This window comes from Ylistrum balloti, unplaced genomic scaffold (genome assembly GCF_031769215.1).
Source record: "Ylistrum balloti isolate Yb309-2 unplaced genomic scaffold, AGI_CSIRO_Ybal_v1 Utg369844, whole genome shotgun sequence".
Taxonomy (NCBI): domain Eukaryota; kingdom Metazoa; phylum Mollusca; class Bivalvia; order Pectinida; family Pectinidae; genus Ylistrum; species Ylistrum balloti.
The window spans coordinates 3,543-64,490 of NW_026782000.1; the positions used below are offsets into that span (position 1 = coordinate 3,543).

Consider the following 60,948-nt stretch of genomic DNA (forward strand, 5'->3'; position numbering starts at 1 on the left):
ATTTACTATCTCGGTACATTATTGTCACCTTGGTAACCTATATTGAATAGAAGCTCTTGTATCATATATCATATTTATATAGAAAGTTATTTATGACATGTTGTTGTCTACACTGTCACCTTCATTACACAAATGACTAGTGAGAAAAAAAAATCTGAGGCAAATGGTATGTGAAAAAGGCAATAACTTTACAATACCCTTTGGCGGTAGTAAAAAATCTTACATATACTTAGGAGGAAGGTAGTGACAAGACAACACTATTTCAGAATGGTGAAAACCGGTCAGATAGATTGTCTGTGTACATTTGGTGGATACAATGTAACGGTACAATATATTGGAAGTTGATTTATATACTTTTCTGACTGGTTGTGATTTAAGAACTTCTATTCAATAAAAGTAAATACATTTTGTGAGTTATTTCCAAGGCTTTATCGTGTACAATGTACAATTTTTCAGTCTAGTACCCTTGTTGTGCCTTTTGCTATCGACAAGATTTATTTATTGATATTTTCCTACTTACTATTCAAACAAAAAGTCAGTAAAACAAAATTAGTTGTTAACAAACTTTTCAGGACTGAAGCATAAAAACTACAAAACTATATATCTTTGTGAAAAAAGTAGAAAAATTCTTTTTTTAATGTCTTTATGTTCACACCAACCTCAAACAGCTGAAACTATGTGATAATGTTACACTTTGGAGCTCTTTGTGTGGTTTGTTGTCGCCATCATTGCTGTTGTTACTTTTCTTTATTTCTCAGGATTTGGTCATTTTTCATGGGATATTGATGTTGTAGTATATATTTTATTTCACTCTCATATAGTGTAATGTTTCCTATTGAAGTATGTCAAAGTATTTTATCAAATGTTGTTTTAAATCTGGTTTTATTTTGACAAATTTCATTACTACTTGACCTGTTTTTAAAACTAACATAACATTGGAGAGTATTGTATTTTTAGAAGATCTGTGTCTTATATTTGGTTTGTTCATTGTAATATTTTTTATTATATCTAAAATCTTAACAGCTATGAGTTATCCAATTATAAATGATTGTCTGAAGACACAAACTATTTTACACAATAAATCACTTTGTATTTTCCGTAATCATCACTTCAAAATCAATTACTCGTTAAAAATATTTAAAATAGTCTTATTTAGTTGAAATCAGAGAGAAATGAAAGAGCTTTTAGGCAAATAATTCATTCTCACCCCTAGATATTCCTTTATTACCTACCATTGAATATATTTAAATGTATATATTACAATCCTACAGTCACATATTCACCATTGTCTACCATGGTTAATAAGTTTCATTTGTGTTCAGTTCAACACAAGGTTTCAAGATAACTCTGACTGTCAAGGGAATTACAATCAAGATTTGTTTTGTATACATTTAAAAGATATTAACTTAATCAGATGAGCAAGCTTAAAGAGTGTAACAAAGTATTCTATCCAAGATCAAATTAATTCAGGGTAGTATCAGCTGATATCAATCACATCTTGTATCGATATTCATGTCATTACAATCTACAATGTTGTTATTTACATCTATTATCGGATCAATAATTAAATATATATTTTAATGGCAGTATCTGTGTTTGTTTTTTTGGTGTATACATGTGCCTTTCACAAAATTTCCTCGTTTTCTGGATTGCTGATATGGAGACAAACTTACACTAAAGAGACGACTTATATTTCAATTTGATAGTGTTATAATAGTACATAATTAAGCAGTAACACTATTTTAACACCTCTAGCATTGAACCAATTTCCCTAAATGCAGTTTCTGTATACGTTTCCCAAAGCAATTACTGCAGGTTACTATATGTTCATATGACATGTTTATCTGTTCAGATTCTTTAATGCACTAAAGTGTGAGTGTGTCAAAAGATGTTTACATTGGCTTCACTTTGACTTAATTCTGGTGACTACGGAATACCTATGATTTAATATTGGTAAATACAGAGCAACTAATACTAAATACAGGTTACTGTGACAAAATATCACTATGACTTTGTATTGGTAATTGTGACAGAACAACTATGACTCATAAGTGATTCGAAGGTCCTAAATTTTAAAGGCGACTGAGGAAAAACAAAGGTAAAAGAATAGAATTAATCTAGATGGGTAGATGCACTAGCCCCAAAGTCAATACGTTACCTTATTTTCATATATCGGATGTGTATATTCTGAACCGTGTCGCTATCCAAGCGAATTAAAAACGTGGCATACAGGTTATGGAAAGCCTCTGGGACTTAAAGTCCACCAGCAGTGTCTACCACCTGCAATCTCGAAACTTGTACAAAAGACACACAAGTTAATGGAATCTTGTATTACAGCTTAAGAATTAGATATAGTAGAGAAAGACAATGGCAGAAAAATGCGTCATATAGGTGTTTTGTGCCTCTAGGACTCCTTAGTGATGTTTGGAGCCTAAACTTTCAATGTATTCCGTATAATATATATAGAATTGATTATAAAGCCAAGAAACATGAATGATTTAACGAAACAGGTGAGAAGAGTAGGTGAGCGTAGTTGGTCAAAAGCTTATCAGTTATTCTTATTGCTCATTAACAAATAAATAGTTTACGCTACATGGTCTGATTGGATCTGAAGCCTTTGTTTACATTATTCATTATGTACTTGCCATACTTGAGTGATATACAACAATACATTTATCGAGTGCATTTCGGCGCATAGATGTCTAGAACACCAACACGAAAAATTTAAATGAATTAGTAGCACGGTATCTTCAACAATTTCCTCAAATACAAACGGTTTAAATGACCCCATTGCGAATATATCTTTGTCGCCATGAATATCCTGAAAATATTTCTACATACATAACGTCAGCTTCCACTGATGATACCCGTATGACTGACACTGGCATTACTTCAGTATATCTGTTTTAATCCAATCGAGCAAATGCTTCGATAGTTTTTATCTTTTAAATTTTAGAGACTGTTTAGCAATAAAGTTGTATGTACATTGCGAAATCACATGTCTTCGTGAGGCCCAATGATTGTGATTTTTCTAAAATATACAACAGAATTTCGTGAAAACTTCATCATTTTGTTGATAGATGAACCAAATAATAGGTTTATACTTATTTCAGAAGTTGTTAGAATATGAATTACTTGACTAAGAGGACACACGATGTCAACGAAAAATGAACCTCTCACGAAAATTCTGACTGTTGCAGTATAATGGATTTTTTAAAATCTATATCTTGTCCCATGCATCCACCAATCAAATTTCAGTTGATATTTTGCGATTGCAATAAACGTGAATTCTGCATTTCTAGAGGAAAAACTTCTATTGTACTCAATAATTGTATCATAGTTATTAGCACGTCTACCTCCCAAAACAATGCTGTTTGCATTTCATATGCGATGGTTCAATATCTAATCAGCTGTTGTCAATGTCACGTTGTCAACTCACATCAATGTGTTTTGAGATATATAGACTGATAATAATTACTTTTTGGATATAGAGTTTTACATAGCCATTTCGTTATGTATATTGGTTCCATTTTTGTTAGTCTTGTTCTACTCTGGGAACGTGACAATGACTGAGATACAATGTGGGTGTCGTCAATAAATCAGACATTTCCCCGCTTTATATCAATTCATACATTCTTTTATTTCCCTGCTTTATATCAGTTTTTACCTTTATTCACTTTCCCGCTTTATATCAATAAATATCATCACCTACTTGCCCGCTTCATATCAAATCATACCTTCACTCGTAAGTATATTATTTGAAACTAATTGCTAACATATTTGGATATTTGGTTAGTGTCTATCCCTTCTGAATAACCTACGATCAATTTATAGCTAAAGTGAAGACACGATCGTAGAAAAGAAACGCAAACAAAGTGTCTTGTACAATTTGTTATTAGTATCGGAACATAGAAATTTCGGAAAGTTACTATTGTACGTATAGGTACACACCTAACACAGTTGTATCAATATGGAAGGCTATTTAATCCATTTCCGGTGCTTTAGAAACGTTTCAAAATGCAGCTATGTTTGCGGAAAGTACGCAAAAATGAATAATGCCAACAACAAGCCAAGTGCCTAGTAGGTATAAAGTTTTTTTGGCATGACGGTTGTCTTGGCGCAAATCCAATTTGATATTCACCTTCTGTATGATTATACAAAAAACACAATGCCCATGAGATACATTAATTAGACTATGAAAAACATTAAAAGAATTATTCATTAAGGGATTCTAGTTGAAAGGTAAATAGAAGCATTGACAATTTCATATGACCAACAAGCAAAGGAGAGAATGGATCTGTTTAACATGATGGCAGTGACTTTAATTGTACCGGTACTCACAAATGTGGATGCCACTGTTTTAGTGTCGTTATTCACAAGATCAGCAGAAGATTTGCAGTGTACTTTACCTTTTCTACAACTGTACACTATCGGATATATACGTTGTCAAAAGGAATGCATCCGCTATTCTATATGTGATGTGTTAGAATACAACAAAGATTTGCTTGAATGTTATCTGTATATGAACACTACATGTGTTACCACGTTGCAGTCACCAGCTGATAATATATTTATGAGGAGAACTGATATCAAAGAGGTAAGCATATATTGAATGATTTCTATCCTATTCTTAATGAACGTATCAAAGGATGTATGTTACCTTTGGCAATTAAATTTACCACATAATAAAGCATAATTTTTATTTTAATTGCATGTTCGTATGATTTATATTTGTTTTAACAAGCTCTTATTATTATTTATCCACTAAAGATTTCAATTTGCTATAAATAATAACCATCTTTAATATCGAGAATATTTAAACAACAAATAAAAGTGCTGAGGACACAAATGAGAGCACGGGCATTAGTTGTGCTAGATGTGATGCTGGTTATGCTGTAATGTTTTACAATATCAAGAGTTCAAACATCAATTAAAACAGAAACAAACATAAGAGTTATAAGGATAAAAATGCATTAATGACTTATTAAGCTTATGTTCCTATGTATTTGAAGTATGCATCAAATCGGATGGTTTTGCGCATATACTATAGATTAGATCATGAATTCCGTTTTGATCTCGAGACAACATTCGAGCCTTAAAACGACAAAATTCATTATCTAATTTTCCTTTCATGCATATTCAACAATTGATGACATAGAAGCTTCGCTCACTTTCCAGTGCAGTTAAAGTAAGGCCAGGATGTAGGTCGCGGCATAGGAAAAGTCTTTACATGTTCCTCTGATTATTTGTCTAATTTAGTGCAAACATAGATTCCTTATTTACAGACTAGAAATGCGTCATGTCCATCTCTAAAAGGCAAAGGTATCTGTTCACCAGTGTAGATCGAGAAAACAACGGAGAACGCTTTGATAGGTGACAGAAGACTAATCTTAGGTTGTCAGTATGTTTCTTTCAAATGGAGATTGGGCTTTGCTTATCGTTGTGTAGAGCATTATCCAGTAAATGTAGGAGAAAATATCACGTGACATGTGATTTTATTTAGTTGTTGTGATTTAGCAATTGAAGTTGACTAATGGACTGTGGATATCACCTTCTGTAACGGAATATTGTCTTTATATTTATTCTGTCGTTATCAACAAATTCACGGAGAAATATGAATCTGAATAGGTGAAAAATGATTATCGTCATCCTACTGTCCACAATGACACGCTTGAGCGTGTCGTTTGATAAATTTCTAATGTCGATAATGATAATCTGTCTTAACATGAAAGATGGACGACGTCTTTGAGCTAGCGTCAAAGTATACTCGGCGTCAATGAAAACGCAACTCCTTTAAATTACTGTCAAAATTTACCAGTTATAGTTTTGAATACAATATTTAATAAAATACCTAAAAGTTGATTATGTCCATAACAAAATTCACTCAATGCAATCAGCACTACATCATGGGAATACTTTGATTTCCGGTGACTAATGTCCATACCCCCAAAATCAAAATTACTACGTTCAATATCTAATGTGGCCACCATTTGCAGCGACACAAGCGCGGCATTGACCGAATAAGGCGTTGAATTTTGATTTGAGGAATGTTCCTCTACTCTTCCTGAAGAGCGATTTCAAGCTGCCGACGCGTCTGGGGCTGTTGTGGTCGCTCTCTCACAGCCCTACCCAATTGGTCCCAAAGATGCTCGATCGGACTAAGATCCGGGGAAAACGCGGGCCACGGAAGGGTTGCGATGTTCTGATGTTGAAGGTAGTCTGTAGTGATACGAGCGGTATGTGGTCGTGCATTGTCCTGCTGTAATAACGCTACGTTTGGGTGTCCAGCAAAGAATGGAACAACAGCAGGAGTTAAGACCTCGTTGATGTAGCGCTGTGCTGTTAGATTGCCGTCAATAATTACTAGAGGGGTACGGTATGCAAAAGAGATACCTCCCCACACCATCACACTGCCCCCGCCCCACCTATCCGTTTCCGTTACACAGCAGTCCAAAAACCTTTCACCTCGACGTCGCCACACTCGAATTCTACCGTCATTTCCTCTGAGGCGGAATCTCGATTCGTCGGTGAACAGGACGCCAGCCCACCGACGTTGGGTCCATCCTCGGCGCTGTCTTGTCCAATTTAGACGATTCTGACGGCGAATTTGAGTCAATTCGTTTCCTCTAAATGGACGGCGCGACGCCAATCCGGCTGTGCGAAGGCGACGGCGCACAGTACTAGCTGACAAACGTCTGCCATGACTTCCTATCGTCTGTCTTGTCGCGGTTTGAAAACGATCTCGCAGGTGACTTAGTCGAATGTAACGGTCCTGGTTTGGCGTCGTCACTCTCTGTCGCCCCGGACGAGGTCGATCTCTCACGGATCCGGTTTGTCGCACTCGTTCTGCCAGTCGATTGATTGTGGAAGCAGAACAACCCATTCTCCTGGCAACTTCCCTCTGAGAAAGCCCTCCTGCCAGCATACCCCGAGCTTCGTGTCTTTCATTGTCTGTCAGTCGAGGCATTTGTAGCAAATAATGATGATAATTTAAAAAATTGATGACGGAAAAATGTCTGCCTGTAACTACAGTGTTCACTAGTAGTGACTGAGCAAGGATATAACGCACTTTAGAGCGCCGACGTGCAAACTCATGCTTTTACGACAATGCCCTGTGGTACGACAAGGAGTTGATATTACTCGACCATTATTTCGTTAGTTTTGTAGTGCATTGTGTTGTGGCTAAATACAGCAGAATAAGAATCTAATCCTTGTTGTGAAGAATATATTATGTCCAAAATTTTAGTGTTGCGTTTTCATTGGCGCCGAGTATATATCAGAATATATAGGTCATGAAAATCATTCAATTAAAACATGTAACCATTATTAAGGATTCATAGCATTGCAAAGAATTAAAATTGATTCCTATTAACTAAATGGAGCTTTAATGAAATGTGTTGTCCAAAGTCTAAAAATAACTCTGTAAAACCATGTTCCTGTTTCACATTTTGCTATGACAGGTAGATAATGTAACGCGTCTATTTTGGAAGGGACATTACTTGATCATAGTGAGGCTACAACACCAGTATGACATAATTAATTTTAAGCTTAATAAGCTGTCATCAGTCGCTGTGTAAATCTGTCTTTTCTTCATATCTTGCCCCAGTTTTTTTTAATTTGAGTTTGAATTATGATTATGACGCCATGCTAGTATTTCTCAATTTTTTATGCCCGTCATATGTTGTCCGTTTACTTTTCATATTTTTAGTTGCTTCTCGAGCAAGCCCCTAAGCCAATTCAAATCCAATCAGGTCACTGGCATTAATATCTGATGGAGCATAATTTGTGTTCGTGATCCTCTGGAGATCACGGGGTGGAGCAAAAACCCAGCATGTACATTTACATTTATTGTTCAGTCGAACCCACTGAATTTGAACTCGGTTATATTGAAAACCCGATTTATTCAAATAAGAAAAAAATATCCCCGTCAAAATGTCCTCTCTGTCTTAGTAGTTTCACTTCATTAAATGACATCGGTTAATTTGAAATCCCGCATTATGTGAAAGGTAAATACTGGCCCTTGACAGTACTAATGAACTGTCCCCGTGAGTATTGTCGTCACGCTTTAATGCGTCTGTTTCTCTAGTACAATGTCCTCGTAAAAATATGACACAAAATAAATAAATTATGAGCATCAATCAATAAACTAAGGCCGTTAGGCATGATCTGTTCGCTTTTCTATAGTTTGCTATTAAAAGATAACGACAATCACACGTATCAAATGTTTTCACTCGATCACTCCTCGAAAACCAAGAGCATTGCTATAGAATAGTATTGCTGTCAATCACAATTATTCCATCATATGCGTTGAAATCTATGTCTCAGTATGGAGTTGGAAACTGTCTGAATCAATACCTATGTTTTTAATGGTGTTTTCATCTAATCCTGTCGTTTTAATGGTATCATTTTTCAAAGATTTTTACCGATTCGATTTTAAATAAAGTTAAAGGAATGTAATATAATGCTAAAATAAGTAATGAAAAATGCTTTACTTGATAAAAATAAACCACAAATACAATCTACAGAGAAGACGTTGCACAAGGCCTTTTAGGAGTAACATTTGTAGAAGATTGACGGTAAATATCATGTTTTATTGGTATTATTTTGTTACTTTTTATGAATACATATATATATATTTATTGCATTTGCTAGTCAGTATGTGATAAAAGAAACTTTTGTCAAAAGGACAATTTTATTTTCGGTTATATTGATGATATAATGGATAACAAGATATATTATCAATTACGTCATTTAACCACACAATTACTAGTATCTGGAAACAAACACAAAACAGACTCTTTCACACAATCATTTAATCTACATATTTTCCAGAACGACAGACATAGGAACATTTCTTTAATATAGCAGTGATTGATTCTATTTCTTTATTGTGAATTTTCCATTTCTGGATAGCAGTATCCTACTTTTCCTAACTAATATCGTAGTTTATTCGATATCAAACTTTGTGTTCCTTATAACATGTTTTATGAAAACAATGGTGGCAGCTGGTTGGTCAGTTAACAAACACAAAATCGAATGATGTGGGTTGATGAGAATTATAAGCGATCTTGAAAAAAGCAAATTCATTCGATCATTTTAGCGTCTACATTTCTTTTGTGACGTCTTTCTTTGACGTTGTGCGTTATTTTTAAAAAATCCCATAGTTTAATGTAAAGTGCAGACAAAACGTGTGAACTAAAATTAATCCAGGATCCTACGATGAAACTTTGTTTAATTATTATGGAATGGGTTTGGTAAAGTGCTCTCTAAATTCTGACGTGATTTTCAGCTTTATCGAAAAACAAAATGGCCGCCATGACGCCATATTTTGATTTGTCCCCTAACGTCAATTTCTCTATAATGACGTGACATTTTGAAATTATCTTTGGATACGTTATGTAGATTGAAAATAAATGGCACCTCTTATGGGAATTTTTTTGTGTAAAACGTCAACGTCCGGTGTTCGTTAGTGGTCAAAGTTCAAAAGTACCAAACTACAAGAAAATTTTTCTAAAGTATGGAAAGGTCTAGACGTTCGACATTCACACATATAATGATAAGGTAATGGCATATTAAGTTTGTTAATATGAATGACCTGGACCTACTTTCAAGGTCACAAGGGTCAATTATATTAATATCATTAAATGACGTTTTCTTACATTTTAAGAGGAAAACAGTTACGTGATTTGATTAAGAACCTTCCACGGAAACTTGCTTTTGATTGGTCAAATAACAATGTAGGGTACTAACGTATACGAAACTTCTCAAGTTTGGACAGACCTAGAAACTTGATATTGAGGACATATAAAGTTAATATAATTGTCTATAGCTGTTGTTAATATGGATGACCTTGACTCACTTTCAAGGTCACGGAGGTCAATTGTATCAGTAGCGTTAAATGACATTTTTGCCAGCAATGACAAAATTTGGTAATTTTCCTTCTATTGACACTTAAAATCGTCTGTTATTATCAGAACATTTTGGAGGAATTAAACTTGTCCGGTAGGTGTCAAAGTTTTCATTAAGTGATATTTGGACAACCAAACGTTTAGAATCTTCTTGAGTTCTGTGAAGCCAGAAGACCTGATATTTCACATTTATAGCATGTTAACATAACGGTGAATCGAGTTTGATAATATAAATTACCTTTACCCACTTTCTAGATCACAGGTTTCAATTATGTAAAACATTCCTAAGAATTCAATTGATAACAATAATTCATACTTTCCAAAAATTCAACTTCAGGGTTTTTTTTGTTGCATTTCAAAATTAGCGTTTTACATAATTATTTTGGAAAACAGTACATTCAGTGCTTTGATCTCTTACTATTGATGATTCCTTTTGTACTTTGATTTCATACAGAATGCCAATGTATTGCAGGCATTGACTTTAATTACTGTCCCGTTATATATATCTATTTGTTCATGCTATGTGCACGACGTGTGTTTAAGTGTAATTATCAATATGTCTATATTAGTATTACATAGAGTATTCAATTTAAACATATATCAGCATTACCGTTATCCTTTGCAGACACTTATTGGAGCATGTCAGCTGAACGGTTGTCCGGAATCCGCCTGTGTTAGCTTGAGGGAAGGAGGGCACAAATGTGTCATCGACAGAGGTAACACATTTCATATAACATAAGAAGGGTTAAATTTGTTTACAAGAACCAGGTAAACATATTAAGAACATAAAATTGATAAATTTATATAAATCTAATTAGCACTCACTTCGCATTAAAAAAAAGTATTTAATTTCGTTATTCCCTCGTTTCATACCGACGTAAAATAGTTTATAGAATGTCAGTCCACTTCGGATTATGTTTTTCATTCTTGTGATCCATTGATATATGACTTAAAAATCTCCTTCTTTCATCGTGACTCTGCTGATATTCTTCAGTTGTATCTCACAGCCAACAATCTAGTGTGACCTTTGTTGACATTGAGGGATTGAGTTTTGGACTGTTTCGAGCTACCGAAAAGGAATTCAGAGCAAAACAGACATGTGAGCTGTATAATGGACGACTGGCCGTTTTGAACACGCCAAGGAAATTCGCAATTCTGGCTGCGTCCCTACTGCAAGTCGATGGTAAAGGGCAAACATTACATTTTTTTTCTTATCTTAAGCACGTGTCTAAAACAACACGGGGTTTGTTTGTCCAGTACATCTTGTTCCTCCCCCACCCCTTCTCCCCGGAAAAACAAATCTTACAAAAATAATCAATTATTGAAAATTGAATTTTTTCATGTCGTTTTCGATTTCATTTTGTATGAAGGCTATTGCTACATTAGCATGGTGTGGCAGTGTCACTTATCTTGTAAATTGCAGTCAGTACTTTCGAAATATCATCCCTTAACATGCCATTGATGTTTGTCAAATGTTTCAATGATTGAATCATTACAATTGAATATGATAATGTTTACGATTTCTTACACTCTGTGTTCTGTTGTTGTCATGTTTTAGTTTCAAAGTTTCTAATACACTACTCATTTATCATTATAACATTAATTCTTGTAGATCAAAAAGTGAAATGGTGGGTTGGAGCATACAGAAATGCTTCGGGGGATGTGAGGTGGACAACTGGTGAACTCGTGCCACCTATAAACATACATGAAAGTAACGAATATTGCTACACAGTCTTTGGAGGGGACAAACTTGATGACAGTAAATGCGGCATATCGAGGCCGTATGTATGTGAAATATAGCTTTACGAACGAACATTACGAGGGAACATTGGTGAGAATATATATATATATATAATATCTTTGAGAGAGACGTCAAAGGAAGAGAGAAACATCTTGTTTTATTAGTTCGGAAATGTTTATGTTTTCAAGTTTCTTTTTGTAATTTCAGTTTAGATTCCTAAAGACACTGCAGTGCTTATTGTTTTCCTCTGAAGACTTATGACTTCAACTCCAATATGGAATAATTCATTTTGATGACAAGAAATGTTTTTGTCAGCACTGAAAGGATGTGGGCATCATCTTACACTCCCGTGCATAAATGAATGATTCCTTATGGACCCTCATCATCTCTCGCAAATATTAATTGTATACAACGACAAAACATAGCTTTCACACAAACACTTAAACCTATATATTCCATATATGCTTTAATGCCAAGCGACATAAAATCAAACAACATACATACACAACACTTGTATACATTTTACCTACGTTCACGTCCTCACCCATTCCCATCAAATATGCACTATATATATTCTGTCCTACAATCTTAACCGTCAAAATATCCACACAAATCTCCTCCATACCAATGCTCTGGCTACTAATTTACGTGTAGCTTCATAAGTGTTTATCACCTTACTTCAAAGCATTTTATTTATTCCCTCAAAAAACTCACGCTCATTTACCATTTATTTATTTTTATTATTTATTTATTTATATTTTTTTTCTTAATTTTTTTCCCGTCGATACCGAAGGTTGCGCTATGGTCTTTGAAGAAGCATGTCATAGAGATTTAACAGTTCAGTAGTTACAAGAACGGTTTAATGTGTTATGTTTTTTCTATCTCTGTCTATAGCGCTGCTCTGATTACTTGTACAACAATTTACTAAGTATATAAACTATTAATTTGATCAAACTAAAATGACGTTTTCGTTCTTTGCAATGTAAGGATCTGCACATTAAAACGAAAGGAAAAATATTTTGTTTACACATAATCGTTGGAAGTGACAGGAAATGCCCTAACAATAGTATAGATTAATTAATGTATTATTTTTTCGGTTTAGAAATATTTCAAAATGCTGTAGTCTGTGTATTAGAAACAACCAGCAACTTAAATTACAGTATTCTCTTACTTCATTCAATTTAAAATATGATAAGTATACTAGAATTCAACTCATTTATGGAATGTACACGAAAACAAAACAAATAGAAATGGCAAAGGGTCTCGTAGCTCTCTCGTCCCAGTTGCTCAAGAGTTAACATGTGGTTCGTGAACACTTCAAATTGTAACCACTGAACTAACAATCAACTTTCGTAAATGTTCCTGAATCTCAGAAAGACAGAAATGCAAGTACGGTATAGCATGCAAGTCATACAAAAATGCATATTGCTAATATGATTGAAATTAGGAAATCTTAATCTTACCGATTCCCGGTAGCTCAAAGGTTAGTAAGAGTTGACCAGTGGATAGTGAAAAATTCCAATTGTTGTGGCGCCAATGGAAATTAATACTCAACGCCAGTAATGGATGGTATATTCCGGATGGCGGTCCGAATCCATTTCTTTGTTTGGTAACTGGTTACTGTTTCCTCCATTAAAATGTTGTTACGCTACTACGAAATGTTTTGTTGTGATTTATGTCTTCCTAATAGTGGCGCAAAATATATCAATCAGGCCTTTGTGAACAAATCTTAAGCAGTGAAGAAATGATCATATTTGCTTTCAGTTTTGTTGATATCATATTTGAACATTTTCATTAATATCCACTTATTATCTCTAGCCAGCTTTTGAACAACTAGGCCAGGTATGCTTTGAATGCAATAACTTTATTCACGTCCTTTTCCAAAATATGCTTTTAGCGTCAATAACATTTTTGAATGGAGTGAATTGTATATGAGAACTTAAAAAAATCCTTTTTTTTAACTCTAGGTTTAAAGGGGTGATGTCAGACAAGGGTTAACCTACGGACAACATAGTCCCATTTTCCATTTAACTTTACCGTGATCATAATATACATCATATCCGAGAAAGCTTATCTCTAAAATCAGTAATATGAGTATTCGTTTCTATTTCCTATATAATTCTATATTTACCAATAAGGTATTTTTTACCCTGGCTTTCTTTTAGAAAACATGACATTTTGTTCAATTGACATGTATCTATATTCCATCTGTCGTCAAGAAACCAATGAAACTATACAATAGTATCACGCTGTAACGATGTTTTAAAATAAGATTATCATCTCTATCTTTCTCGGTCCACAATTAGAGCATCTGAAAAATGATGGGCAAAATAGTACATTTTGTATGTGAATCTACCTATAATAACTGCGTATGTTTGCTTCTATGGACTAAAAGATTAAATTTTGTTAATTATTGTATAACACATAGATAGTCTATGACTCTGCAAAACCTGAATCTCCGTTAAGTATAAATCAATTTATTATAGTGTCACATGTGAGGAAAAATATATTACAAAGTATGTCAGCTCACCTATTCTGACATACAGTCCATTATGATACTTACAAGGCATCCTCTTTATTCCCCTATTACTCTCTATTGTCAATAAAAAGTACAAATGTACATCAGTTATCAAAAGTAGTCTGTACCGCAAAACACTATTTTGACATAAATAAATCACAATATTAGCAGATACATGCAAGATTTGGATGTAGAATTCGAAATGAGTGAAAAAGGTTGGGTCAATCTTAACCGAGAAGTCACTAATCCCAGGACGCCCGTCCAGGTAAAAGTATTCCCTCAGATGTACAAAGTTGAAAGGTGAGGGATATATTAAGTCTGTGCATAAACAGGACATTTATGATTTCCTACATTCAACATATAATTACTACACATTATGTCGTGGCTACATATCCTAAATATACACATGTTTTACTTTAAAAGATATGTAATAGCTATATCATAAAATAAGACTCGGCGCCGATTTTATATCAACATCTTATTATGTACTGTATAAATTTGATTTATACTTTACGGAGGATAAAACTCAGCGGACGATTTTCTAGTTTTATAACAGTTCCGAAGATCTAGCGTTAATGCTAATGGGGAGCATTTATACCTTATCACTTTCACAGTTATGGCATTTACATTGGTACAAATTCATTATTATGTTATCAATTTGTATATTTACAATATCAGTAGGTACATTAATCTAGCCGTAAAGGAAATTTACAGAACGCTAGTATTCAATTAAATTTGGACTCATGTTGAAAAGGTAAACTTGTAAGTGTTACTAATTGAGAACAAGTTCACATGATTAACAAGTAAACATTAACAAGAGAATGGATCTGTTTGATATGATGACAGAGCATGTTATGATTCAGCTTTGGCTCGTTGTCCACAATAACAATAATACCAGGTATTCAAGAAGGGTAAGCGTCTTCTGATTCATTGACGATATCTGCTATTGCAAATATTGGTCAATCCATGTAGGTAACGCCTCGTTCTCAAACGAGAACCATAACAACAAAACCACCAAGTCTGATAATGACATCGAACAAGAAAATATTATATTTTTATTTCTATGAAACTAATATGGCGACAGCAAAATATCCATAGTCCCCACCATCACGTTAGAGTACGAAAATAACAAATATGGGCGACAAAAATACTACTTGTTCATATATACGATCGACATTCCATAGGGAAATAAAACAGTTTTTTTGCTCTGCCGATTGAACTATCGCGGGCCCCGGGACAGAAGTAGTCTTTTCTGTGATATATCAATGTATGCGGACATGAATATATAATGGGTATGTTAACTTTATTGCTATTTATATATATCCAATGACACCAAACCATAATCTTTCAATAAATATTTCTTTTTCATTATCTGTCTGATTAAGTTTAATTCCATTGAGGATGTACACTACTCGTTTCCATGCCAACAAACTAATGTGGTATGAAGTAAACATATTTTGATGTTCGAGAAAAAATAAGATGTCCGTGACAGCTCCATTCCTGTGCCAAAATTACAAAAAAACCACCTTCAGGGAAATTGATTCTTTCAAATATTGTCGCTATTTTATGCCACATGCATTTTGCATATTCTGAATCTAATTGCATACATACATATTAAAATCCATTATGATATGAGTGCAATAACTATTACAACTATTGGTCTCATCAGAAATAGAAAGATTGTACAAAATATACATAAGTGACCGGCATCTTTAATACAAATTTAGTTACAGTAATGCTGAGATACATTTAGAGTGTTAGATAACATAATCAAGTTACATTGAGAAGTACATATACTCAATGATGGAGTTAGAGTGTAATAACTATGAAAAGCCATATACCCATCAGTGTATTTCATAAATTAGAATAATTCTGTTACTTACAAAAACATGTATGAGGATTTTAAAGAAATGTCGTGTTTATCACGAGCTGTTCAACATCAATCATTCTTTTCGTTTTATTTCAATTACATTTAAGAATTTGTCATCATTGATATATAACCAGGAATGAACATCGCATGACAAATGAACATAGTATGACATGAAGATTTTGACTAACATAATATTTTTCAAATAAGAACTTAATACGTATTTATTTTATCTCCGATAAATTGCTTAAATGCACAAAAAAGTCCCAACGAGTTAGAGAAGGGTAAAAGGTGAAAAATCATGTCCAAAGATGACACCGTCCGCTGAGCAATACAGATTTTCGGGAAAAATAGCAAAATAGATGATTTAAGATTAACATGTTCTCTCTTTTCATGATTAAAACATGTTTATTTTCTGTTTACAATTCATAGATATTTGTTAATATTTTATCTATTTTAACTAAAAATACCAACATCCATTTTATGAGTCTAAGCATGTATTTATCTCCCATTTGTAGAATATCATAAATCACATAGAACCCTTTTTGAAAACCGAAATCACACGTTTTTAGAAAACTGTGATAGTATTCGAAAAAAACCCACATACTAGCATGTCTAGCTGTTACTTAAACTATTTTGAATGATCAAAGCTATTTATTTGATGGACAAAGACTTTCATCATAAAACAATCAATGCAATCTGCGCAAGTCAACAGTTATAGTGCAATGTTAAATTGCCTGATAATACATTTAATGACAGGATCATTACCATTATCATATAATCTTACCATTATCATACACCCTCATTGATGACAATTCCAACTGTTTTGATTTATATTTTGATTGTGGTTAGAACAACAGCACATAAACAAAAGAACTGTCTTGAAACCTCACACATAGACCTCTGCATACATCTTAATAACTCGCTGGCCTGCACGAACTACTGGTAAGTTCACCTGTTGATGACATACTGTAAGTGTAATTTAGTCTGATAATGAATCGTTATGAAAGTCGTCACGAATCAAACAACTTCAAATAACCTGTTTTGAAAATATCAACCGATATATTGTTCATACTCCTTGTCAGTACTCCAACCTCATAATACTTAAACGGCGCTTGCTCTTCCATATCTGTGCAGATGATATAACAATTGTTAGACAGCTGCACAACGTTTTATTTCCATTTAGGCCTCCATCACAAATAATGTGGTCCATTATAAAAATTTAACAGCAATGGACTGCTGTGATCAAGTAAATTATGAGTAAAAATTGCTAAGAAGTATACAAAGTCCATTTTACCTCTTTCGTACTCCACAGAAATGAATGCACTGTGTTTTTTTGCAGTAAACAGACAATGTTTGATCTAGCACTGCAATTGTTTACTCACAAACTTTGACATAAAGTTGAACTTTGCAAGTATTTATCGTACCCCAGTACTTGTTCTAATCTATTTAATGTAGATATAGCATTGTCTGTGAAGCATCTGTATCCGTTCCATTTTCATCCAGTAAAACTGAATTGGAACAACTAACTCATCAGCATTATGTACAGCTGACGGAACAATCAAAGCCGTGTTTACGGCGTTTTACTTCTTGTTATGATACACATAATCCCAAGGCATACGGCATACAGGGTGTTAACCAGCAATCGTAATCCAAACTAGTGATGTACTTGAAGTCCAAGTCCAGGTTGCAGCGGGGACAGCAATTACCTAGGTTTTGTACTTTGTGTAATTGCGTGTCCAATGGCCGATACTTTTAGTTGATCTTTTACCTGGATAGTTTTCTTCTAGATGTACCGTGTGGTCTCGGGGACCGATGTCTTCTGAAGATGAATCGACGTCAGTTTTGACACTCATCCCATGATATCATGTCTGATGATCTTCGCAGCAGCTTCTATAATGTTCCTCTTCTCTGCTTCTTCATCAAAGTTCGTGGACTTTTGTTGAAATTGTTTGAGAATTGTTGACATAGCCTCCTATATGGTTATAATATCAGACTTTCTGAATTGCTTGTGAATAGTATTCCACCTCCATAGTGTTCTTGTAATTTTCTCTTCTCTTTTCTCTGTCTATCGGAAAATCCCTCTCCTTCACTGCTCAGTTCCTTCATTTTTTTCTACGAGCTCCAGCAAAGTAACCTGTTGGTCTGCTCTTTCTTCCAAATAATCAATTATTTTCTGGAAGTTTTCTATCTGCGAACTATGCCCTCCTAACTTTGGAGTCCCACTTGTGGAAAATGAAAACGCCTTGGGGACATTTCTGTTTGTTCTAAAAAATTACATTACAGGTTTGATGGTAAAGAGCGTCTGTTGCGTGCAAATCATTCACCGCCTGTATACGTCCTTTAATCTGCATAGCCCAGTCATCATTCCTTCTTTCGCAAATACTTGGGATCTGGTCTTGGAAGTCAGTTGTTCGGACAGGGAAAACATCTACTCCTCTCTTTCTTCCCAATAATGTTGCAGGCTGGGCACAGAGCATACAGTGGCCCCGGAAGTCTAAAACTTCATTGGAACGGAGTTTTGGTGTATTTGTGTGAATGGAGGAGTCATCAGTGTTACCAAACAAGCATTTCCTAAGTTGGGATGGGTGTGTATACTTTTTCCTGCAGATTTTGTGTACCCTAGATCCGGGATGTACAAAAACATTGACCAGTCATCGTCCAGAAATGGTTTTTGGCAGATTGGACATCACATGTTGATGCATTAATATTCATTAGAACAACGACTTAACGTATTGTTGGTGGTATTTTGTTTTTACATAGTGCTCAGATAAGAAAGGTTAATCTGACCAATATGTTGTGTACCAGTGGGTGTCACATAAGACAGGTTAATCTGACCAATATGTTGTGTCCCACTGGGTGTCACATAAGACAGGTTAATCTGACAATATGTTGTGTCCCACTGGGTGTCACATAAGACCGGTTAATCGGACCAATGTGTTGTGTCCCACTGGGTGTCACATAAGACAGGTTAATCTGACCAATATGTTCTGTCTCACTGGGTGTCACATAAGACAGGTTAATCTGACAATATGTTGTGTCGGACCAATGTGTTGTGTCCCACTGGGTGTCACATAAGACAGGTTAATCTGACCAATATGTTCTGTCTCACTGGGTGTCACATAAGACAGGTTAATCTGACAATATGTTGTGTCCCACTGGGTGTCACATAAGACCGGTTAATCGGACCAATGTGTTGTGTCCCACTGGGTGTCACATAAGACAGGTTAATCTGACAATATGTTCTGTCCCACTGGGTGTCACATAAGACCAGTTAATCGGACCAATGTGTTGTGTCCCACTGGATGTCACATAAGACAGGTTAATCTGACAATATGTTGTGTCCCACTGGGTGTCACATAAGACAGGTTAATCTGACAATATGTTGTGTCCCACAGGGTGTCAGATAAGACAGGTTAATCTGACAATATGTTGTGTCCCACTGGGTGTCACATAAGACAGGTTAATCTGACAATATGTTGTGTCCCACTGAGTGTCACATAAGACAGGTTAATCTGACAATATGTTGTGTCCCACAGGGTGTCACATAAGACAGGTTAATCTGACAATATGTTCTGTCCCACTGGGTGTCACATAAGACCAGTTAATCGGACCAATGTGTTGTGTCTCACTGGATGTCACATAAGACAGGTTAATCTGACAATATGTTCTGTCCCACTGGATGTCACATAAGACAGGTTAATCTGACCAATATATTGTGTCCCACAGGGTGTCAGATTAGACAGGTGTTTGTTATATATACCTTGAATAGTCATCAATAATAATTGGCAATGTTTGACAATAAATCAAACAACTGTTCCACATTTCGATTCTTTGTGACTTTTGGCATATAATTGATAAAAATTAAATCTTTGAATTACAACCGGAATTATTTCTTTTGCAAATTTGCCTTATTAAAACATGTATAACTGGAATAACCTATATCTGATTAAAATGTGTTGTCATTATCTGTTCCATTTTGTTTACTAAAAAAGAGTAGTGAATGTTATTCCCTTCTGTCTCATGACTGTATGTTCTACCCTGGATGATAAAACACGCTCTTTATCATTATATAGTGTCGTGACAAATGGAATTTCTCAGATTTATAAAATCACAAATAATCACCATGTATACAAAGAATGCACTTTTGCAGGGATTATCCAAGACTTTCCTATAATGTTACGAGTAGTATCTAGATCCCATTGTTGTTTTGATTTATTAATAGATAACTGAGACGTATTATGCAAGAAAATCGATAATCAAAGCTACCTAATAATACATGCATACAACAATGTGAAGCGCAACAAAATAACTGGAAAACCACCACGGGTATAATCTTTTCCAGTGTTTCTATTTCTTATCAAATAGTATTATTAGCAATAACAGTAAAACAGTATGAAAATCTTCTTGACCTTTGAACTTTGATTTTGAATTTCATTCATGTTCCCGCCATTAGGAACACGTGTGACCTTTCTCTGTGGTATGGGACAATCATGTTGATAAGTTAGTAATATTAATGTGTCGTTATTTGATTCACAATTAACTTAACTTTGATCCTGATTCAGAATAGCAATAGAGGTCATCGTCTCAAGTTTATCATATAATCAATATCATGATCGTTTTGACCCTAACTAACTGATAACTGTGTCGCCGTCAGTTTAGAATTTCTTAATTGATTACAGAATTTTGTTAACAATTGTCTCATGGCGTATTACATGGTGATAGTTATTAAGAAACGAAAATAACGTCATATATACAACATCATGTGCAATAGTTTCATCTTAAATCAAGTGAGATACCAGTCAGAGTTCGAAATCAAGGGCACGACATACTATCTCGTCTTAAACGCTTACCACTTACCTGAAAAAGGAACGAACAGCGATAGCGATTTTAATTTCAGTGTTGTGAAAATTCCATTTCTGACCGGTAGCCTCCCTGTTTTAAAACAAATCACGGTGTTCCAACATTCAAGTTTATCTTAACTGGAAACAATACACTCTATGATTATTCACAACTATCGATCTATTCTCTGCTTACAATATTAAACATTAATTAAATTTGTTATCCTGTCATCATCTCTATATTACCAATATATATATGTATGTATCTCTTTAATACGATTAGAAGAGATGAAAGCGTTTATGTTTTACATCATGTGCTTTCCAGTGTTTTTTTTTTTTTTTTTTTTTCTATGATTACTGGGCACGGAGAATTAACCACATTTCCAATATATATATATATATATATGAAGATGGCCACAAGGCCGGAAAACGTTAGCGATTTTATTTGCCATGTTAATGTTTTGATTTTATATATGTATATATATATTAATTGCTTGGCATCAAGAGATAAACACATCTCTTAACCCGATAACCATATAAACTCTTACTAGGAAACAAATGAGAAAGACAGTGATGATATAAGAATTTACCTTTTGGTCTTGACTGTGACTGAGATTTAATTTGGAAATATTTGAAACAGCAAGCCTGCAGGCATATACATCATTGCTGGGCCTTAAGATCCAGGTGAGTGATACAGGCCCGATGGGCCTCTTGCTCCAGATGAGCATACCTGTCCTATGGACACCTTGTTCAATGAAAAGGAAAGGATGAATAAGAGAAAATTTAATCTTTCGTATTGATGTACATAGCTTACTGAAAGTGTGTTTGAAATTAAAGTAAGATCGGAAATAAACTTTAGAAATGGGAGTAAACAGAGAATTCTCCATACATGTTAATGGGTTTTTTTCAATAAAATACAATATATGTATCCATCGACTTCCGTTATTGACGTAATTTTCTGACACAAGTAGCTATGCTAAATGAACATTTTCTTTACGGACAAGAGTTCTATAACGTAAAATCCCTTCAATCAAATTTCATACGTTATTTGAAATGTTTAGTGTAGACGAGTATAGATTTTCAAATAAAATTGATTAAATCTTTTTCCAAGAGCCACCTCATTTTTCATTTTATTTTTTGTTTGTTTTGTTTTTGTTTTTTTGTTTTTTGTTTTTGTTTTGTTTTTAGATTAACGTGGAGAACAGAATTAAGACATGGCAGAGGGAATCGAAGAAACACAATATAAGGTACCCTGCATGGCTCCCCTTCACAATGACATATGTACATCTATTTCCCTCCTAAAACGCCACAGAAGACAATGAAGTTTGTTAAGATGTCGGGAACATGTGTGTGTGCTACTAATGAACTTACAACAGTGTCTTTCGTAGTTTCAGCTCAGCACTAACTTAATTGCTTCAATAGACAATACAACTATAGGTCAGAGACATAAAATTTCGAAATTATCTGGAAACATGCACTGATAATATTTATGGCTCTAGTAACCCTGATTCCTCAACAGCCCATTTCATCAGCTAGAAACTTGGTAAATGAAATAAATGATGAAAGGGCTCAGTTATGTTCATCATATAGCAATAGGCCTCATTGAGAACAAAGTGCTAAACCTAGACAAGAAAGACCGAAAGGGTGTTTTTACATCAAAATAAAATTCCAAGTGAAAAATAGGTCCAAACTAATGCTTGATAAAGAGAATCTTTAAATCGGACATGCCAAATGAAGTCACAGAGAGATATAGGAGCATTGCTGGTTTCCCAAAATTGTAGCATGCAGTTGGATTCAAATTTTCAAGAGCAACACAAGTGTGCAGAAATTTGGAACGCATTTGCTTTTGGTTTCGGGATTAGATGAAAAGTCACACCAACCGACAATCTACAATGTACACCAGATCCATTCAATGTAATGTAATTCGAGCAACATAACTGCATGAATTAAACGTGACTAGTCCCGAGTCAGATGGATACACCAACCAGAGCAATCTTCAAGATGCATCATCTTTTTTTGTATTACATCATGATCAGTTGCAACCAGATGAACCCATGTCGGTGCCAAATCATCTCCGTTATCATTTGTGCCAAGTCTTTCTCAGTGGCAAATCCTCTTGACCAGTCGTCAACATTTACATCACTTCATCCTGATGAGAGTATCTCAGTGCAAAATCCTCCTGGTGATTCGTCGTCTTTGATGCCACAAGTGGTCAGCGATATAATAAACAGTATTTCAGAATTCTGCAAGAATGAAACCTTTTTGAACCTAGTAATATAAAACATTGCACTTAAGAAAACCATGTAGCTGGTACAGTTGCCTTCAACCTTCAGTCTTGCTTTTATGGCTACAACCAAGGTCAATGTCACTGTTGCCATTTATGGAATTTTGCTTTTTTTAAGTCTTGTCATCACTCTCTAAATTTCTATAAGGATTTTATATCATCAAGGGTCATTGTCGAAAATGAATTGAACCCATCATTGTATATCAACTTTCAACATTTTCGACCGACTTAGAAAAGGCCGATTCTAATTAAGCTTAGCAGCAATGATCCCTACAAGGCAGGGATCAGATTTATACCCCAATAAGTAATTCACTCCTCTGAGTCCTTCAGGACGCCACCGAAAGGGTTGCAAAATTACATTTCCAGATCCTACGAAGAAAGATTTGTCTGGATATAGGACAAATATTGAAACATAATTTCTAACTGTTAGGATCAGCAATTCATTTCCATTGGCCTTTAATGGTCAAATGTCCCTTAGGTTCCGTGGCTTTTGTAAGTATGATTTCAACTTTCAAAACAAATGAAATTTCTTAATAACCATTTAATGTAAGGGTAAAGACAAAAGTCCAGCACGTTTGGTCAGTGAAATTTAATAACATACAAGCAACGTATTCACTTCCAGGCCATTTTAGTGATTAACTTATTATGCACAATCTCTGAATGCCCTTGATTTTGGTGGGCTACAGAAATGCTTTTTCAGATTGTATTGAGAAAAATGAAAAAAATACTTTGATAAAGTCTTTGCCATTTTCAGTGGGAAGAGATTTAGGAAGTTCTTTTGAATATATAGACACAACATGTTTTCCCTTCATCAACTACATTAGCCATAATTTTACATGTGAACATAATACCTACACTCCAATCTAATAAAACTGATGCAAATTATTACCAAAAGAAATATTAATACGGACGTGCCTGATAAAATGTACAAGGAGAATGAGATCAGTTGTTCCGAAAGCGTAAGCATCTTCTGCTTCATCGACGACGTCCGCCATGTAAATCTTGGTCAATTCAAGTGAGTAATTTCATGTTCTTAAAATGAGAACATGACAAAAAAACTGAACAAACAGGCTATAAGATATCAGAATGCGATGATAAACTAACACCAAGTGAGGAATATATAAATTGCCTAGCGACACGTTGTGTTCCACTTCACACATATAGCTTACAATATTGATGCTTGTAAAAAAGCTTGAGAAATTATAGAATAAATGATAAGTGTACACTGGCGACGAGGAAGTACCTGTCAGCAAAAATAACTTGCGTACTATTTAAACATGACAATTCTCAAAAAAAAAACTTCCGCGCGGAAGAAATTACGAGTTCTCATTAATGTATCGTGCGTTTGTTTAACAGGGAAGAAAACTTGAAAGCTATTAAATGAATTGCTTATCTTAACTCTACATCGCAAGGACTAAATATATTATAAAATCTCTACAGGATAGCATACACTGAATGCTTTATGCTTTATGCTAAATGACAATTAGTATGGAATCTTTGTCAACTGATAAGTATCGTACACATTTCATCTAGTTTTATCACTTTAACGATTTTAGTTAGATTGAGGAATGTGGTTTATTTAAGCAGGAACTATTTGTTGCTTTGTTGGTTTCACATACTTGACAATGATTGTGCAAGGTAACTTTGCTCTAAAAAGAAGACGAAATAAAAGCGAATATAGTCCATGAGGAAAATATTATTTCCTTTTCCACATTCATGTAACATTTTAGCCCACACCTACAGGTTGGATTATCATTCCAGGGGCTAAATCCTTCGGTAAATATTGCAGCAAACTACTGGTAAGATGTTTTCATGTTCTCTTGTCTGAATCAAAATACATTTTCACATTTTATAAACAATTTTTTTTAAATATTTGATTTTTATTCCAACTGCATGAATTCTTTAACAGTTATATACTCAGGAATGGCATATTTTATATAAACACTGAATCATTTCACAACTATCTAAAAAAAGGTGTACAACATATGTGGTTTTATGATTAAACTGGTTTGTAAATCATAACAATTATGCCTGAATACCACCACATTTCGCAAGAGAATTGAGGAAAACATATTCCGATTTATCATTGTAGCTGATATGGAAACGCTGAACATAAAAATAGTGACATAAGGAATTCTCTCTAATCCAATATAAGATTCATCAATTATGATTTGAAAATAAATTCAACCTTGATCTTTTATTAAAATTATTGTTTTAAAATCGTGTTACCGTCATTGTTTTACTGGAACATACAATTGTCTATCTGTTTGTGAATCTTGGTAGATAACATAAAAAGCACATGCATCACCTTGATAACTGATGAAAATTGTTGTGACAATTACGAGGTTTTATTACGTATGCAGTTTAAATTAATGTTGATATATCTGTCTTTGTAGATATTTGATGACAGAGAAACACTTCACGATGAAGAGAGCAATCTTGGTGCTTTTTCGAGCTTTTTTCGTAATACCGTTTACAGCCGGAACCAGACGAAGAAGTTCCGGTTCATTCCGGCTCTATGATTGCAGTACGTCATCAACAGTCATGTTTCTTTTACTTCTTGCGTCTATAATCGTCTTCACCGGAAGTCTTTCAATCGCAAATGGAGCCGTGCAACGTATACTTGTGATTAAAGTTATTCTTACTTTCCTTGACGTGGCTGGTATAATAACTTGTACATTGACTGGCTGTCTCATTTACAAACATGGCGTACCATACACTGACTTGTCGATATCGAACGGAAGTAGAAAATCAAAGTATCTACAACTAGGATTCCTGTGGTTGTTTGCGGTATTGTCAGTTGTACTTTTTAGCTTTAAAACCGCTGTTGAGATAGATTGCTGGAATTCGTTTTCATGGATACAAACAATCGATTCAAGCTTCCGCATTATGATAATACTTTGTTATACTACAATATTACATTACATGTCAAGACACAGATTTAAAAAGGTACCATTATTGAACTATGCTGTACGAGTTCTGATATGTATTTACATTTGTTTTTGGATTAACTCATTTATCCGGAGCAAAACATTTATAAACCCAAATAGTCTGGTGACACACAATCATACCATTTCCGACTGGCTACAATGTGCTTTGAATTCGACATCCGGATTAATTTATTACAATTCTAAGAAGTATGTATTTCCCGCGTATGCAGAGTTTCTAATATTAAGTGTTACCCTACTGAATGAGTTCAGTTCTATGATTTCTTCAAATGTTGAAAAAGACAAAGAAAATGGTGAGAACAATGACAACAACGACAGCACTGAGAATAACGGCATTGAAGAGAGGAAACCCTTATTATCTGTATCATATCAGATCGATGGCCATAGTGTGTCGTCATCAACACAATACAGTATAACTATGATTGTCGCTTTGGCGCTCGCATTACTCAACCTGGTCTTCCATATTCTGCACGCATTGTATCCAATAGACACCATGGCTATACCTATGGTATTGTGTACTTGTGCTGTCAAATCGATCATGGTTTTTGCGACGATTTTTGCCTTTTACAGTACAGAAACCATTATGAAGTTTCCAACTGCAAGTGCTTTGACCTATAGTACTAGGGAAAAGATATTCCTTGCATCAGTACTGGCTATCTACAGTAAGTATTGTTTTGCAGTGATGGCAGGTTGTCTATCTTATGACGAAACATGGAAGTCAGTCGTTGCCAAAAATTGCATCAATCTCATTCAAACATACTATCAAAGTGTATTTCTCCTTCATGTTCCAAGATGTGTTCAGAATGCAAACTATAACAAATGTGTTGGTTTTGTTTGTATATGTGTGTTTCTTGGTATTACAAACTTCAGCTATTGGGTAATAGATAGCTTTATCATAGATCAAGCATTCTCAACATTTCAAAATATACATTTCAATGTCCTAAAAACAACTGTATGGCATCTTCTGCACGACATATTTGGACCATTGACATTATATTACAACTTTTCATCAGCTTTTGCTTTCCATTCACTTTACATGCGATTTAGTCCAAAGTAACCTCGACACCACCCTAAATGGTGTGTGTATGTATATGGGGTTGCTTCCTTGACTACTCAAGCTGACATGAACATAGTAAGTGAATAACTACCTGTATAATGTAGCATGCAATGTCATTTCAATAAATAATTTCATTCAGTTTTTATATTTATTTGGGATTATGATTTCAAATTACGTGCATATTCCCTCTGAACATTTTCAGGAGTCTCCGTGTAAATACTTTGTCCTCGTTTTATTGAAGAACAGACTGGATTATCGATTTTGTTGACATACTGGTGTTTTCTTTTTCTATTTTAACAACATTGCATACATAATAATGTATCATAGAAGTTGGTACACTGCTGTGTGCTATATAGCTTATAGAGGGAAACAAGTGAACACATTTCACATGAAGTAAATATATCTGCAGGTTTCAGAGTTTCCCTATTTTTCATTTGATTCTAAAACTCTTATTGAAATGTGATAGCGGAATATGATATTAAGTAATCTCATTCACATTCAAATTATATCAATTGAAGTTTAAAATAATCAGAAAGATTTCGGGTAATGTAAGTGTCATTTTTGTTGTTTAACGAAATTCCATACCTACTTATTGGCTCTCAGGCAACATAGTATATCTTAATATTGTAAACTTTCTGCTTGTTAATACGACAATGATATCGTATAAATAAAATCTTAAAGAGCGTCAACATGTAATACCTAAAACAGTTTAACGAAAATCAGTGATTATTATAAAATGTCGATCCTGTACCTTTTAAATCAAACGATATTATTGAATATATTTGCTGTATTACTCTTATGTTTATAGCCTTTTATTTTCTATTTCTGAATCATATCGAGTACACAATGATATGAATATGATAATATATTTATATCAAAAGAAGGGAAATCCATAGCATTGAATATCATCTTAATTACAAATGACATTGAAAGCATCATATGTGTTGCATAATTCTCTGTGGATATACTAGGTTGGTACAAAAATATTAGGATGAATTTATTCAAAATCAAATGTTACTGAAATACGTATGTTGAATGTGATTCGAGCTCATTTGTTAATAACAAATATTCACTTTTGGAAGAAATGTTACCCCAGATTTACCCCCAATGAAAACGATCCAAGTTGCTATGACAAAAACTGAGAAAATTCAGACATTCACATGTTTATATTTCTTTTATTAATTTTAGCAAAATATCACAGGAAGTAGAATATCACAGACGTGTGTATTTTTATTCATACACGAAAACTGCGTTTTAACAGGCGAGGAAAAAAAGCAACTTGAATATTCAATTCATAGTGATATGCATAATTTTTGTTCAATCACATTAAACAGCTTGTAAAGCATGACTTGTAAAAACACTTTATAAGCAATGCAGCTCATATAAAACATCGGTTACTGATGCAGATGCAAAGAATGAATTCTCTCTCTCTCTCTCTCTCTCTCTCTCTCTCTCGCTCTCTCTCTCTCTCTCTCTCTCTCTCTCTCTCTCTCTCTCTCTCTCTCTCTCTCTCTCTCTCTCTCTCTCTCTCTCTCTCTCTCTCTCTCTCTCTCTCTCTCTCTCTCTCTCTCTCTCTCTCTCTCTCTCTCTGTCTCTGTCTCTGTCTCTCTCTCGCTCTCTGTGTTATTTTATAGTGGTATGAATTTGTTAAAAAAATATTACCCACAAATGAAAAGTCAAATATAATCATAATCCTTCATTGCTTTCTAAATTTGCTCTTCATATCGTTCGTAAATTAATCATGCAAGACATTATTTGGTTCTTTTGTGTGATTTAAGAAAAACTGTCATGATAGATAATGACGAAATCATTGTGTACAAAATTCTCTATTAAAACACATCTTGATGTAGGCAACACCTCAATGGAAATCATTTCAAATCATTTACAATGTCAATCAATATTAATCCAACGACATTTGTCAAGTTATTTCGTATATAAAATAATCAGAGGGTGCAAAACGATCCTTCGTTAAAAATCATATCTATTTGATCATTCGGTGCAGGAATTCTTTTCAGCCTTTAATAAATAAAAATTAGTTATTTTCCTTCTGTTTGCAAATTTAATTGATATAATATATTTAAAACTTTTTTTAATGTAAATTGCTTCTTTTTAACATTTTATTCTAGCGAGGCGCCTTTGGTGGTTATAAGCTAGATCTTGGCGTGGAAAATCAGTAAACAACGTAGTTTAAGAAGGTAACAGAACCTTGAAGTAAATCATCTACTGTCCTCCGAAAGAAAAATATTGTTCTGTGAGTTTGATTATGTAACAAAACTTCATATGTTTTCATATGCTGCACAAGTCTATAAGCCTCCTCCTGATATATTTCAATCTTCAGAATGACGCCCGGAGATTTTTGGCAATGCTTTTAAGACACTGATATTGTTCTGTGCCATTCATGTCTCGAGAAGATGCTGTTTTCCATACTGCTACATGTAGAGAATTATCCTCCTTCAACAACAGAAAACATAACGGTTACCATTAGTAACACACGTCACAAAACCGCAGTGATATCTACATGCATCATAATTTACAAAGTCACAACTATATTTTAAATACAAATACATGATACAAATCAAGACAATCATCACAATTTGGTTATTCTGAATAATAACAAAATAACAAAAAATATTTTCAGCACATTATAATTTTGATATTAATATTACAAAACCTGTATTGTATTGAAAAATGTATAACTTTCGTCCAAAAATTTAACTGAGGAGTTTACGATATCAATACAGAAAGTTGTGAGATTAATCAGCCATCAGAAATGCTTCTTGTACATCTATAATAGAATATACACAATGGATATATAATTAGTAAAGCAACATTTAGCATGAATAGTCGCTCAACACAGTTCAAGCTCTGGATCTTCATTGACTTTGTAAGTACACAGTGGTGGTGAAATGGGCTTTCAAGTGATGCTAGGTTATGATCTGGAGTGGCAGTGGTGATAAGTGGTTAATTGGTCAATAATACTATTCAACTCATACTGATGATACGTTCATTAAACGTCAACTATGTTTCATTAAACAGATTCAATCCAATTCTCACCCTGAAGATGAAGTTGTTGAGGTAGGAATACTGTTGTAAGCTTTGGTTTTCATCCATGTACGTTTTAATTGTCACTTCAACCCAGGCATTGTCAGTGTTCAGTGGGCTGTCTACATACCCTAGGTACACCTTTAACAGAGAATAAAATAGATACATAAACCATGTTTAGTTATATAGTTATATACTGTCTGATATGCTATTTCCTTGGTTTATCTTCATTTTTTTATTTAATAGATAATGTCTGTTGATTGATTAAATACTAATTGGTTGTAAACTTTTCATTCTGTTATAATTTTCAAATATTTTGTTATTTTATATTCTTTAAGAAATTTGCTTCGAAGCGATTCAATTGCAAACGATAATACTTTCAGTGCAAATTGTCATTTAGAAATATTTACGAATTTAATAATCCGGTTAGGAATATAATTCTTCTAGACTGGAAGTACAATTTCAATTACAACTAGTTCTATCGACAAAAAAATGTCAATTTGGATTGGACGTAAGGCATTGTCTTTCTTGATTCTCTCCTTTTAGTGCAAACAGGTGGCGCAATAAAAGGAAAGTAAGAAAGGGACATATAACATATATACATAAGTGTGCTCTAGTTAACGGGAAGTAACTTCTTGGTGTTTATAGATTACGTCAATTACATCAAATTAAATATTATCCCTTTTACTAGGGATATTTATTTTCATCAATTTGTTAAGACCATTACATGATTCATGTTAGATATACAATTAAACACGAATAAGTCGAAGTCGACAGGACCAAATGAACTCTTCGACTTATCCGGTGGTTCGACCTTGCCATGTTCTGTGAACGGAGACATCATGCAATGAAGATTGACCCAATTTCCATAGGTTGTTTACTGGAAACCTGACTCATAACATGGCATGACAGAAATAAATAATTAAAAACATAAATAAAAATATTATATATTAACGACATATTTTATTAAATAATCACTTAAATGTACGAATATAGAACACAAAATGTACGAAAGTCTGATATCTTGGATTGTTGTCTCACAAGTTCCTTTAATAGGTTGGTTGATATCTTGCTGAAGATATAGGTCATCATAGTCAACAATTCACCAGATTTCTCGGAGTTCACCAAACGTCATAACGGACGGCAGTAGATGATGTGTTAGGTTTCGGTGGTGGGGCGGGCTCGTCGTGATCATCACTGTCGATGGGCTGTATCTTTGCAAATAATTTCGTCGTCAGTGATTGGTTCACTGGTTGGTGCGACGGCGTCAACGGAAACAAGTCAACCGAGGGCAATGCCATCTCCATCATCTTCGTTGTCATCCTCTGTTTTTGGTAATGGTGATGGTGTTGGTAGTGGTGGTGGTAGTGAAACCTTCGTGGCGAAAACAGTTCTAAATGTTCTTTTCTGCGACCTGTCTTCTGCATAAGTCGAGGGCGCCGAGAACATTGATCTCTGGTGTTGTATTCTCGATGTACTTGCCAAGGATTCGCTCTCTGTAATGTACCTTGAGGTTCTGAATTATCCCCTGACCCATCGGCCGGTTATTGCCGGTCGTATTGGTGGAAGGGAGGAAGGAAAATGAACTGTAGAGCTGCCAAGGAGGTAATCAAGGTGGGCAGGGCAATTGTCGATGATCATTGCGATCTTCCGGTGCTGTCGGTAGAATTCCCGGTCCAAGTCAGATAGCCAATTCTTAAATATAATCAACAAAAGAAAGAAGCGCACAAAGTTTCCATTGCTGTACACCTTAGCTGTAAGGAAATAATGGAATATTTGGTCAGGTATTACATAAAGAATGCTCTCCCTTCTCGACAATCTACCTTAAAATCAGCCAAGCATAACGATGTCATTGTCTGACTCATTTTGTTTTTCGCGTGTATCCCATTTTGAGTAACTACTGATGACACGAGTGATGTCACACAGACTTTTCTCGTACAGTATTGTAAAGAGAAGACCGGTCCCTTCACATTGATACAAAATTTTGTACAAATTTCCCAAAATATTATAGGCTATAGATTGCTTTTAAACTGTGCGTTTCTTTTGTGTTGAGTAAAGTTTTGCAGTCATCCAAGCCTTCTTGAGAGCTGCCGAGTCTTGACGTTCTTGAAGCATTCTGAAAACGATCAAAGGTAATCTATACGTTCCGTCCATGTTGGCGCGCGCTTAAACTGTTAGGTAGTCTTTCCTCTTCTTCCCACCTTTGCAGTCTGAGCCTTTGAAATGTAACGCCTTATTCGGTTACATCTTGAATAAGATTGCGGTCTTGTCTGCGTTGAAGATGTCGGCAGGTTCATATTTGTTGAGAACGCTGAATAGTTTCGGCACAATCAGTGTCAGCTAAGTTAGCTTCGCCACATATCGTCCGGAAAAGATATTTGGTGTCTAGATGTGAATCGGTCTAATTGAGTTTGCCTTGAAGCTGGTTTTGATCTTCTCAGCATTTCTTAGCCAAGCCAACAGCGTATTTGGTGGAATTTTAAACTGTCTGGCTGTGTCGGTTTTATGTCAGCCTCCTCTCTCAACGGCGAATATTGCGTCGTATTTTGCCTACATGTCTTTAACATCGGGCTTCATCTTCTGTCCTATTCTTTCTTCTATATTCCTATGAAATGCTCCAGTTATCAGCCAGGTGACCCGAATCCTTCATCAGATTGTTCATTTAACTCATTAGTGTGAGTTAGAAATCAAAGACAAATCCAAATTTAGCATCTTAATTTATAGCACCCGTTGGACAAGTTCACTCTAATTTGGACAATTTTACTTAAGTAAAACAATGCCTCACCTGAAGGATTTCTCAATTTATTTATGTGAACAGCGATTCACTTTAATTAACAAACGTGTCTCTCCTTCAACGTCATATCTAATAAGTCAAGAGTCTAATTATCTCATTACCAAGGTGAAGTCGTTTTAATTTTTAAATTCCAGATCGACAATAATATCGCTCCAGCAAAGGGATACTTTAAGTCAATAGTCCTGATATGTGGCAAGAAAAGTGTTACAAAGTCTCGCTAGTGTCGGCGATAACTCGCTACTGACATGAGGTTTAGCAAAGAAAAAACAAAAATACAGTTTGTATATGTACATATATATCCAGTAAATGTATCTGATCATAAATGAATGTCTCAATGATGAACTAGTATTGGTATCTTTCTGCATCGGCGCGATATTGCTTATCATTTCCCTCTGGTTTACGGTAGTGTATTTTAAGTTTGGTTGCCTAAAGAGAAGAGAAAAAAATCAGGACCGAACAAACCTCATCCGATGTATTCGGTTTAAGCGTGTTCGACACAAATGAGTTTTGATGTAGTACAACGTACATATTTTAAATCTGATATAAATACTTCGTTATGTCGAATTATTCCCCCAGTAAATACAGGCCATAGCGTCCATACACATTACAGCAACATGAATGAAAAATCAAAATAAAAAATAGAAATAAGTACCTTAAGCATTTATCCTTTTAAACACGAACGTTCTTGTTATCAGTATGACACTTACCTCCTGACTTTTCTGAAATATTGAATCTAAAATATCCGTTGGCTTCACTGACACGTTCGGAATGAACTCTTTTACTGCCGAAGAGTCTATTGTTTCAGTGGTATGCTCCTGTGTAAAACATTATTGAAAAACATTTGAATTATGATATGTTCTTTGCAGGAAATCTGTATGGCATGTCTTCGTAAAGGTTCAATTCGTCAACTGAATATCTTACACCTTTCTTTTGGCAAATTCTAACTCTTTAACTTTGAAATTCCTTACGAGAAGCTATGGTAAAATATATTTGAAAGACTGAACGTGTTTTAAGTCTGATCGCTGGAATATTTCTTTTCAGATAGAACTTGATTATGACAATTAAAATATATGGATATAAAAACAGTTCCAAGTCATTAATTATGTCAAATACACAATTTAAACGTCGTTTACTGAAATGAAAAATTTGAAATATGCACCAAATTTGGGTTGAATGCATATTGTAACTCAAACTAAATTATGCATTCAACCCAAGCTAGTAGATAATGATACATTTCAACACAGTGATAATTCCTACCTTCACTGGCGACAAATATATATAATTCCATACATAATCGAAAAATATATTCTGATCCATGTTACCTAGTTGACGTTAAAACCATACAGGAACATACAGTTAGTAAGACAGATGTATTCAAACTTTACACTAAACTTTCATCCGTTTATCAAAAACTTTGGGCTAACATTTTAAAAGATACTTACCGGGTAAATAGTCCAATGACCGTCTAATGCTCGTTTCCAGGAAAGAAACTGAAAAAGACGTTTTCCTTTTCGTAGCATTTGTTTCCCAGCCGCGTCGGCTGCCCACCTATAAGGAAGGGATTATTTTTATTCATTGATAAGAAACCTTGATATACATTCCAAATCATTTTTATATTTCAAATAAAGTATAAGATAAAGCAATAACTTTGCACATCACCTCTGAACTCTCATCCTCGATACTCCAGGGGTTGTGATCGCTTTTGCTCCGTGCACCCTAGAGCATTTTGATACAAAGTTGACGGTTCCATGTACGAAACCTTGTTGATAAGACAAGAAGAACAGTTTGATATTTTGATGTACATTTAACGAATCTTCTCGAGGTCGCATAACGATATGTTATGCTGATTTGAAGTTGGGTGTCGCTCCATTATAATCATCAATGCAGCGTATCAGCCATTGATCAATTTGTTTTCTCCTGCAACTTAGCATCGTTTCTGACCAATAGAAAATAAGGTAACTGCAACTGCAAGACATATCAATATCAACATACCTTGTAATTATTAATCTTTTCTCGTGGTTTGGTCCCCAAACAGCAAGACAACCACGCCCTATTACTCCAGTCCTTCCGATGGGATTTCGTGGAATACGGCCAACAACTTTATATTTCCCAAGAACACTCCGCCTGTCCACGGTGTATTCCTGGTCGTATTCGTTAAATGATAATGATTTACTCGATTGTAGAAGCATCGACCTGATCAAAATATTGAAAAATAAGCCTATATCAACGAAACATTGCGAAGTGTTTATTCAAATCAAAACAAAGAATGAGTTTTAAAAGGCAAAACAATTTTGTACAATGTACATGTACCTATTTCTAGCGTAAAATCCCACTACTGCATCCAATTGCAACGTAGAATCCCAACGCTGCAACTAGTTCTTATTATGAAAAGAATACCAGAACAGCGTGGCAAGTGGCCCATTTTCACGTCCGTGTCATTAGTATCATTATTCCATATTCAAACAGAAAGTTTAATCCTGATTACCAGGGGGAAAATAAATGCTTACCACCTCAGCAATCAACCGCCCATGTCTTATTTTATATACAATTGTAGCGATAATGTATTTCATTAGATCAAAGCTATTGTCATTGCAGCGTATGTTGACAATAACAGGTCTACTAGAAGTTATATTCATCAATGTTACCTGCTAGGTTCTGCTTTCTTCATGTCTGTCTCAGCGACAGACGTTTCTGGGTTATTCTTATCGATAACTTTCGGATTGTAATCCTGGTATTTTGTCTGAAACATGACCAGACGAATACGTAAAACCATTGCTAAGTGAAACACTTACATATTGTTAATAAACGAATGATATGAAGTATGCCACTGAAAAAAAAATTATTTTGATCATAAACATACAATATTTAATCAGATCTCGCCATCAACCATGTAATCGGTTTTTGATGATATGCTCGTACAAAATGCAGTAGAGCATCATTATCACTATGAGGAAAGTAATGCCATTCTATATGTTGTACTAACTGCATTACAATTCACAACACGAATCAATTATGTGATCATACCTTCCATGATACGAGATTATCGGGTACTGGGAAACGGGCAACGGCAGTTGAAGGATACACACAAACACGTGATAGGAAATGTAGCTTGGATTTTTTCACTTTTATAAAATCTTCTGTCTTTGTTTCTGTAAGAAAAACATTTTCTGTTTGTATGATTCCAGACAATAAAATGTTATATTATAATCACATAAGACATTATTGTCACCAATTTTACAAACCCTTTATTAGGTCAGAACAAAGCAAAGTACTGTAATGTGTCAAAACTGAACTTGATCACTGTTGATCTCTGAAGTGAATCATATGTTCACGCAACAAATCTAATTTGATTTTAAAATTTCCTACATAGCTGTTTTGTTGATTTCAACTGGAAGGACATATAAATATAAGTAATTTCATTATGTTCTGTATGCTTGGACTGGTCGTTGATGCCTAAATTGTGAAGTATAGGAGGCGACCGCAGTACACACAAAGTAATACAAAAAATGTCGATATGTTGATGGAGAGGTGCACTGGCTCCTTAATTCGATTAATTTAGTAAATTTCATATATCTGCTAATTCTATTACAATTTTAAGTAAATAACATTTTTTGTATTGCACTCATAACACTATAACTGCAGTCATGGATTATTTGTATTTGTGCACGAAACAATTTCAGGGGGACACAAGTTCAGCTCGACGTACTGGTCATAGCTTACATTAAAACAGATCCATTTCAATCAATGATACTCACCAAAATTACCTTTAGTAGCTATAGACTTTATTTAGTTTCTTTTTCAAGCCGTTCAGATTACTCTAAATGGAATAGTTTTTTCAACAAATTCGGAGATCTCGAATTGATGTTACCTTCATTCGTAGTTTTCGTCATCTGGTTTGTACACATTTCCTCTTGTTTGGCAAGTAATGCATCTAACCTGAATAAAAGAAAATGCTGAAATTAATACAAACAGATTGCATATAGATTTTCCGGTAAAACTGTGTTGGAGAATGAGGTATCATTGATTTCAGATACTTGATATCTTTATGATTTTGAAGTATGTATCATAGTTAGTATCAATATACTTATTCATACTTGATATCTATTTTAGTGTCATGGTTTGACGTATTTTCTTCAGCAGCAGTTTTCTTCCTAGTCTTATCACTTCCGGTGTCTGTCGTAGTGTGTGAGACTCGATAGAGATACTCATCGGCTACTATCTTCTCCCACTGTGTCAATGACGCCTCCTTATCACAGACGTCACCTGTTGCCCAGAGAGAGTCTTACAAACATTTAATACGATCACGTGTCTTGGGAAGAATGATGTAATGTTATTGAAACTATGCTTCATTGCAAACCATTGATGCATTTAGATAGTTCAATTTGAAAGTAATGTCAGGTGCTTCGCGTCAAACATATATTCTAGGAGAAAAAACATTATCAAGTAAAACATTTACATTTGGGAAACAATTAAATTAGCATTCATCATAGAAGTAAACCAAACGACGCCGTTAATAGATTGACGTTATGCAAATGTCACGATGTCTGAAACACTTTGAAATCCAACACGAATTAATCATCCTTGTTGTGAAATGAGTTACAATTTATACTTTGTCAATGATAAATTACAGATTGATTGACAAGCTGTCGATATATATATATTTCTGATAAGGTAAATATCACGTCGATATATATACTCAAGCGATGAAAAAACGCAGAGAGCAACATTATTTGCAATATCTTGCGGATGCGTTGTTCAAAAACATTGAAAATCTGTTGCATTATTGCATTGCGTGACGATGTCTTCCAGGAAAGCACGAGACGGGAAAATCTCGTACACAGCAGTGTTGTGCCATTGAGTTACACTGCTCGTCATACCATAAGGTAGTCTTCATAGAGACACATCATTTTCGGATATTTTGATTTATTTCTGATAGCATTAAACTATGGCACTGCTGACGGAAGTTCAGAGGGGTCAGGCCATTGAGATGATTATGTTAGGTTAAAGGGAAATACAGGTTGCCAGACATTTCGGTGTCCATATATGCACTACAGAACATCTTATTAGATGTCTAAGGGAAACTTGGCGGGTTGCTGACAGACCAAGGACTGGGCGACCGTGTTTGACGTCACAACGTCATGACAGGTTTATTCGTCTCGCGCATTTGCGTAATCGGCACCTTTCTGCCACTGATTCGATTGAAGAAACTATTGCGAGAAGTTGTCTGTGGGTGCGTCACCTGTTTGTAGGTCTGTCCCTTACCGCTGCTTGTCGTCAGCGTCGTATGGCTTAGGTGGCAGCACATGCCCCCAGAATATTCCAATAGATGCAAAGGAAGAGGGTCTTGTTTACAGGTGAGACCAGGTTATCCTCTTTATTAAATCTCCACTGGTTGTTGTAGCGTTAAAATTAACTGCCGCTAGGTATAGAGGTGAGATCTTCCGACCCCATGTTATCCCATTATTGCAGCAAAATAACCTCACGTTCCAGCAAGAACGTGCTCGGCCCCATGTAGCGAGGATCTGTCGCGACTTTCTAACTAACCGCCATACAGCCCCGACTTTTCCTCTATTGAGCAATTGTGGGACCAGCCTCCCCCTGTAACTCTGGCCAAAAACAAAGATGCCCTCTTGGAAGAATGGGCCATCATCCTACTGAGGATGATTAACTCACTCATGAACTCCATGCCAAGGAGAATCAGGGAGCGAATGGAGGACATACCCTGTATTGACTAGCCAGCTCCAACAATCAGTCAATTTCGATTTCAGATTACAGAGTTCTCTTTCAATTCTCTCCAATCACTCCTAAATCACTTACCACATACAAATCGTTGTTTTTTACAGTTTATTGTTTATGGATTACTCTTCATTCTTAATATTGAACATTATTCTCGACGTCTTTGCTAGAATCATCTTCAAATGTTATCCTGCGTTTCTTTATCCCTTGAGTATAGTTCTGACTATATTAAATCAAGACACTGATAAAGGTTGCCTTCATGTTTTGATATGTACTGTATGTATATAAAACGTTACAAAATGTCGCCATGGAAACTTTTAGCTCATAGGTTCTGACAATTTCCAAAGCCTTACTGAACATGATTGCTGAACAAAACTTGTCAGAACATAATAAGTTTGGTAGTTTCTGACAAGTTTCCGACACTCCCAAATAAAATCTCATATCTTATACGAAAAAATGTATACAACATGTATATCACATTGCTCTTATATGCACAATAGGAACATTGTCGAACTAGGCTTTGTTTTACAAACATAAAAATTCTTACCAAATATAGTGGTGTCTTTATAACTACAATCTCTACAGCAGGTTCTGGCACATTTGCAGACCTGTCTGTATTTCCAGTAACACCAATTAAGTAACTTCCAAGTATGACAGACAAGGATCAGGGGAGGGGGTAGAACCGGGCGACACGAGTAGTCGTAAATCAGAGTAAATCTTTGGAAGCACCAATACAAGTCCGAGTTTTCCTGGACTTTCTGAAATGTGTTGCTTTAATGGAAGAGAAAACATCAGGTAAGACAAGCAGAAATAATGACTGATGACGTAGATTTACAGACGGCAGCATTAAATTCAATTTAAATGATAGACATTATATTAGTGCCGGTTTCCTCTTATAATTATTTTGAGTAAGCTTTATGTCATTTATACTGTATCTAAAATTCGAAGAAATATGAAATAACGTCAATGAATTGACTTTAAACACCGAACGATTAGAGATTAAACAAAATGCCAAAACGAACAAAGCTGGGACTTTCACACTCAGGCATTAGCTTACCTGAACATTGCGATGAGAAGGTTAAGGAGTAAAATATTGGCAATCATCATATAAAAGCCCATCAATATCGGTACAACATATCCGCCGATCTGGGTTGGACAGCGGGGAAGGGTGTCGTTTTCGTACAACAAAGGGTCAAAACTGCACTCCGGCTCTTTAACTGAATTAAATAGGTTTGTAACATCTTTATTTTTTGTAAAAGATTCTGCTGTTGTAATATATTCCGTTCCTTTTCTAGTGCAATCAATCTTTCATCTATCAATAGAACTTTTTTTCAGAAATTTTAAGCAAGCTACTTACATTTAATAGAAAAAATACATAATACTGATTAGAAATTTAAGTCAATGTTTAACCGACGACATATTTATCATAATCAAATCAGATATATATTAAAATTGTAAAAATGGCAAATGGAACCTATTGATGATGACAGCGTGTAACTGAATTCCCTATGTCGGATGCATATTTCGAAAATCCGCAATTATAAACCTTCTTCAAAATCGTGAAAATTTTTTCGTCTATAGATATGTTTCAGAGTGGAATGATACGAATCAGTGATCGAAGATCAAATGATACCTACTTCACAAGTACTGATTAAATACCTTTGATGTGTGTTGCTGTTGCTCCAATTATTACATAGACATACACAAGATAAAAAATAATTTCAACAATCTTATTACAAAAGACACACAAGTAAATAGTGCCTTTTTATATGAATTTAGATTAGAGTTCAGTAGAGCTAATTAAGAGCCTAGACCTTTAAACCGAGGAGGCAACCGAGGAAATTTCAAAGTGAGCGGAAAACGTGTCAAATACTAGATCAGGTCCCATATTTGAGTGGATTTCGTAAATTTCATTTATATGATGATTTTAAGAGAATGAATGTGTGCAGAGTCTGGTGAAGCTGTAATAAAGTACTTTGTGTGTTTGCCTTACTTTCCATCTCGTCAAGAATGAGTTCCCCATAAAGGTTCCAGTAGGGGATACGGAGAAGGTTAAAGAGCAGATCGCCGTCAAACCTGGAGACTGGATACAGGATTGAATGGGCAGCAATTGAATACGACACTACAAACACCATGAGGATAGCCAGAAAATAGATCAGGTCCACAAACTGCAAATATAAAATAGCGACGCAATTTCAAAATCCTTACGTGTAATTGTCGAGTTGTGCAGTGTTAACACACTTATTTTCAGCTAAACAACATGGATTCGATATACCAATCAGACTTTGAAAAGTATTGTGTCATCTGTCCGATAGTTTGGGTTTTCTCAAGGGTAGTCCAGCTTCTGCCCATACAAATGCACCTACGCAATAGTAAAATATATAGAGTATATGCATTTAGGTATCTTGATTTCCATTTCATTTTACTATAATGATATAACGGACACAGCCGCTGAAACTAGCTGCAGCAGATGAAAAATTGTGATGAAAATAATGTTACTTTTTAAGAAGATTATGGTTTCTTTCACTTATGTTCGAGTCAATCATCTCATCATTTCAGACAGATATTATTTATAAGTTAATGTCGTAAATAACTTCAAATTACCATTTTTGTTATCATGACAAGTTTAGGACCGAGATCTTTGTGCACGGAGAACAACCCAAGCAGTCGAAGGAAGAACCCGATGAAGGAGAATGAGAAGAAGATCCGCCCGACTTCCAACGGCACACTTCCAGACCCTACCAGGCAAATGGCTCCAACGAGGAACAGCACAATCGGCAACAGGTCAAGAACATTCAATTTGTTGAGGAAGTAATTGCCTTTTGATGAGAAAAACTACAACGAGACGAATATGCACATGTAGAAATTATAATGTATACCGGCTCTTGTAAATGTACCTTGTGTACGGATGATTAATTATATTTGTTGTGTTTCATTCGGAATCAATATTTCAAGTTATTTAAATGGTTCCAGGAGAAAAAACTGACCAATTCAAGATTACAAAGGAGCGACACCCAACTTCAAAACCATTAAAATATAGTGTTATGCGACCTCGCGATTCGTTTGACGTACGTTCTGATGTACGGTGCAGAGACCGAAAGTGATAGTAATCCCTGCAATATCGAGGATGCATTTGTCGTTACTGTATTTAAACCTGCTACGTAAATATATTGCTAGTATGAAAGAAACGAATTTATTTTAATTATTTTGATAAACATTCATGTGATATACCAGAACACATTATTGATATAAAGTGATCAGTATATATTTATTTGTGATGACTAATGTCTGATTATATAAGTGATTATAACATACCAGCGCTTTTAGGCTGTACTTGATGTCTAATTAAATTCTTTGTTTTCTTAATTCAGTCTTAATTCAAACGCGGACATAACAAGAAAAAAGAAAGAGTTACTCTGCGAGATACACAGTGAAAAAGACCTTGTGTTCCTGATGGGTGAGCGTCTTCTACTTCATCTACTAGTTGTAATAACATCTGTTGAAATGAAATTGTTTGGTACCTGATTAGCTTCCTCGGCCAGCAGGCTAAACACCCAGACAAATAGTGTCATCTCCACTCCTGTCAAAGTATTGTCAAATTTTGACAGAAGCGCATAGCTGAACAACATCAAGAAGAACACATATGACACCTAAATGAAAATGAAAAGTAAAGATGGCTCATAAACAAAATAATGATGTTGCGCACATGTTTCTTTCTGTTGAAATATTTGGAGTAATTGAAAATGACCTATTTTACTCTTCTTCTGTTTTAGGGAATATTACCTCTATATCTCTATTACAGATTTATCGTGTAGCTGGTTATTTTCGAGGGTATAATATTTTCATTATCCCGGGGTGCACAAGCGTGATCGCGAAATTTTAATTAATGAAATAATGAGACAAGTGTGCGTCAGATGGCATTTTACAATCAGATCGCAAAAGTTAAATTCGTTCACGTGTAATCAATCGTTTTAAAAAAATCGCAAAAATTGATAAAAAAATACCAGCTATGCGATGACCTCTTAATATCTGTAGCGGTGTACCCATCAAAAACAGCGTATATGTATAGGCTTCAACGGAAAAAGATGTCAACAACGATACATTTCATTTGAAAACACTAATGAATATATATCTGATCAGGAAATACCATTGTATTTCTTATGTTTCGATATCAAAAACATAGAATATAAATATCTTATTTCTCTCGATAATATCAAAATGATAGAAGTTGTATCCCATGTTAATTATGTTAGTTTTAACTGAATTTTGTTCAAGTACAAGGCTTTAGAAATAGACGGCATTTTGATACTCACAAAATTTTGGACAAATTTCACAACTGGCGCTTGATAGAAATGCTGTATCTTCTTTAACTTTGAAACTTTCGGTAGCTCCTCTGTCAAGTCATTTGTTAGCTCCCTGAACAGGCACAATAGATCGTTACTAAAATTTAAGCTTGCCTGGTCAAAGCTCGATTATCATAACGGTAACTTAAACGAAATTTCAATCTGCCGATCAAATACCAAGTTCATATGTTTAACAATGTGCATCGAAAAACATTTCAGTTTGTAAAAGTTGCCGATTTATCAAATCGCAATTGACAGTTACCCTGCTTAACTGAATGGTCAAAGTCTTTTTCATGTACATATCTAATAGTTGTTCTCAACAAAGACATTTCCTTATCAACATACATAAATTTAATCTCTTATAAAAGCATATTTATGCCGCCCTTTGATGCAGCATAATTCATTGTATGCCTCTGTCGTAACTAACTCTTTATGTGTTTTAAAGGCTATTCATTTGTGCATCTTCCGTAAAGAAAAAAAATAAAACATCCATTTTAACCAACAGTTTATATACCAAAATACTGTAAATGAAATAGGTACATTACAATGAAATGAAACGATACAAAGTCCTTATTTCTCTTAATAGGTTACTATGGCGACTGGATTAACAAATTTGTCAATATATATCATACTCCTTTATTACGCTTATTAATACCATTTTAAGATATCTTTAAGTTATACGGCATTCCAACTGATCCTGTTCAAATACACAGGCAGTTCGCGAAATCGGAGGAATGAAAAGACGTCAGTTTTATTACTTACTTGACGGAGTTATCTCCTATCGCTGCGTTTTCACATTTAATTTGTTTTGACTGAAATAAGAGATGAACGTAACAAAATCAAACAAAACGAAATGGAGAAAGAATGAATGAATCAAGGGGATATCGCAGATAGATGTTGTAAATGAAAGATTTCACACGACAGGTTGCAATTTTAAAACGCAATGTTTGCTTTTTGTTGAAATCGGGAAAATAAAAAGTCAAAGACGCATATCTGGATTCTTATACTCTGAAGTTAAGTCAGGCGTGAAAATGTACGTTCATGCCATGAAAACTGCATCGCTTAAAGACAATAACGATGAGGTTCCCCATTGTAAACTCCCGAGAAGGTTTTAGCAAAGGTTCTTTTTAAAAATCTACACAAATAAGAGAGAGAGATTTCCCCTCAAACGACAACAGCTTCTCGTCGAAATAAGAAGATATTTTATAATGTCGTAACTTTCTTTTGGACATTGGCATTTTGTTTTCTTGTCTAATTATATTCATATCATATTCATGCAAGTTTAAGCTTCAATATTTCAATTCAAGCAACGTAAGATACAGGTAACAATAGCTTAAATACTTACCTGGATTTGTTCCCTTTGATCATCCACTTTAAATCTGATTTTTCGCCAAATGAGAGGTTGGAGAAGAGGAACGATGCACACCAAGGTCTGAAGAGTAAGCAATAATATATGCATAGTCAATAAATCAACATTTGGTTTCACATCATTAATTCCTGGTCATGGCGTGTTTATGGGAGCATTCCGAAAACTAAATGACTCAAAGCTAAATGTCTGAGTCATATCAAGACATAAGAGACAAACACTAGACTCCAGTCGTCTAAATCTGTGATATGGTAACACTTGTATTGATTAAAAGCGTATGGATGAAACAGGACGTAGCTGACATCCTACAGACAGAGAAAGTGAAATACCTACTGACGGAGTTAGCCAGGTGATATTCGCTGTTCAGAATAAGTAAGATACACAAAGACACAAACATACCACTAAAAGATGTACATTTACATTAATTTAACCACGGAATTACAATTTCATTAGTTCACTATTTAGAAGTTAGTGAATCTCTGCAGCTAAAATGTTCGATGATCGGCAGGCGCATCGAACCCTGGCTCGGGGTTCAGTTTTATTATATCAGAATATTCCGCTGGTTAATCATAACTCTACTGTATGATTCAGACTAAGAGCAAACTTCACGGATACTGTATTTAAACTCTTTCATTTAAAATGGTTTATCAAAAGTGTTGCCTTGACACACTATTCAAACAACGTTTTTTTTTTTTTTTTTTAAATTTAGGTGAATTACAAAATATTACCATTTGTTGTTAGTCACATTGCTTGTAAATTATCTATACTTTTTTGTAGATTTTAACGTAAAGGACAATGTGTTTGTACTTAGTTAATTAACTTAGTGTTTCGAATTCAAAAATGATTAGAAATTTTCGAACAGAAATGTTATTTATATTTGAATTATCAAAAGTTGCGTAAGAAACATGTACAGGTCATCAAAATATCAGACAATTTGAAATATCGTTTATCGATTATTTATAGATTTGAATTATAACAAATTAATCTAAACCATAAACCGCTCCAACACAATTTTGTGGAAGAAATCTCACTTGATCTAGAGATAGTAATCGTTTAAATGTGAAAGAAAACATCTGTTTCGTAGATAGAATCTGAACACACACTTCTACACGTTATCAGCTTTGTAAACTTCAATATATTAATCCAAAAGAAAATAAGGCCATATTTTTTATTCAAAATGATATCATAAAACGTTCAATAGAATCATTTCTTGTCTTTTGTCGCCATTTTGATACAAGTTGATTTTGAAATGTTTTTGAAAGTATTAAAAAGAAAATCACCAATCGGAAAGTTGAGATTAAGCTGATCAGAGTTTAAGGTAAGCTGTTCTAATTCCCACACTCACACTCGCCAGTATTACTGTAACCAATTTATCTACTCCGCGATTTCCAAAATGACTTGTCTTCTTTGTTTCCATTGATGCTAACTCTGACACTAAACGGATTTTACTATCCGACTCGCAGTCATTCCAACAAGAACTAACACGGATCCAATCCGAGCTACAGGCGCAACAGCGGAAAACGGACACATTAGAAACAGAGTTGCAGACCCTGAAGGATGAAAACACTAAACTTAAAAACAACATATATCTTTACGGAGACGGTAACTTTATATAACATTGTCTTTGAATATTTGTTTAATATTTTCATAACTTTGCAATCTTAACTTCAAGCCTTACTGAAACGACTTCATTTTTTAAAACCTGTAAGATAACTTGTGATTTTCTGTTTTATCATCGGGTGTTATGTTTGCAACAGTTTAATACGACTAGAAATTAGAATTGTGATTCTGTTTGTGAGTTTACTTGTTTTGTAAGTATCACTTTTGATCTTCTGTTAACGTTGCTCAGTCAAGACAAGAAAATAATGCGTAATGTTATTTCTCGTTACGATTTATCTTGTATACTTTCAGGTAATGGCGGAGCTGTCTTTACGCGCTGGGGACGAAGTGACTGTCCTGAAAATGTTACTCAATTAGTATATACAGGTGAGTAGTGACTAACATTGATTGATCTTATTGAATACAACCATGAAATTGCAATCCTAGATCCCTGACTTGTAACAAGGTAGGAAACATTTTGTCAGTTGAAGCTACAGGTCAACATTTCATTTTTTTAAATAAAGAATATTTCCAATTCTATAGATATGGAACTGTTTATGTATACATCTTGGCACTGAAGTCAAGAAACTAGCGATAAGATACAATACTAAAATATCTCAAAATGGAGTGATTAGACACTCAGACAAGTTACACAGCTATTTACTCAGACACTTTACACAGCTATTTACTCAGACAAGTTACACAGCTATTTACTCAGACACGTTACACAGCTATTTACTCAGACACGTTACACAGCTATTTACTCAGACACGTCACACAGCTATTTACTCAGTTACTCAGACAAATTACACAGCTATTTACTCCTACACATTACACAGCTATTTACTCAGACAAGTTACACAACTATTTACTCAGACAAGTTACACAGCTATTTACTCAGACACGTCACACAGCTATTTACTCAGTTACTCAGACACGTTACACTGCTATTTACTCAGACACGTTACACAGCTATTTACTCAGACACGTGACACAGCTATTTACTCAGACACATGACACAGCTATTTACTCAGACACGTTACACAGCTATTTACTCAGACACGTTACACAGCTATTTACTCAGACACGTGACACAGCTATTTACTCAGACACGTGACACAGCTATTTACTCAGACACATGACACAGCTATTTACTCAGACACGTTACACTGCTATTTACTCAGACACGTTACACAGTTAATTACTCAGACACGTGACACAGCTATTTACTCAGACACGTTACACAGCTTTTTACACGTTACACAGCTTTTTACTCAGACACGTTACACAGTTATTTACTCAGACACGTTACACAACTATATGTTCCCATGAACTTTAGATACTCCAGATGTCGCTATTCCTAAGACGTTTATTTTTCTTCATCTTCACACAAAAGTAAAAAAGATCGAAATTGATAGTCCATACAATACTTTCCTTCCAAAATGCAAACTCTATACATTAATTAAGTTTGAATCGTTAGGGTAAAAATACTTTTTACTACGTAAAAGACAAAATTTTCGTTATTACTGGTTTTCAATATTAAAAAAAACTTATTTACTAAATTACAAACTCTTGTACAGGATTTGCCGGTGGATCCAACTATCAACACCCTGGTGGGGCGGCGGAGTATGTGTGTATGCCAGATGACCCTATCTGGGGTCCAAACAAGAATTTAGCGAATCCTTCTGGTCACGTGGGCTACATGTACGGAGCAGAGTACGAGGAACCGATGGCTTTGTTCGGAGTGAAAAATACTGCACAAGATGTTCCTTGTGCTGTTTGCAGGACAAATCAACACACCACGACGCTCATGATTCCGGGTCGCAGTGAATGCTACAACGGTTGGACGGAAGCTTATAATGGAAACTTAGCTTCCGGTTATTTTGGACATGTCGCATCCTCCCAATTTGTGTGTGTCGATGGACAATCGCAGGTTTTAGAAGGCGAAACCAACCTGAACCAAAACGGGAAACTCTTCTACGGCGTGAAATCGGTGTGTGGCTCTCTTCATTGTCCACCATACGAGAACCTGAAGTTTTATCTTGTGTAGTTTGCCTTATGTAAATAATCTTATGTCGAAAATTACTTTTTTTTCTGAATGCTTACAAATTTCCGGAATCAAAAACTTCTAATGGTAAATATTATTAATATTAAAAATTGATCTCAGAATTTCGAATTCACGTCTTCACTATTAACAATAACACAAAATATTGTGTCGCTCGCATAAATAAATTTTCAAATTGCAAATTTTTGTGTCTTTTTTTTTCCTCCGCTCTAATCTTCGTAACATAATTTAGTAATATCTATTTTTTCCATCTGTACATCGATTCAAGTTTTCTCGAATATGTAAACAACAAATATTCTGCCATTTCATTAACTTGGTATATGCATCAAAAGATATTTTACTACAACATGTCTCTCCTAGATAATACAAAACGTACCTCGCTAAAAGGAACATCACAGTAAAATATTAATTCTGTTGTTGATTGTGTTTTGTTATTGATTGTGTGGGTTGATACACTTCAGTAACATTTCTCCAGCTAGACCACTTCATTGGATCGGAAAACCCCTCTCAAATTTAGCACTGATAATGTCACGCGACGGTTTTGAAAACGAGGCAGTCATTTTGTAAACAAGAACACATGATGGCGGGCAGAGATTAAAGTGAAAATAGTGACGCAGTCTGTAAAATCCCAGTTTTCCGTACTTGATCTTGATGTGGGTGTTGCAAATATCATTTGACAACCCTTAGTCAATTCAGAATTACGAAATGCAAAATGCAAGTAACTATTATTGTCATTTTTGTTTACAGGCGACGGTGTTTTATGCGCATGCGTTACCATATATAACGCAAAATTTTACATATCCAGATTGTTGATCAACATATAAAGATTTCTTTTCTATGATTATTAATTACCGTCATTTTGTGCACATTTAAGCGAAAACCAGCTGCCATTGTACATAACTGGATACACTTGACAAATATATAATCCAAAATGAAGCCAGTAAGAAAAAAAAATGTGAAAATGTTAAAAGCCTTACCCATGTTAATCCATTCAGGGGAGATAATTCACCCTTCCACATTGAGCTCAGAAGGGACTGGAATGTAGCATGGGCAACGAAGTGTTTATTATCTGTCTTCATGGCGATTTGCTCACACGTTGTGTGTCCCCATTCCTCCATTCGTTGTGTCAATAAATCTGTAGCTTTCTTTTCGTCCTTTTCTTGACATTCGTTTAAAATGTTCACAGCAAGTTGACAAAACTCACTGGAAAATTAATAGGAAATTGAAATTAAATTAAATTAATGTCTATAATAAACAATAAAATTTGTTACGAATTTTTCGAGATCAAACTCGTGACTGATTTGAACTTGATTTCAATTTTATCTTAATTATACTGGTCCTTTAAATTTTGCTCGAACCTCCTGGGAGCCAAAATAAGAATTAGCTTTATTTCTCGGGAGAAGATCACCGCACTGTTATTTCCCAAAAATAAGAGTCGGCCTCTACCGAAGCTGAATACATCACACTTAAAAGCTTTCTGTAATTAATTCCATTATGAATAGTAAAACGCAAGTTTGTCTTATTTGGTTTTACAGAGAAACAAATGTATAAAGGTTTGTTTGGTCTTATTTCTCTTTTATTTCTTCACTCACTCTGAGTTCTGTCTCAGTATCTTTTCGGACTCCTTGTCGCCGATGAGTGAAGACATTTGTTTTAACAGGCCGTGTGCAACCAACGCAGCGGCGATGTGGTCCTAATGTGTATATCAGAATAGATTTAAAATTTCAATGTCGAAGAGATAAAAATGAAAAATTGTAGTTCAAAGGGAAAGAAAAGCTACGAAAATTACCAAAATACATTTCAAAAGACGAAATACATGAAGTAAAGGGGTCAATTTGCTGCTTTGATCCACGTTCAGTAATGAAGATTATAACATTTTTTTCATTCTATTTTAAAATATCTGAAAACGACAAAAATAAATTTGAAAAAAGTTTATGAACTTTACGATTACAGTAACCTCCAGTAGCACTTAGTTAAAATATACAAACTATTGTTCAAGAATTGATAATATGTTGTGTTATTTGTTAGATAAATATAAGGATAATTTGGCAATCTTTGATCTCTGTTCTTCAATCAAACTTTTCCTGGATATTTCACATAACGAGCAAAATCAACAAACGAGATTAAATACCAAATCGACATATTATTTGGAAAACATATTTTTTCAGATAAAATGTATTACTGTGTCGAAATTCTCGTATCGCGGTAAACAGGTTAATAACTTTCTTAAGAATAATCTTATTAAGATGTCATAATCGGCTCGCGCCTTGTCAAATTTTGAAATGGAAGATATTTCCTTCGGCCAAAAGGAAATCTAAGAACGAAAAATTATCTACCGATAGTACGGCCACCAACCAAGTACATGAATGACGAGTAAGAAAGAAATAATTCAGGTAATCAATTCTATCAGCAACCAATATACTATTACGTAAACAAATAAACATTTTCATCGCAGGATTTTATTTTATTGAAATTTTCTATATTTTTCTTTCTTTCTTTTTTTCTTTCTTTTATTAATTTACTTTAAAAATGAACAATCTTTCGATTAATTCACTATTTTTGTTGTTGTTATCATCAAAGATTACCCTTTAGGAAACTTTCAGGTAATTATGTTAGTGTCATGGACTATGATACACAATGCTGAAAAACCTCTCAGACAGGTAAGGATAACTTTTTCATACCTTCTTCACTCCAATCACTATGTAAAATTAGGAATCGGTTAGCTTGTGGAGAAAAAATACTTCTCATGCAATCAAACACATACCTTCCCGTATTTCCAAAATAGTTTCGCCATTTCCTGTCTATTCGTCAGAACACACCACAGAAACAGATGGAGATTCGGATTTTCAAATTTGTGAATTTCCTCTAATGTTCCTTTCACCGAAACTAAATTTCGAACGGCAGATTTCATTGAGAGCAAACGCGGAGACGGTTTTTTTGTCGAAGAAACAACTTTAGTGTCTACTTCTATTTTGTTCTGGAAGAAATGACTTGGAGACACTGCCTTCTTGTCTAAACCGTTGCCATCCATAATTGTTTTTGATGCAAAATCATTTTCATTTTGCGAAACTTGGTTTTGAGATTTTCCCCATGCTTTGTGTTCGACGCCATTGCTACTTTCTTGTCTGGGAAACGTTGCGTCACTCTGCTGATTCAACGACTGTGAACTCCTTCTCTCTTCCGGTTTCTGATACACCGCGAGAACCTCGTAAAACTCTCCTAGCAGTATGTTTATCAGTTCTCCCACCTTCACCAAACAATCCTGTGTAAGCCAGTATAATAAACACGAAATGAATAAAATTCCAATGACTGGAAATCGGCAAAACTGACATGCGATCTTCGAATAAAATTCGTAACAGAAAACTTTGATTTGAATAATACATATAGTACATCACATATAGAGTAAGATTATTTTTGAAATTAACGAGAGATCGATTCATGTCGTGTGTCGCATTCTACAGTACAGTACCCTGCTTCCAATAAATATATTTTAAAATAAAGAAAGAAAGAATGAAAGACAGAAAGAGAGAGAAAGAAAGAAAGAAAGAGAAGTGAAGAAAGAAAAAAAGAAACAGAGAGTGAAAGAATTATGGACGAAATCATACGTAGGATTTAATCCTACTACAGTGTGACTTACATCCGCATTGATATCAAAGTTTTTCTGCGATTTTCTCAGAATTGTCCTCAGGATACTGTTGGCGGAAACCTGTTAAGGGAAAATGGTACATACAGTTCGGTAAGTTAACATCGCTTCTAATAACTGTTGGCATCTTATTTATAACATGATTAAAAGTATTCATGTAAAACAAAAACAATAAATATCTACCTAAGAACGTCATATTTTGAGTGATATTATCTCCTAGTTCTAAGAAGACGTTGTCTTAATTGTGTTTAAGTTTAAACATGTATAGCCAAAACAGGCTTCAATGATTTTACTCATAATGAAACCTTTACAGTGCCAATTTCCTTCTCCATTTGTAGGAAATCAAAATATATCCACTTCATTATTCTTTCAATAGTTAATTGATCTAGACAACCCCGAATTTTTCACTCGTTTTTTACCTGATCTAACAAATAATCAATAATATTCAATATTAAGTGTTAAGGAGGTCCATCTAATGTATTTATTTAATGTTTTCACATATCTTCTATTCCGGTAGAAGTCGGTAGATGTTTTTGTTTATACCTGATGATAAAGTTGCTTCAGACGTCTGGCGGTCAAGAATGCGTTGATGTCCACCCCGTTGTCCAGGAAGAGGTCCATGAAGTCCACTCTATCGAGTCCGAGAGCGGACATTATCATGTCATTGTCCGCGAGGGCTGTCTCCAGACTCTGTCGCTATTGAAGTAAACACAAAACATTTTTAAAATGAACTTGATAACGTGAAGCAAATTCAAACACTTAAAGCAAGAATGTCAAATAACGGAACGATGAACACAGACGAGGAGGTCAATCTTCTGTTTCTTTTAAGGTCAAATTTGAATATTCCACTTATTCTCACTAAGAAAACTAGAGCCAGCGCAAATTATATCTAAGGGATAACGTACGCTCATGTCGCGCATAATCTCACTATTGGCGATGTCGATTCTGTTCCAACACAGTGCAAGCTTCAGCTGACTCAGCGAGTTGTCTCTTTTGACTGAAACACATCCATAAAATGCAAATTACCTCCCTTATAACAATATTTTTACTAGCTCATCAAGTTTTGCTATATCGAGGTTTCCTCTTTCGTGAGAGCCTTACAAATGACGTTATCTCTGAGATAATAAAATGATCGGTGAACGACAGCTTGAACATTTCACCTTATATATGTCGATGTCTTACCTTTCATGAGAGCCTTAAGTATGGCTATGTCGATGTTGTCTTACCTTTCACGAGAGCCTTAAGTATGGCTATGTCGATGTTGTCTTACCTTTCACGAGAGCCTTTAGTATGACTATGTTGATGTTGCCTTAATTTTCACGAGAGCCTTTAGTATGGCTATGTCGATGTTGTCTTTCCTTTCATGAGGGCACTTAGTATGGCTATGTCGATGTTGTCTTTCCTTTCATGAGAGCACTTAGTATGGCTGTGTCGATGTTGTCTTACCTTTCATGAGAGCCTTTAGTATGGCTATGTCGATGTTGCCTTAATTTTCAAGATAGCATTTAGTATGGCTATGTCGATGTCTTACCTTTGATGAGAGCCTTCAATATTGCTATATCGATGTCTTACCTTTCATGAGAGCCTTCAGTATTGCTATGTCGATGCCCTGAGACATTTCAGATGTGATAGCGGTTATATCGAACACTGTGATCAAATTTCTGTCTTTCACACACATCTCGACATTTTTACAGACGTCTTTGATGACAACGTTGATCCAGGCCTCCTCTTCAACCATCGCCCGGATCTTCGACTTCAGAGGACCGTCAAACACCGATACTGGCCTACAACAGGGACACCCAGAACGTATTCGTCAAGAGAAACCCAAGATTTCATGATTTTTGTAACGATAGCAATATTTGTGTTCACTTCCGGCGTAAATGAAAAGTTCTATATTCTATCATTTATGAAACCGGGCTGTGAATTTCAAAATTGCACTTAAAAATAGTTTCCAGGCCTTTACATCCTCTAAATAGTCGATGCTGTGATCAATCATATTTACCGGACATATAATTTTCTAAACAACAACTTTTTGATAAACGCTATTAAATACATATTTACATATTATTTGGAATCGGATCTCCAGCATCTAATTTAATGTTTTTCCACTTTCTGCATTATTTTAATCAACTTCCAGTGAGTAATCAGCTGTCTCCCTCCCCGTTCCACTGTACCATCATACTATACTGCGATACATATTCTAGAAGATTATAATTTGCGTGAAACAACTATGGTTCATTATTGTAACTATAGAAACGGACGAACTTAATTATTGACTGTCTTACCTGCCGCGCGCAGACTCCTTTCCGTGTTCGATTATCTCCCTTGCCTGTTCATAAGCATATGCTATTATGTCTGCAGCTTTTCCAGAACCCTGAAACCAAGACATCATCCAAAGTTTTCATGTCAGAAACAGAGATACGAAAAACCTATAAAAAATTGATACAGTCAGAAGGTTCGCGACAGGTGAATGAAATGGTAAAACTTGGGACATTTATTGACGAATATTAAAAGAAAGTTCATAATCAATCTCATGAATCAAGAAAATTAATGCTTGAAACATTGTTTTCACCAAACATTTTTCATTACACCCTTTTTTCTTTATAACGAAGAGAGAAAAGTTTATTTGTAAGTGACATTTATATGTGTCGATTGTTTTGTATTTGTTACCTTGACAACGACAGTGGGTGTGTTCTTACAGACGGCATTCAGTACTGTTTCTATGGTATTTGGTCCCCCTTCCACTACCAACAGTACAACAGGGACGGATACAGCATCTAACGACATAAAAAAGCACAAACGAATTATTAAGAGACGCGAATATTTTGAAGTTGTCTCCCTTCTGTCTGCGAATCTCTTATGATTGATTCTATGGATATATTGTTTTGCTTGACATGTTTGATAAATTCATAAATATATATCATCGAGTCATACAACGAGGAAGTCATTCTAATGATGATACACAGGATGACCTATACATACATCCCAACCTCGTCTCCAGGGACAGTGCATTGTCGTAAGGAGCGCGCTTAACCTGGGATCGAAGAAGTGTTCATATATATGTATATTATAAGACTCGTTTTTCGTTGTTTTTTTCTCACCCTTTTTAAAAATAATTATTTCGCCGTTCCAATATCGTCATTGTTTCGGTTTCACCCTGTAATCGTTGAAGAACATGTGTGATGAAAGGGAGAATAACTGAGGACATTTACAATCTAGACAATTATTTTACTAAAATATTTTGTCAAGCATTATTCAAAATGTATTTCTGTCTTAGGAAAAACATTTTGGTCGTGTAGTTTGGCATACCTTTCCCTGTATCTGTTTTCAAGTTGGCAACAGCATTTTCTATTTCGGCACGAAAAGTAATCTCCTTCCCAAACGTATGCTCGGTACCGTCGTCCACTAATATAAAATGAGTATGGTTCGGATTCAGGAACGTTTCGTTTCTGTTTGCAACACGTTCAAGTTTGTAACTTTTTGGCGGATCGTTAAAATCAGCAACACCAGGTGACGCTTTATTTGTGTTTTCAATTTCATTTTTACTTCCAAGACCGTTTCTGAGGTGTTCACGATTTTGGACAACTCCCCACGTTGCTATCCCTATGGCAACGATTGACTGACCGCAGTTTGCAGTCAAATTGAAATCCCGCACCGCTTCACCAACTTCCTTCATGATACCGGTGTTGCTTCCGCCACTGATTATCCATGGATCTCAAAGACAAAATAGTGCAAAAAATTATCATTGGCAAATTCAGCTTGTAAACCATTCAAGGATGTGAGTGTAAGCTGGAAAGACATCAACATTAAAATAACAAAACGGAAATACCATGTGTAATGTTAAGATAATAATAATCCAAACCCGGGAAAGTAAGACATGAACAAATGAAAACATCTACATGGAGACCCTTGCGAAATTTCATTAAAAATAAGACCAGGTATCCCAGAAAGGTAAGCGTCCTCTGTGTCATCGATAGCACTCGCGATGTAAATCTTGGTCAACCAAACTAAGAAAGCAATGCCTCTTCCAACATGATTAAAAATGATTAACGACATCTTTACCACCAGACATAACATCGCGTTTCGCAATTAAATGGAATATTTCCTATTGAGTTAAGAGTGATGGCCAAAACAAACACTTTGAGTGATAAGTTTGCCTGACAGTTGTCGATGTCGTCAACGGTGTTCATTGCATTGGGATAGAGCCCTCGAACATCCTTGAATTGTGATATGCAAATTCAATGGGTTAGGGAAGCAGTTATATTCCTATCTATACATGGAAAGTTCACAAATAGGGTCACGCTTATCGTACAGCCTTGAAAAATATATCCAAAATATGATTATTTCAAATCTTATCAAACATTTATATCTGAAATATCAATGTTCATAAGTCTCCAAATTGATTATTTATTGACATACTTACTCTGATATGCAGTACCAAAGAATCAAGATGCACTATCAATATTAATACATATTTGAAATAACACATAACCTCGTCAATATACCTGTGGTCCTAGCTAGTTTGATGAGACCCCTCCTGAACGCGGTTCTCTGTTGAGTCTTCACTTGAAAGCTTTTCGCTCCCCCTGTCACGGAAATGAGAAGATTAGGAGTTTTAAGGTCCCATTCAGTCATCAAAGACTTGAGGACCTCATCAAGGGACCCAGGCCCTTCCTTGTTACCGTCATCATTCACACGGATATACTGCAAAATCAAAATCAATCAAACGAATTCATAAAATTATATATAACAAGGTACGAATTTACCTTCAATTTAATAGGTCTATTCGGTTACATCTTAAGTAGTTGTCATTTATTTGTTCAGTGTAGGACGAAATGACAATCGAACTGTACAGACAGTATTAAGACAATTCGGCAATAATTTTTAAAAAAACCGCTGTTTGTGGATGCCTAGCCAACAAAATTTTTGGAAACAATGTAAGTTGTGAAATGTAAGAAAACATGATGATTTTTAACACTCTCGCTTAAAACTGATATTAAAAATATTGATAATATCTTGAATTAATCGGTAAACAGAATGTGAATGAAGTTATTTTTCTTTATTCATTTCTGTCTCATTTTTTGAAAGCCTAATTATACAGCTGATGTAATAGAACAAGTGCTGTTGAATAAGAGACATATAGTGTGCTTACATTCCTTAGCCCTAATTCTTCATCACAACCTTCGAACTTTATTCGTCCACGATCATTCGTCAGAATTCGTTTCACTTTTCCTTCATTTATACGAGACGTTGATTGACTGACCTCGTTTTGAAATCTGTCTGTCATCTTCTTATCCTGAAATTAGGGGAAAATATCCTGATGTGTAATGATACATAGGAAATATACAAAGTTTCAAACAATTATGGAAAACTTCAGATGTGTCTGAAAGAAATTCAAATGGTCATAAATATTTTTTAAAAATGTGGCAAGGAATTGAATCATGACGCAACCACATTCACCATTGATGTCTACCAAAGATATCATGGACAAACCAGGGTATTTTAGAGACAGTTCCGTGCATCACGTCAATAAACGTAATTCAACCAACAAATACTGTAAATCGATATTTTTTTGCACGTTCCTATTTTCACGAATTTAATGATATTTTCCTAATCGTAAAAAAAATAAAACAAAATTGCAAAATGTGCATGTGTTCTTCTTTTATTTTAAGCATTGTATCTATAGATTTGATAACATGCACCTGAACACTGTCTAGTTGCTAATGCTTTTGATTTTAACATATTTTATTGTGTATAAGTAGCAATATGATTGGACAAAATCGTTATACACACACGTTATATTTACAAAGTGGCAGCATGATATAATAACAAACAATTATAAACAAGTTTGGAGGAGGGAGAGAGAGATAGGTGGTGGGGGTGGTGGTGGGGGTGTATAACACGTACTATGTATGCGGAGAATACTTCGTATATATGTAGACCATACATCTGCTTCTTCTCCATACAAGCGAAACAGGTGTCAACATGCCTAAACTCACAACTTGTCAATGGCCATGCTTCTATGATAATTAAATCTTTGTCAGTGCAAGTAAGTAATGTCACTTTCTCAAATGAGAACAAGGTACGGAACAAACAGACAAACTAACGAGCATCAAATACGTTCAGTTTCATGTCACATAAAGATTTTTTTTTTCAATGAGATCACCATGGCGATCATAAATTTTCCCCGTGATTTCCATCAACCTGCATCTTTTGAGCCCGTGTGTTTCGAGTTTGTCGATCAGTTGACGGCTTCTTGCTCGTAAATCGTGATAATGGGAACAGGCCCTTGAATATCGAATCAACTGTGACAGGCAGTGTATATGCAATTCCGGCTAGTGACGTCATTAGCATAAGAGCAGTTTGAGTATTTGGTTTCCTCGTTAAGCTCTAAAGCTTTTGTATGTAAAAGGGCTTGTATCAAGTTCGTCACCAGACATTTACGTCAGGCAATTCTTAAAATAGACATCTGTTGTTTGTTATGTCATAGTTACATAATTATGTTTATCTAGTCTACTCTATAAATAAACAAACGATAGTGAGATGATTTAATTTTACCATAATATTGGCTGGTTAATTCTTTCTCTATGTAACATAGCCTGAATATATATATAAACATGTAAATTACATTATTCGCTCCGCGGATTCAATTTGTAAACCAGACTAGTGACCTTTAGTTTCATTTGTATACTTGCACGTATGAGTCGTTCTGTTATATAAATTTCAACTTTAGAATCGGTAAATACATGTATATCGAGATCCGTTTGAAAAGCATGTTTGATGTTGGTGTCTCAAATCAAGGAATGTTATATTTGCTTCTACGTCAAATATTACAGCCACGCCCCAAATTACAGTAAATATATTTGTCCGCTGTGATCAATACGGATCTGCTTGGGACACGATATAATCCGGGCCCTTCAGAACTAATAACTTGCTATCTAAACTACTGTTAAGGAATTTAAAATTATATTTGGGTTGTTCTCGACAGAGGCGATATGGATTTTTCCCGACTATTCAACTGCGTGTATGCTTCGTCTTTACCCATCAAAAATTAATTTCTATTTATACAGAAATTCAATTTACATTCATATTTAAAAAAAAGATGAGAGCTCACACATATTGTAAATACTATAACCTAAAAACCTCTGACGTGTAGTTCATGAAAGCATTGTAACCAAGCGGTTTTTGTTTTCTTAACTAGTGGTCAAGTGTGAGCGCTGACCATTTACAATCAGCAGATTACAATGAAACCTATGTTAGCGAAGACAGGTAACAGGCTACTAGTACTACGGTGTTTTGATAGCGGCGACATCAAAATGCGGTCTAGTGGCGGTATTGTTTGCTGCAAACGAAACATTTTCCATTTTCAAGTATTCAATTTGATTATTTATATTTTTTTTAAAGTAGTCACGAGAAAAAACAATAATTTAATAAACGATCAAGCTCTCCAATTTTCGGTTGGGTGTGCCATCACGATGAAAAACAAAAAGAATGTTTTTAATGTTTGTAGACAGAGTTTCGCTGTAATGTCGAAACTGTTGGATGATTGATGGAGGTAAAAGGAAGAAAAAAACATCACCTGTCTATAACTCTACTGCGGACGGACGAACAAAGCGATAACTGAAGTTATAAATACCTGTCTACAGAGGCCATTTAAGTGTCAGGTTAATCCTGGTTTCTTTAGTTTCTTTAGAGTTTGAATTTCTAGAAATTATATTACACTTTGAACCGCAACAATCTGCCGTATTAAAAGTTGTTGATTTGTCAAGGATCCGTAATGGGACCCACTCTGTTTGCTCAAAATCAAGAGATCTGTCTTTTCTGTTGATTACGGCTAAATGAGCAAAGGCCGAGTGCCAAAGAAACATATTTCATTCGGTCGTAAATTTCGTGGTTATCCAACAACACATTTTCGTTGATACTTGATTTCGTGTGATAAATCTCGATCACGAGATCCACTAGTAATGCAATAAATATCACCTTACATCTGTTTATCATATCATGAACATGATTTCCACGAAAAAAGCCTTGGAGTGATTGCAGAAAACGCCAAATTAGGCTTACAATTTTAAGAACAACTAAAACTATGTGTATGCATTTTATATAACAGTCAATGCTACCTTACAGGTAACCTGTCTATAACAGTCAATTCTACCTTACAGATCACCTGTCTATAACAGCCAATCCTACCTTACAGATCACCTGTCTATAACAGTCAATCCTACCTTACAGATTGCCTGTCTATAACAGCCAATCCTACCTTACATATCACTTGTCTATAACAGTCAATGCTACCTTACAGATCACCTGTCTATAACAGTCAATCCTACCTTACAGATTACCTGTCTATAACAGTCAATCCTACCTTACAGATCACCTGTCTATAACAGTCAATCCTACCTTACAGATCACCTGTCTATAACAGTCAATCCTACCTTACAGATCACCTGTCTATAACAGTCAATCCTACCTTACAGATCACCTGTCTATAACAGTCAACCTGTCTATAACAGTCAATCCTACCTTACAGATCACCTGTCTATAACAGTCAATCCTACCTTACAGATCACCTGTCTATAACAGTCAATCCTACCTTACACCTGTCTATAACATCAATCCACCTGTCTATAACAGTCAATCCTACCTTACAGATCACCTGTCTATAACAGTCAATCCTACCTTACAGATCACCTGTCTATAACAGTCAATCCTACCTTACAGATCACCCGTCTATAACAGTCAATCCTACCTTACAGATCACCTGTCTATAACAGTCAATCCTACCTTACAGATTACCTGTCTATAACAGTCAATCCTACCTTACAAATCACCTGTCTATAACAGTCAATCCTACCTTAGAGATCACCTGTCTATAACAGTCAATCCTACCTTACAGATCACCCGTCTATAACAGTTAATCCTACCTTACAGATCGCCTGTCTATAACAGTCAATCCTACCTTACAGATCACCTGTCTATAACAGTCAATCCTACCTTACAGATCACCTGTCTATAACAGTCAATCCTACCTTACAGATCACCTGTCTATAACAGTCAATCCTACCTTACAGATCTCCTGTCTATAACAACAGTCAATCCTACCTTACAGATCACCTGTCTATAACAGTCAATCCTACCTTACAGATTACCTGTCTATAACAGTCAATCCTACCTTACAGATTTCCTGTCTATAACA

The 60,948-nt window shown here is 35.0% G+C and overlaps 2 protein-coding genes across 2 annotated transcripts; one reads left to right on the forward strand and one right to left on the reverse strand.

The window, feature by feature from the left end:
• The first annotated feature begins 25,583 nt into the window (after nt 1-25,583).
• Nucleotides 25,584-27,164, forward strand: LOC132545358 (uncharacterized). The gene has a single exon (XM_060209037.1). It carries the CDS (start codon nt 25,584-25,586, stop codon nt 27,162-27,164), a length of 1,581 nt encoding a protein of 526 aa, XP_060065020.1.
• Nucleotides 27,165-29,498: 2,334 nt separating this feature from the next.
• On the reverse strand, nt 29,499-57,039 carry LOC132545376 (transient receptor potential cation channel subfamily M member-like 2). The gene is made up of 29 exons (XM_060209057.1): nt 56,905-57,039; nt 56,258-56,456; nt 55,062-55,466; nt 54,423-54,529; nt 54,038-54,126; nt 53,325-53,536; nt 52,658-52,749; nt 52,296-52,448; nt 51,747-51,815; nt 50,874-51,371; nt 49,702-49,802; nt 49,087-49,312; nt 44,425-44,511; nt 43,842-43,891; nt 43,050-43,152; nt 42,258-42,386; nt 41,341-41,571; nt 40,730-40,904; nt 39,794-39,953; nt 39,284-39,507; nt 37,095-37,263; nt 36,869-36,936; nt 36,025-36,149; nt 35,646-35,740; nt 34,993-35,193; nt 34,443-34,548; nt 33,708-33,815; nt 30,219-30,347; nt 29,499-29,615 (listed from the first exon to the last, which is right to left on the reverse strand). The coding sequence occupies exons 1-29, from the start codon at nt 57,037-57,039 to the stop codon at nt 29,499-29,501; spliced, it is 4,563 nt and encodes a 1,520-aa protein (XP_060065040.1).
• Between the last annotated feature and the right edge of the window lie 3,909 nt (nt 57,040-60,948).

Coding starts and splice junctions, on each gene's coding strand:
- LOC132545376 (XM_060209057.1), bottom strand. CDS start 57,039: ATGACAGACAGATTTCAAAACGAGGTCAGTCAATCAACGTCTCGTATA. Junction 51,816..52,295: donor TGAAGCAACTTTATCATCAG/GTATAAACAAAA, acceptor TTCCCTTAACAG/GTTTCCGCCAACAGTATCCT. Junction 49,313..49,701: donor ATACTGAGACAGAACTCAGA/GTGAGTGAAGAA, acceptor TTAATTTTCCAG/TGAGTTTTGTCAACTTGCTG.
- LOC132545358 (XM_060209037.1), top strand. CDS start 25,584: ATGAAGAGAGCAATCTTGGTGCTTTTTCGAGCTTTTTTCGTAATACCG.